A 60,948-nucleotide genomic window follows, 5' to 3' on the forward strand; every position below is an offset into this window, starting at 1 on the left:
TCTTAATTGTCAGAAATGAAGAAACCCCTGATCGATCAGCAGACTTCCACGTCTTAGTTTCTAGTAATAAATTAGCATAAGCTAAGGGTGATACTAAATGTTTCAGTCATAAATAAAAGGAACAGGGAGGGGTGTTAGGGCGTCAGCATATGGTCTGTGGAGGAAAGTCTCTGACGCATGGAGGGGTGATTTCACAGCATGATAAAATTAATAGTCTCCTGGTGCTTTTTGAAAAGGAATGTGGCACGTGAATCATACATGCAATGATTCTAACTTCCCTGTGTCCACTCCCTTAAATTACATTAATAGTAGGGTTTGCACTAGTTTTAATGTAAGGGCTGTGTGAGATGAAGTGTCTAAATAACATCCAAACGCATTAACAGTCCCCAACAGGTTACCCAGAAAGAGGTCCACAGGCACTGATTTATTGAACACACACTATTCTAGGATCAGGAGATATAGCACTAACTACAGACACCAGACTTCCTAGGTTTTATACCTAGTGGAGGGAGACAATCAATAAGCCTAAAAGGAAACAAGAGGAAAACAGATAGTGATAAGTGCAATGATAATTATACACAGGTGATACTATAGGGAACTATTAGGGAAAAGGCTACTTCTTTAGTTTCCATGGTCAAGGAGCGCCTTTCAAAGGAATTACTGAACTTCCCGCCCCTCCCAAAAAGGCATTGATAAATGTGGTGATGATACCTATTTATACTTCTGCTTTTCAAAGTAAAGAAATAAATTCATTATTCTCCCCCTCCTCCATTTGAACTGGATACACCGGAGAACCCCTGAGTGCCTATCAAGTGAACATACACAGTGGTGAGTGGAAAAGTCGTGACTCGGCCCTGCAGGCTGAGTTATAGGGATGCCAGGTGACTGCAATGGTGTCAGTTACTCTACAATGTTCACTTGCTTTTATACAGTATCTAGATTGTTTCATTTCTACCTGAAATGGTCCATTAGTCAAAGTTAGAAAGCAGAACAAATGATGAAGCTGAGATACAAATTAACAGGAACTTAAAAATAGCTCTATAAATGTGCCTCCAGGTAATTTTCATTAGATCCAGCATTTGTATTGGATCCATCAGTCTGTTCAGAGTTTATATTTAGCAGTCATGAATGTCTCTGATACATACAAGAACAGTTTAAAAAAGAGAAAATATAGTGATGATTATTTCCGATTTGGCTTTTCTCTTACCGAAAATCAAGACTGTCTGAGAAATGCTCGTAAATAATGGCCTGAAATATTTTACTTGTCTCAATCATTTGGAAACAAAATGCAAAAATTATCAAAATAAGCCAATTGAGTTCTTCAATATCAAAATGAAAGAATTTAATGTTCTTGGTCACGATCAAGTCACAAAAGCAGTTTCTGCCTTTTTTTGATGCTAAAAGATAAAATTTAAATCTAGATGTTAGTATTCATTTGGCCCCCAAACAAAAGATAATAAGTATCATTTTAAATTCCCTGGCAAATCACACTTTTCAATATAGTTAGCTTTAGAAAAATGTGTCAATTGTTAAATACAAAAAAGTTGTAAAGTATCTGTATATGTTCTGAAGTTTTAATTTTGCATTAAGATACACTTTATAATGTACTCTAAGAACTGATGTAAAACAAAATATTTAATTTAAAATTATTTACCATGTGTGTTTATCGTACAATATGAAAAAATATTAAATAATTTTGTAAATTCCTAGCAGGTTTCCAGCTATTATATATGCCTGTGAAAAGAGTTCTTGAGTAAAAAAAAAAAAGTTGAAAATGCTGCCTTGGTCACCTTGGCACTCAAAAGGAAGAACTTGGAAAATGAATGGAACAAACATATGTTATATTTTAGGACTAGTGCGATGAATATCTCTTTAATTAAAAATCTGATTTCACATTTACACACTTTTAGGGCTTATAATAATATTAGCAAATGGTTTCATATAAGCAGTTATATATGTGTTATTATGTGAGATTTGTTCTGAGGCCATCAGAAACAACAAAGAACTATTCGGATTAATTTTTTTTCAAAATATATGTACCCTCTACCTTGTTCCAGAAAGAATTTGAGACAGATAAGTCTCCTGAATGAATATAATTAATGACTTTAACATGCAGTTTTAACACAGGAGTTCTTTCACTTCTGTTGTATTCCTGCCAAAAGTTCCTACTCTGAATCTAATGATGAGGAAATATCAGATGAACCCAAGCTGAGCGTCGTTCTAAAAAATAAAAAAATAAGCAGCCTGTACTCTTCAGATGCCAGCGTCATGAAAGACAAAGAACGACTGAGGAACTGCTGCAGAATAAAATAGAGTAGAGGGAATGAATTGGCTGCAACACATGTTCTGGAATCTCCCTATAAAGAAAAACAATGGGAAAAATATGAATAAGTTCAGTAGATTAGATATAAAAAGTATTGTATCAGTGTTAATTTCCTGACTTTAATTTTTGTACTGTTTTATATAAGAGAATGTCCTTGTGCCCTTGTTTGGGGCTGGGGAGGAGAGGGAGAGTATAGGTAAATATGGTAACATGCTAACATTTGGAGGGAATCTAGATGAAGAGTGTATTCTTTGTATTATTCTTGTAACATTGTTCTAGGTCTGAACCCATATTTTTCAAAAAACAGTAGAAAGAAAGGACAAAACAGGAACTCTTGATAAGGTTCAGATATAGTAAGTGACAGTTGTTTACTGTTCTTCCTTCTGTATTCCTCTTCTGATCAGGTAAAGAGAGCAGCCTACTGAAGGGGGAGCATAGATACACAGGGTCACTCTGACAAATGTGAGCCTAAGGTAGACAGCGACAGTCCCAATGGCCATCACTGCTGGGCAGAAAACATTGTGCTCAGATGAACAATAAAGGAAGGAAACACCTACGTGTCTTCCCCCTTTCACAGAGCACAGGTCAAGAACAAGGCCGCCATACACCTGGGCTCACTTATTTGCTCTGCCTACTACATGGCAGAACATGTTATTCCTGTTTTGCAAAATAAAGCAAACGCCAAAAGCCCACCAAAAAAAAGAAGTATTTTTCTCAAGGTCACTCAGTGAGTTTGTTGCAGACTTGAAAAACTGCCCTCAGATTAATTGATCTCTATCTTATTACTTCTGTGTAAAGTTTGACATCATCAGTGGAGTCTCTATTCTTCCTCTCATTTCATGCCTGTCTCTCCCCTGTGCTTTACTTAGACTCCCCCAAGGCCACTGTGACCTCCTGGTCCACTCTCACTCCTGGAAACTTCCTAGAGAGTGTCCAGAGCGTTCCTTCTGTGTGCTTTTGAATGCACAGGGGAACGTGACGCCATCGTAGATTATTTGCTATTGGAGTAAATATGAAAGCACAGGCGGTTTTGCTCATCTCTACATAGTGAAAAAAGAAAGTCACATTTATCATAAGGGTGATGAAAACGGTCTCAAAGAACTAGAGGACCTCGATAACAAAAACGTTCCATGAGTGGTCCTCCAGGAATTCTTCCTACACCAGCTGTCTTCAATAAAAACAATAATAAAATTTTATGTACATCTGGGCTATCTAAAACTGAGTGTCATTTTTCAAACATCTCACCACCAAGCTGTAAATAAAGAAGTCAGATTTGTTCTCCTCAAACTTGGGGGCAAGCAATCCTTTGGGTTTCCTTTTCTAAAGTGACTTAAATATTCAACAATTCTGTTACATACCAAAGAGAGAGAGCGTTTGGTTCTAAAGCATAGTTGCTGTTCAAAGGACTCTGAAAATGCCTGAATTTGGGAACGGGATCTTCTTTTTGATTCCAGTGGCTCCTTGAATGACCCATCCTCTAAGCATTTTCTATAATCCCGCATGTGGGTGCGGCATGGAAATCCCTGGCCCTCAACAGAATGCCTTCTAGGATGGCTGCCAGATGATGTGATTCTGGGAAGCCCAGGAAACTGGAAACATAGAGTAAAAATGTTTACAGTATAAAGAGACAGTACAATATTAGCACAGAAACAGAATATCCATAAATTACTAATTAAACAAATCTCATGTTGAACTGAAATTTTACCTTCTTTATCAGTAGGACCTTCCTCATACATGAAACAATAGAGCCAATGGGTTAAAACATTAAGTAGAACACCCTTAGACTAGCTTTGCTGCTCTTCCACTATCAGGGCAGCATAATGAAGCGTTCCGAGCCTTAAGTTGGTACATGTAAGTAGATTCCAAAATGATCAAAAAGAATTTAATGAAGCCATAAATGTTTAAGAAATAATATAAAGGTATTCACCTTTCTATGATTTATTTCTAATATTGATATGAAATATTTCTATGATTTCTGTATGAAGCAGGAATTTCTAAGCAGAAGAGCAATGGAAGAAGTCATAAGGGATAAAATTACTTGTACAATATAAAAATAAAGCTTATATGCATTAAAAAACTTAAAATGAAATAATAGACAAAAACCAAAAAATATTTGCTATATGTTACTAATATTTAATAAATATCTTGAAAATACGTATCTTACACCTAGAAATACATAGGGACCATGTAATACAGTGACATCAGTGTTAAAATCACATCGAAAAATGATCAAAAAAGAAATGATTCATGGAAGTCAAACTTCTTGAAAGAGTTGTGACACTTGCTCTCTCAATATCTCTCATTCCCCACCTTCCCCTCAATCTAGCTTTTGCACCCACAATTAATTTGGGTCAGGGCATGTTGCCACGTTCTCTGCACGTTCTCAATGTTGCAACGTTCTCTGCACATTTTGTTCTTTAATCATTCAGGAGCATTCAACCCAGTTGTCCATAGGACCCTTCTGGAAACATACTTTCCCTTGCCTCTACCTGTACCCTCTCGGTTTCCCTGTAACCTTTCTGCCTGTGACTTCACCCACCACTTTTACCTCAATAATGGCTAATCATCCTTCCATCTCCATGGAAACTGCATATCCCCAGAAAGCCTTTCCTCTCACCCTGATTGGTTCAGGTCCCTGTTAGATGCCCTCATACTTCTCCTTTACGATACTCATCACAATTATAATCCATAATTTGGGTAATTTTGTTACATATCTCTTTTCTGTTAGACTGGATGCTCCATGACCTCAAGGGCTGTGTCCCATTCTCTGCTAGAATACCAGTACTATAGAGCGCCTTGCCTTACTCATAGCATGAGTTCATTAAATATAGACTGGATGAAGAAATATATAAAGAATGAAAGAAAAAGAAATACCAAATGGTAAAAATTGTTTATGCTTATTAGTAACCAAAGATTATGTGAAATGAGTTAATGTACAATGTTGCCTCTCAGGTTAGGAAAAAAAAATTTTTTTCTTAATAATGATGGGAACACCGGCAAGAGCGCAGGGAGAGGGGCACGGTCAGTCCTCGCTGCTAGAACTCTAAATGCACACAGCCTTCCTAGAAAGCCGTGGGCAGCATGTGTCAAGAGGCTTAAAATATTGCCCTCCTTGGATGCATGCGTTGTATGTTGTGATGGGTTGAATTGTGTCCCCTTCCCCCCAACTGATATATTGAAGTCCTATGTGAGTAGGTCAGAATGTGACCGTATTTAGAAATAGAGCCTTTAAAGATTACGTTAAAATGAGGCCATGGGTGGGGGGCCTAATCCAGTCTGACTGGTGTCCTAATAGAAGAAGAAATTTGGACACACAGAGAAACACCAGGAATATAGTCACATGGTGGAAAGCCCATGTGAGGGCTGTCTATAAGCCAAGGAGAGAGGCCTCAGAAGAAACGGAATCTGCCGTCTCCTTGATTTTGGACTTCCAGCCTCCAGAACTGGGAGAAAATTAATTTCCATTGTTTAAGCCACCCAGTCTGTGGTATTTTGTTATGGCAGCCCTAGCAAACTAATACTAATGTCTAGAAACTTACTCTCAAACAATAATCAGAAATATGGTTAAAGATTTGTAAAGGTGCTGATTAAGACACATGAGGTAAATCTTATATATAAGTCCATCTGTTATAGGTCAGACATGGTACTTGGTAGTGATATTGGAATATTTCTCTGTGAGTCCCCAAATGATGGAGGGGACTTTTGAGTGAGTGAGTGAGTGCTGGGACTGAAGAATGGAAACACGGACCCAGGAGAGGCAAAGAGTTTTAAAAAGGATAGTTCATTGAAAGCAAAGGTCAGAGCTCCTGAGCAGGAGGGGGTCCCAAATAGGGGTGCCCAGTGACTGAGGGAAAAGCTCTTACTTTTATACCTTCCCTCTGTTGGGGAAGGCAGCTGGTGCCTTCTAATGGAATTCGTCTATTAGGTTTGTCCTGTTTGCCCATCCTGAAGGGATTAACGAACCCATCCGTCAGATCTGCTCCTTTGTCTGGCCAAAAGGGATTTATGAGATAATTTATTAAACTCATATCTTTGCCCTGGAGTGAAGGAGACATTCCAGAACCTAGAGTTTCAGGATTTGGCTGCCTTTTGCTCATTTCACCAGGGATCTTTCCTGTCTGCCTCACAACACGTTAACTAACCTGTCTCAGTAAAGTCAATAAGTTGGGGAGCAAAACAGGCACAGTGTCCCCATCTCGGAGGTTATGTCTGTGTAGGGAGTAGACATGAAACAAATGGGGCATATGACTACATACTTGGGCAAATGCTAGAAAGATTCAAGGTGCAATGAGAGGATATAACAGGGTAAAATTATATATCGAGGGATTTGAAGTAGGGTGATAGCATCAAATGGGCAATCTCAAAACATACCAAACTGGGATGAAAAGTTTCCTCCATGATGTGGGATTGTTTGGGAAAAAACGACTCCACAAATAGATTGAAAAAAATAAACAAAAACTTGACTTGGAGCTGAGGGGCCTGGAAAAATACAGTGTTCCCCAATATTCCCCAATTAAAAAAAAAAGAGTATATCAACTATATCAAAAGTAGTGATTTATTATGTGGAATCCCCAATTCCTTAGAGGTCACTAAATAGTGAGACTATTTGCAGTATTTCAAAAAGACTATTGGAAATCACACATTGATCCACACCAATGCTACACAGACTACACTGTGACATCAAGTTTCTTTCCTTGGACTTGAATTATATGATCCCTCAGCAGAATTATCTCAGGCTTATCAGAAGCTCTGAATAGCAGTTCAAGAAATCTCAGGTTACTGCAAATGAAGAAGTCATTAGCTAATAGAAGAAAATCGGGTCCCTTGGAGGACAAGACAAAAGGATAAAAGGGATTTTTGTGGATATAAAACAAAGATTTGGAAGTACTGATTTTCAACCACAGGAAACTATACAAAAGGACTCTTCAAAAATTATCTAAGAGAAGCCCCCCTCCCCTTATCCAGCTCTCCCCTGGTTCTGTGACAGTAACTCACTGAGCAGGGCAGGGACGTTTTCCTGTAACTGGCATCTTGTGATCGTCCCGGAGTCGTCTCTCATCCTCCTTTATCCAGCTGTGACCCCAGAAGCTGCTCATCCATTTGGCAAAAGACACATCATCATCATCATCATCATCATCATCATCATCATCATCATCGTCATCGTGCTCCATGTAAAGGTGATTCAGAATGTCCAAGACCTGCCCCTAAATCTGGCATAGAGAACTATCATCCGACAGGGCTGATTTGGTGACACTCAGGATCTCCTCCAAAAGACAAACTGAAACTGGTATTTTCAAATGGTCTCTGATAATAAGATCCTTAAAGGAGGAAGGTTTACTAAACAACCGCTTCACCATCAGGCAACCTCGCATAATATCGATTTATAAATTGTGCAGCCCACATTCCTCTCCCCTCTGCCTGTCTTTTTAAATTAAGAAACTTTTTAATCCTTCCATTGCCCGGCTCGTGCCTCGCAGGCTAAGGGTGGGAAGCACAGTCCGTTGCCTGATTTTCCCTGTGCTTTGCACCAATGGCATGTGATGGCATCTCCAGCTGTCAATGATGATGGAGCATGACCCTCATAATATGCCTGTCAGCTCCAGGCCAGCTCTGAAACTGGGTCACTCACAAGGGACAGACTCACTGCAGCCTGCAAGATGTCCAGATGTTGGCATGTCATTTGTAGACTAGATCCTCTCCTGATAAATAAAATTGATATTGGTATAATCTAGCTCTTGGGGCAAAGGGAACAGTTTTTTTCATTGACATATTATTTATACATGTACAAATGCAAATAATTTACATGTACATGTAAATGTACAAATCTTAAGTACATTGAAGATGAATTTTTACATACCTATACCCCTGTATAAGCATCACCATGCTGGTGAAGACGAACATTCCAGCACCCTAGCAGTCTCCTTTTCCTTTTCAATTCATCCTCCTTCCAAAAGGTTCCCACTTCTGACCTCTGTCATCATAGATTAATTTTGCCTTCTGTTGCACTCTTTTTCAGTGGAATTATACAATATGCATTATTTTGTGCCGCACAATATTATGCTGGTGAGATTTATCCATGCTAACAGTAGTTCAGGCACTGTATGAATAGTCCACTTTTTTTTTTTAATCTACAACTGATGGTCACTTGGGGCTGTCATTCGTGTAGCGTCCAGTTGGGGCTACTATAAACAAAGCTTCTATGAACACTGTAGTCTCTCTCTTTCAGTGGGCATTTCTTTTTCAAGATAAGGAGAATATTACATATGTTGAACCCCTACTTCATGCCACATATGGAAGCAAGTATTTTGCATATGCTATTTTCTTTATAACAATGCTGTGACTGGGAGGTTTGTATCACATTTTATAGATTAGGAAATTGAGATTCAAATAGACCACCACTTGCCCGAGGGGAAATGACTACTAAGAAGTACAGACAAGTTTGAAGCAAGTAGTAAAACAACAAAATCTAGGCTCTTTTCACCACTCTTCCAGTGTTCCAAAGAGAACTTTGAAAAATCTTGCATTTTTAAACAGAGGTACTCTTGGCCATTTTCCATAAGAAAAGTCTTCTTTGAGCTGCAAAAAGATGGGCTTAATAATTGTGACTACCATTCTGAGAGTATGTTACCACAATTTATAAGTTACTAAGGGAAAGTAACCTAAGCATAAAATGAATTGCAATGTTGTTATTTCTTGTTTTAGTGAGAAATACACGCTTGTTACTTCGCAATGTTTTTATTAGAGAATGGAGGAAGCCTGCTTCTCAATGACCCAGATGGGAAAGGAAAAGTTATAACTGGATCCCATCATTGTTCATTGTAATAACATCACTGTAATAACATTGTTGCTGTTATCAAAGAAAGATGATAACTTCTCTTGGGGAAGCGGGACCAGTTTTGTCCACAAAACTTAACTATGGATAAACTTATCTAGTCTTATGACAGGAGTGTCTTTTCTTCAAATCGAAAAATAAATCTATGGCCAGGGGATGGAGAAACTAGAACAGATAATATCTAATTATTACTTTAAACTATTTTAAGTAAAAGAAACAGGACATTATTTTAAAACCTCTTTGAGTGATATCTGTCTCTTGGAGTTCTGAATCCTTTCCTTAGTGTCTTATGGACAGAAACTATTTAGAGACTGGAAAGTGTGCATAAAAAGATTTTATATATAAATATATATATATTTGGAAAGAGAGATTTATTATGAGGAATTGGCATCTTGAAATTATAGAGACTGAGAAGCCCCTCAATCTGCCACCTGCAAGGAGATCCAGGAAAGTCAGAAGTATAATTCAGTCCAACCTGACGTCCTGAGATCCAAGGAAGCCAATGGTGTAGATCCCAGTCCACGAGCAGAAGACAACGAGATGAGATATCCCAACTCAAACAGTGAGGCAGGAAAAAAATGGGCAAGTTCCTCCTTCTTCTGCCTTTTTTTATATACAGAGAGTGCCAAAAGGAATACACACTTTAAGAAAGGAAAACTGATGAAAATTGTAATACTCAATATATACCGATAACAAAAGATGAATAGAAGTCACGTTTAACCTCTGCAATTACAAGAGGTGCTCAAAGTGGTTACCATGAGCATCCAGACACTTCTGATTATGGCGAACTACTGCTTGAGCAACGTTGACCAAAGTGATCCCTTGTATACAATTTTTGGCACCCACGGTATATACTGGTATATATATTTAGGCCCTCAATGGATTGAATAATGATGTCCATGTACATTTGGGAGAGCAATCTACCTTACTGAATCCACTTATTCAAATGCTAATCTAGAAACACCCTTACAGACACACTCAGAATCTGGACTGTAGATGGTCATATTGACATATAAAATGAACTATCACCAGCACTAATCCCATTCATGAGGGCTCCACCCTTATGATCTATTTGCCTTCCAAAGGCCCCCCCCCAATACCATCACATGTGGATTAGGCTTCAATACATGAATTTTGGAGGACCATAAACATTCTGTCTATAGCAGCGTGCTTACGTGACCAGCACACAGTGAAAACCGTGGACACTAAATCTCTAATAAGCATGTAGACAACATTTCACATGTGTTGCCACAACTCAGCGCTGGAGGAATTAAGCACGTCCTATGGGACCCCACTGGAAAAGGACTTTTGAAAGCTTGTTCCTGGTTTCTTCTGAACTGTACCTAATATACTTTCTCCTTTTCTGATTTTGCATTGTATCTTTTCAGTGCAATAAATCTTATCCACAAGTACAACTATATGCTGAGTCTTGTAAATTCTTTTAGCAAATTCCCAAACTGGGCGGGGCAGTTGGTGTCAGAAGTAGGACTTGCCAAAACAACCCTGACTCACTGAAATATGGGTAAAGTAACGTTTCAGAAAAGGAAGGATGAGAGGACACCATGATGAACTTCAGTGCCTCGTGACTACATAGCCATCCGGGGTATGAAACAGCATCTGAGATGACGTCTGTGTAAGAGTTAAAGTTACCTATGGAATCGGAAAATGATAGATACAATCCCAGGAGAATTGGCTCCTTGAATTCACTGGCTGCTTTTGGCCATGGTAGCTAAAGTGAAGGGATTAAACAGTACAGTCTGGGTGATGTCTGTGGGTTTCATTCTCTCGTCCGGGTGGGAATAAACAGTCCCCACAAACGTTTTGGGTTAGCCAAAATGTTGAATCTTTGTAATGTTTACTCCTCCAAGTGGGAGGAGAAAAGATTAACTCAGTTCCAAGGCTAGAGCCAACTTTAGATAACTCAGAAAAAAAGGAGGGGAGGGGGAAAATAACACTATCCACTGGTGCAACAGCCCCTTACATTCCAGCTGGGCTCTCAGTTAATCCAGAAAGTGTTAAATTTGCTGCTTGCGGTTTGAGTAAACTGGCAATGAAAGAAAAAGAGACTTTTTTAAATGGCATTTTAGTTTGTGGCTACTGCTTCTGGGGGTATGATTAAAACTAATGTAAATTTTTATATGCTTATAATTTCATACATACTAGAGGAATTATCCCAATTAGGAAAAGCTGCCTTATAAAAGGTGTTAGTCTAACATGACTTCCTTGCTTTTTGCTGCTGGTGGATGGATTAAAATTTAAGCTGTTTCAATATATGAGTATTGAAATCTCCATAACTGATTGTTGTTGCTATGAGTTTTGCCTGTTGGAGCCTATGGGAAAAGGTAGACCACATAAAAGGAAGAGATAATATCCACAAGAAAATATACTCTTTGAGTTTTGAAAAGCAGTTTTTAGTTTCCTAATAAGTTCCTGTAAAATTAGATGTCTGACCCTGAGAAGCTGATGCTTTTCCAGCCTAAGGTACATATTTTTGAGTGGGTCAACTTGGACTCTAAAATTGACAAGACAAAAAGGGCTTACGAGGACTTGGAGCCCCACTGTCTGGTCTTGTAGTCTCTCCACTTTGCTGCTGCTAAAGGAGACAAGTCCCTGGCTTTTTTTGGAATCCTATATTCTGAGCTCCTGTTTGCCTGGACCTGACGGTGGGCTGAAACCTGATAATGGCTGTGATGGACTATGCCAACCTCTGAAAGTGGGCAGTGGCTCAATGAACAGAACTCAGAGTCTGGGACTAGTGCAGATTTAAGACACCCCTCTGTGGGGTCCTAAACTAAGAAAACATCTTGGATGCTGGCTGGACCGTGTGGGACACTTGCGCCTGGGGAAAGACTTGTTCTCTGATGGGACCATCAGAAACCAAGCTGCTGGTGGCTCTATACTTCCAATGCAGGGACTAATTGCATCTGAGATGATTGATGACAAGAAACCAAACTGTGGTTCCTGTTGAAAGCTGCAAGTTGGGAGGGAGCACATTGTGCGGAGTGGGACCCCTCTACCCACTCCTGGCACGTGGGACTCGACCCCTTCTTGGGGGTGTCTCACTGGTATTGACTTAGGCTTTCCAGATTATTTGAGACTTGCAATGATGGATTGATAGCCTGATTGTATTTCATTCACCTTTCTGCTTAGTTAGCCAGTTTGATTATTAAATATAGCTGTCCCCACACAGAGATCAAGCCTCTCTAGGCTTCTTATTACATAAATGATCAGGACAAAAGGGGTGGAGGTTATGTAAACGCATTCTGAAAACTTTTGAAGATTCAAGATTTTGTCCTAACTAATTCCTGAACAGGAGTTGTTTCTGGTTCCCCAATGTGGCACTGGGTCTCCAGGGAGTGTCCTGATCAATAACATTTTGTGTGTGCTGTCACAACTCACTCCTGAAGTAATGAAACATGTCCTGGGTGACTCTGTTGGGAAAGGACTGTTGGGAGCTTAAGACAGGTTTCCTCCAGGCTTCACCTACTTGGCGTTTCACTTTGCTGGTTTTGCTTTGTGTCGTCTCACTGGAGTAAACCTTAGCCATGAGTACAACGACAGGTGAGTCCTTGTAGAGAGTCACCACACCTGGGGGTGGTCTTCAGGACCCCAAGTACAGGAAGGAAAGGGAGCGCTTCAAACCTTGGGCCAAAAATTCTCCCAAAGCGGCAAAATGTAAATACATCCCTGGAAGAAAAAGAATTTGGTCTACATTATATAAAATTACTCCACCTCCATTGTTTTCCACTTAAGCCTATGTGTATATCTTTAAAAGTAGGAGAGAAAGATGTCACCCATTTTGCCTGGACTAAGGTTCTCAGAACAAACCTGGGGCAGTGAAGGAGCAGCAGCTCGGGGAGAGCTGCCCTTCCCGCCTGTCCTGGAAGCACTGGCCCGAGAGGAAGCCATGCCCCACCTGGGAGCCCAGCTGCAGGCTGTCCCCACAGGGGCCTGAACACCTGCCCTGCGGAGAGGCTGCCAGGCCACAGGACCAACGGGAGCTGCCTGTTTGACTCTGCTCTAATGCTCGGTCTCGCCAAGTACACTGAGTGTCCCCGGAATGTCAAGTGGTGGAGACATCTGCAGGTTTCTAGAGTTTGAGTGTGTGTTTTCTTATCATGTTTAATGTGAAATGAACTACCTTCTCTGAGACGGTAGGAAACTTCAGGTGTGTGTGTTTCATAACCTTGAGAGGTCATGGATGCCCAGGTAATCAGTGAGCATCATCCCTGGGCTGCGTAAAAATGAAGTCGCTTTTGAACGCCCTTTCTCATATTCTCTGCTTCAGAAGACTGCGATAATGAAAGGACGGTTTTCCCTTTATTTATTTCATTCCTTTTCATTTATTTCATTCTCCGTAGTTCGTCTTGTTATAGTAACTTAGTTTTCTAGTTTTGGGGGTTTTTTTCTTAACAGTTAAAAAAAAATTGGCTTGCCTGAGCCAGTCCCATTCTGGAAAAGAAATGCTATGTACAGAAGAACTAAGCTGCTACCTTTCTCTCTCTCTGTCTCTCTGTCTCTCTCTCTATGTGTGTGTGTGTGTGTGTGTGTGTGTGTGTGTGTGTGTGTGTGTGTAGTCATAATACATCAATGGTTTTAGACAATTTGTATTTGCCAGAAAGCACGGCTGTGTTCTATTTAATGGCCTGATTGTTTGAATGTTCTTTTGTAGGCGAAATGTACTAATATAATCATCCATTTCCATGAATGTTATCAAGTTACACTGTGAAATTTGGCACCCATTTGATATGGTCATCAAAGACACAGATTGTTTGTTGTTTAACCAAGTGTCCTAAAGCATGTACATGAGGGTACATCATCATTTTTTATTCTTAAAAACTATGTAGCTTCTATTATGAAACCAATGTTTCAAATATACCACTGTCGATGTAAAAACTATGTGAGGGAAATAAAGGTGTGTTTTCAGAGGTTTGCCTACAAGAATATTGGTTATATAAATATCCAGTGACTTTGGCATTCAGTATCATTAAGTTCTGCAGGCTTTTGGCTAATGGTAGGCTTCATAGTTGTTAAGATAGATTTTTATGAGACAATACATCATCTCTTCCACAGGACCCTTAAACACAGCATTGATTCTCATCTGCCAGAGATGGAAGATCATTTTTGCAGCTTTGCCTCTAGGAGTGTTACTAATTGCATCACCTCTGAAGGTTTTTTTTGACCCCTGGGCACCTATTATTCTAAAACAGATTGAATATACTATTAGTTAAAATTTACCATGATGTAAAAAACTTTATCAGTCTAGCTCGTCAGTGTGCTATATTTCAGAAAAGGTTTCTTCCCAGTTAGACTGTAATTTCACAGAATCTAAGGGTAATGTCTTAGCACTTTCTCCCCCCGCCCCTTTTTTTAAGGAGGGCGCAGCTCACAGTGGCCCATGCAGTGATCGAACCGGCAACCTTGGTGTTATGAGCACCACACTCTAACCAACGGAGATAACTGGCCGCCCTTGGCACTTTCTTTTAACTTGAGTCTCACTTCTAATGGAGCAAACAATTTGCAATGTACAATAAAAGAGTGGCTCACCAAACATTTAAAGGAAATGTGGCAAAACACGACATTTTGAAAAAGAAATCAAAAAGTTTGAGTCAATAAACAATGGAAAGTCTTCAGATTACTAAAAATGCTGAGTGAAAAAGCCCAATCTCAAAGTGATACATACTGTATGATTTTCTTTATACAACATTGTTTAACAATCATAGAGATGAGGAACAGATGAGTGGTTGCCAAACATTCGGGATGGGTGTGGGGCAGGGTTGTAGCTATAAAAGTTTAGCAGGACGGAGCTTTGTGGCGATGGAACCGTTTTGTACTTTGATTGTAGTGGTAGTTACACAAAGCTATACATACGTGAAAACTGCACAGAACTATCACACACACACGGAGTGTATATATATATAGTTGGTGAAACATGAGTAAGTTCTGTTGACTGTATCGATGTCAAGCTCCTGGTTTTGATGTTGTCCTACAGTTATGTGAGTTGTCAATATTGAGAGAGGGTGAGTGGAGGGTACATGGGAACTCCATGTACATTTATTTGTAATTCCCTGTGAATCTATAATTGTTTCATAATAAAAGTAAAAAGAAAAATTACTGGGACCAAGCAAAAGAAACTTCTCTAAATGGGTAGCTATAGGACCAAAATGCTACTGAGCTAGAGATATTCTGGGAAGATAATAATGAAGACAGCATTGGTTTTCAATCTCTGAATCACCACATAAAAACCAACGCAGCAATTGTAGAGGAAGACATCCATGGACAACTCTACAACAAATAAAGGTGACAAGATGTCTCCACCCCAAGTGGAGGGTGTGGGCTCAAACCACCAACAGGTGAGACCTAATATAATTGTCTATGCAGAAGGAAAAAGAAGGTAGCAACAGGGCATCTGCCAGACCTGAGAACAGGAGAGTCACAAAATAGCCAATACTTTGGAAAGCACCAATTACAAAGGGACTAATTTTAAAACAGGGTTAATCTTTTATCCAGCAACATTGTTGAACTATTTTATTGCTTCAAGTAAATTACAGATTTTCTTGGATTTTCTATGGAGACAACCATATTGTCTATAAATAATAAGTTACTTCTTCCTTTCCAATATCCTTTTATTTCCAGGCTTTTTGTTTTTTTGGTTTTTTTTTTTTTTTGGTCTTATTGTTTTGGCCAACACCTTCAGTACTATATAATAGAACCTGAAATCTCTGTTTCTTGACTGCAAAGAGAAAACTACGAACAATTCACTGTTAGGTATGATATTTATTTAGACTTTCAGATGGTCTTTATCGGGTTTTATAATGAAAATGTTTTCCTAATTGTGTCACAAACAAATATGGCAAAATATTAATATTGTTTAAATCTTGGCAGAAGATTGTGGTAGATTAAAAATAACTACAACTTTTTTGCTACTTCTCCCATTGAGAGTTGCGGTCTCATTCACCTCTGCCATGAATCTGTGCCAGCCTTAGTAACATGCCTGACGCATAGAATGTGGGAGAAGTGATATTTTGAAAGCTTTGCCGCTTCTGCCTGAGGCTCTTGGGACACTCTCTAGGAACCCCAAGCTGTCACATAAGTCTGACTACGCTGACTGCCATGCTGGAGAGGCCACAAACATGTGCTCCCCTGGATAGTTTCAAATGAGCTGTCTTCAAGCCTCTTCACCAAAGTGTCAGAAACTGAGTGAAGCCGTTGTGAACACCCCCACCACCCCCAAGTCTAGCCCATCCACCAGGAGAGTAAACTTTGTTGACACCAGCAGAAAAGTGAAGTAAGCCTTGCCCAAAATTCCTGAGCAACAAAATAGTAAGATATAATAAAATAGTTGTTTGACGCCACTAAATAGTTTTAAGCTACTACGTCTTGGGATAGTTTGTTAAGCAGCAATAGATAATGGGAACATAGGTACAGAAACGATTTTTCATGGTTCTATGTTTTTTCATAATTTAATAAAATTGAGCCTTCTCCTCAGTGTTGGAATTGAGGCTGTTTTCCACTAGTTGGAAAAAAGAACAAAAGGAAAGATAGGGAAGAATAGCATGGAGGATCTCAGGTTCAATGCTGTACCACCGTACTGATGCTAAGACCCGGTCTGCATAACCAGGGGTACTAGTCTAATAGGAGTGAATCAGAAAATGGTGCCCATAATGAGTGGGTACCATACTGCAGGTCCATCACTCAGTGATAACCAGCATCTTCATGCAAATAAAAAAGAAGCACTTTTTTCCCGGCAGACACCACCTGATACCAGACTGTGATGAACCAAGTGCAAGCTGGACCTTGGCGCCCACTTTCCCCAGCATCTTGTGGGATAATTAGGATAACCTATAGGTGATATCTGTATAATTTAAAGCGCAAGGCAACATTTCTGCATTTGCAAATGACGCACGCTTTTGTGGGTGGCAGTGAACTAAGTTGAAGAGGATGGAAAGATCTTATAACTTTGTGTGGGTAGGCAGAAAGGTAGCAAGTGAGTGCATTAAAGTATACATATGACTATCAGTCACAGCTAAGGAGAGGGAACTAGGGTTACTGTAGATCATTCTCTGAACATAAATGCAGAAGCTCCTTCTGACAGTAAAAAAGGGCATCCACTTAATTGAGTCATAAAGTGCCATTCCTCCTGAGAAGTAAAGAAGTGCCACCCACTCATCTGATGCTTTGATGGAAGTGGAATAAGGCAGAAACCATCAGGAGAAAGACTGGAGATTAACAGCACGAGGGCTCAGAGGAAACAGGGACTTATAAGTGGGGTACCAAGGACGCCAAGCGGGTCCCAATGGGAGCAGTGGGGGAGCCAGCAGCAGTGAGCAGCGTGCTTGGGACTGAGGCCTAGTATCCATGATGCTGGTGCTGATGGCAGAGGACTACTGCTGGTGATGGCAGTGGTCGCAGCAGGTGATGGTTTCCCAGCTGACACCATTGGTGATGGACAGCAGTGGTGACACCAGATTGTTAATGTTGGCAACAGTAATGGAGAATGGAGCCAAAGCGTTGAACAAACGCTTCATCAACTCTTTATTCAGCACTGACCATGTTTCGGGTATCAAGCTGGGTAGATAAATAAGTTAACAAACACCCGTTCCATACCTAGTCCCCTAGTAGGTGGGAGTATAAAGATGACAAGAACATGGTCCACACCCTCCAGGGACTAGGAATTGAGTATTGGTAGCACACGTGAGAAAAAATAATTATGACAATGCGGTCATTATGGGGGAGAAAAATCTCTATGGTCTAATGCAAAAAGAGAAAATACATTCCTTTGCTTTGACATATAACATTAGAAAAGGCATTGTATTAGACACTATAAGATACAAAATCACACATAGATCTGGACTTCTTCTAGTCCAGGAATGAGATAGGACAACTATAATTCTATAAAAGGAGGTAGAAAAATATGTTTTAAGAAAATTCTAGAAGGGGTCAAATATATGGTGATGGAAGGAGAACTGACTCTGGGTGGTGAACACACAATGTGATATATAGATGATGTATTACAGAATTGTACACCTGAAACCTATGTAACTTTACTAACCATTGTCACCCCAATAAATTCTAATTTTAAAAAAAGCTCTAGAAAAAGTCTTTTGTGAGTTCAGAGAAAGGCCTGCATATAGTAGGCACTCAATAAAATAAACATTCTACCTATTTCATATTTTTTTTCGATACTCTTCCATATCATTTACTTAAAAAAAAAATGTATTGAGTGCCTACTATACGCTGCTTTCAACTGAATGTTTCTGTCCCTCCAAAATTAAAATGTTGAATCCCTAACCCCCAATGTGATGGTATTTACAGACGTGTCCTTTGGGAGATGATTAGGGTGAGATGAGTTTATGAGGGTGGGGCCTTGGTCTGTTGGGATTAGTGCCCTTACAAGAAAAGACACTAAAGAACTTGCTCTCTCTCGTTCCCACTCACCTGGTGAACACAAAAAAAGAGGTTATGTGAAAACACAGAGAGAAGGTGGTCATCTGCAAGCCAGAAATAGAGCCTCATCAGAAACAGAATTGGCCAGAACCTTGATCTTAGACTTCCCAGCTTCCAGAACTATGAGAAATAATTTCTGTTGTTTAAGCCACCCAAGTCTATGGTATTTGGTTATAGCAGCCCTAGGAGACTAATACAGATTTGGGTACAGGGAATGGGGCCCCCTAAATTTCATCTCCTTTTTGCATGTAAAATATATTCATTCCATTTCATCAGCTCTTTAACTCATTGCAGCATCCACTCTAAAATCTAAAGTCCAATGTTTCATTTATTTATTTTTTCAATTAAAGTTAACATTCAATATTATATTATAATAGTTTCAGGTACACAACATAGTGACTAGACATTTATATAACTTACAAAGTGATCCCCCCAATGTCTAGTACCCACCTGACACCATACATAGTTATTACAATATATTATTGACTATATTTCCTATGCTGTGGAATCATCCAATCATCTTTTATCCAATCATCTTTTGATGGGCACTTAGCTTGCTTCCATATTCTGGATATTGTAAATAACACTGCAATGAACATAGGAGTGCATATCTCTTTTCAAATTAGTGTTTTAGATTTCTGCGGATAAATACCCAGAAGTGGAATTGCTGGGACATAAGGTAATTCTATTTTTAATTTTTTGAGGAACCTCCATACTGTTTTGCATCAGAGTTTCATTCCTAAACTATGTATGGGTGAGACTTGAGATATAATTCACCCTGAGGCAAACTTCCTCTCCAGCTGTGAACCTGTAAAACTAGACAAGTTCTGTGCTTCCAAAATACAACGGTGTGACAGGTATATTGCATACATTTCCATTCCAAAAGGGAGAAATAGGGAAGAAGAAAGGGGTAATAGGTCCCAAGCAAGTCTAAAATGTTAGCAAGGCAAATTCCATTAGATCTTATGGCTCAGGAACAATCCATTTTGGTGCAATGCCCTCCAGGCCCACAAGGGGGTAGTGTCACCTCCACAGTGTAGGGTGGAGGCCGCCCTACCCAGGCAGCTTTCTGCAGGGTGGCCCTGCCCCTGAGGCCCTGGGTACAGGCATCCTTGTGGCCCCACACTTTGAAATAGAGGAGAAACCAGCCCTACCCACTGGTTCTGTGGTAGGAGTGGCAGGCCTGATTTCAGAACAGCCTTTGCAGCATTCTTCCCATTTCTAGAAGGATAGAGCATATTTATAGTCAAATAGCTGTAAAACATCAAAAGTCCAACAGCCTTCCTTTATTCTGTCCCATTTTTCTAGTCCTCTTTAGTCCCAGCTGGCAGTGTTTCTGCTTGTATAATCCCATCTCTAGTCCTGGTTTCTGCTGAGATGGATGATTAAGTCTATGAGTTGTACTCATGATGTATCACATGGTTATTCAGCCACACCTTTAGTCCTCTTTAGAACAAGCTTTCTCTGTTTTCTGTTTTGTTTTGTTTTGCAATATGGATAGGCTACGAATGTTCCAAATTTCCAAGTTCTGGTTCCTTTTTATTTAACAGTTTCTTCTTTAATTCATCTCTCTCCTCTTGCATTTACTATAAGCAGTAAAGATGACCCAAGCCATACTTTCACTACTTGGTTTACAAATCTCCTCTGCTAAATATCCAATTTCATCAGGTGCAAATTCTGCCTTCTACAAAACAGTAGAACACAATTCATCCAAGTTTGCTACTTTATAACAATGACTATTCCTCCAGTTTCCAACAATCTGCTCCTGTTTTCCATCTGAGATTTCACTGTGGCCTTTAACATATTTCTACCAACATTCCATTCATGATTATTTATATATTTTTGTTAGAAGATGGAAGTTTTGTCTCCAGCTTGCTCCCTTTCACCAGAATCACGTTTCATGTTCTAGTATCTACCAACAGTTCCTTCAGAGCAATCTCGGCTTTTTCTAGCATGCGACTTACAACTCTTTCAGCCTCTTACCCATTGCACAGCTTCAAAGCCACTTCCACATTTTAGGTATTTGTTACGGTAGCGCTCCACTCCTGGTTCCAGAAGCCGTATTACTCAGGGTTTGCCAGAGAAACAGAACCAACCAATAGAATATATATATATATATATATATATATATATATATATATATATATATATATATATATATATATATATATATATATATATATATATAATAGTATATAATAATATAATATATATAATATATATATACACACATATATGCATATATATGAAATGGACTTACACAATTATGGAGATTGAGAAGTCTCAAGATCTGTAGTTGGGAAACTGGAGACACAGGAGAGGTGATGGTTTAAGTTTCAGTCAGAAAGCTGACAAGCTCAAGACCCAAGAAAACCCAATGCTTCAGTTCAAGTCCAAAAGCAGGGAAAGGTCAATGTCCCAGAGCTCAAGGTAGGCAGGCAGTTGAAGTTGCCTCTCTCTTACTGAAAGGAGGGTCAGCCTTTTTATTCTATTCAGCCCTTCAACTGATTACAGCCTCACATCAGGGAGGGCAATCTGCTTTACTCATCCAAAAACCCTCACAGACATATCCACAATAATGTTTGACCAAATATCTGGGTACCTCATGGACCAGTCAAGTTGACACATAAAATTAACCATTACACTGATTATCTTTTGGTCTCTAGAAGTATAAGATAAACAGTTTCTATCCTCATGGAGCTTATGTCCTATTGAGAAGTCATATTAATAAATAATTTCAAACAGCACTAAATGCTTAGAATGTAGACCAAGGAGGCAAAACATATGAGAAGAGATGGGGGTGGGCAGAGACATCTAACCTGATAGGAATTGGACAGGGCCTAAAAGTCTTTCAGCTTGAGAATGAAATTGGAGTTATGCCTTGGGAAGAGTAAGTAACCTAGTACCAAGGAGCAGAACGATACATAGAAGAGAGGCACCAGAGGCTAGGAAGCTAATTCAGCATCCAGGAAAGATGAAAGAAATGGAAAAGAGAAAAGAGAAGGGGAAAAAACTCCTATTTATTGAGCACCTGTTATGTATTAGACATACTTTTAAATGTTTTCACATATTTGAACTGGGAAGTGACAGGGGTCATGAAAAGGAAGAAAAATATTTAAAAATATATTACAAAGAATCAGCAAGACTTCACAACTGATTTCATGTTTACATATGTATATACTGGTATATCCACATGTGCTTGGGTGGGTAGGGCTGGAAAAGACAAAGGTCCAAAAAGATGTAAGGTTTCAATTATTAGCAACCAGTAAGGTTTAACAGTGGTATTATGAGAGGAAAAAAAGGGATTACACAAAGGAAAACAATGAGAAAGGAAGATGAGTCACATTTTTAAAAATGAGGCATCCAGGCAAAGCTGCTCAGTAAGCAGTAGGAAATTATAGGGCTAGAGGTGAAAGAGATGGCATTCCAGATGTGTAGATAGAGATTATCTTCAGAGAAATTGCCCTTGAAGCCATGAGATGTACTTTGGTTACTAATGGAGAGACTGAAGACAAAGAGGACAAATTCTGCTTTTTTTTTTTTTAAAAAAAAAAGATGTTTTTTTATTGGGGAAAGGGAACAGGCTTTATTGGGGAACAGTGTGTACTTCCAGGACTTTTTTCCAAGTCAAGTTGTTGTCCTTTCAATCTTAGTTGTGGAGGGTACCATTCAGCTTCAAGTTGTTGTCCTTTCAGTCTTAGTTGTGGAGGGTGCAGCTCAGCTCCAGGTCCAGTTGCCATTGCTAGTTGCAGGGGGCACAGCCCACCATCCCTTGCGGGAGTCGAAACCGGCAACCTTGTGGTTGAGAACCCGCGCTCCAACCAACTGAGCCATCTGGGAGGCAGCTCAGATCAAGGTGCCGTGTTCAATCTTAGTTGCAGGGGGCGGAGCTCCACCATCCCTTGTGGGACTGGAGGAATAGAACTGGCAACCGTGTGGTTGAGAGCCCACTGGCCCATGTGGGAATCGAACCGGCAGCTTTGTAGTTAGGAGCATGGAGCTCTAACCGCCTGAGCCACCGGGCTGGCCCAAAAGGACAAATTCTTAAGGATTCCTATATTTGCATATCTAGAGCTGTGCTGTCCAATGTGGCAGCCACTAGCCACACAAAGCTACCTAAATCAATTTAAATTAAAATGAAAAATTTAGTCAGTCACACCAGCTATCAATAGCTATATGTGGCTAGTGACTATCATATTGGACATCACAGATATAAAGCCTTTCCTACATCACAGAAAGTTCTACTGGGCAGCATTTATCTAGAGATTGGTCAGAGAGAACCACCAGGAAAATTCAGTCTCCTGAAGCCAGGGAAAACAACGTTTCAAGGAGTGAATGAGAAATATCAAGTGCTTCAATGAAAGCATATGAAGACCAAAACAAACAATAAATTTAGTGACCTTGAAAGCCATTTCAGATTAGTAATAAACTTAGAAACTAGATTATAAGAGATTTTGGATAAGATGGGTGATAAATAAATAGAGATAACAGGTGTAGACAATTCTTTCCAGTAATTTTTCAGTGAAGAAAAACAGAGAGAGAATGGAAGCCTAAGGAAGCGTTGAAAGAGAATCAAATTGTGTATGTACGTGCTTAATATAAGCATGTCTGTGGACTCACTGAAAGACTTAGATACCAATCAACCAGCTATCCACCAACCTTCGGAAAACCTTTCCTGTAGCAGTGACAATTGAGGGGATAGAATCAGAATTTTAAAGCTATAAGGAGCTTTAGCAAGCATTTAATCCATTGGTCACATTATGTAGAAAGCAGAGGTGCCCATAGTCACAAAGCTCAGTGGTATTAAAATTTAAGAACTCAGGTCTGCATGACTCGGTTAGACATTTTACCTCACTCAACTGCCTCCTAAGATACAGACCAGAGAAGAGATGAAAAAAGCTTCTTCTATTGAGTTCAATTCATTTGGCAAAACAAAACAACAACAAAACAAAACAAAAAAAAGGAAATGTCTATGTCCACATATACAAAACTTTGATTTTTTAGGATGGAGACATAATTTTCTAACTTCTTTAAAATTTAGGAAAAAATGAACTAAGCATTGTCTACTATTTTATAACAAACATTACACTAAACAGACCTTAAATATTATTGAACTAAATCTTGAATATAACCTGAGAGGTGTGTGTTTTTGCTATTTGACAGCTTAGAAATTTATGCACCAGTTCAGAAAGGTCTAGGGCCGGCCTGCTGGCTCAGGTGGTTGGAGCGCCGTGCTCCTAACACTGAGGTCACCAGTTCTATTCCCACTTGGGACAGTGAGCTGCACCCTCTACAGCTAAGATTGTGAACAACGGCTCTCCCTGGAGCTGGGCTGCCGTGAGCAGCCGGAGATCAGTGTGAACTGCCATGAACTGCCACTGGCTGCACGGGCTGCTGTGTGCTGCCATGAGTGTCCGACAGCCATCGTGAGCGGCCAGCAGCTGGCTGCTGTAAGCGGTCAACCAACAATTGGCAACCGACTGCCTCAGCCTGGAGGAGCGCAAGGCTCATAATACCAGCATGGGCCAGGGAGCTGTGTCACACAGAATATTACGTGGGGTCTCAGCTCCTGCTCCCTGCATAAGGACCCAGGACATGGTGAGGTCAACAAGGAACACCCACGGAGGCATAGATAGGGGAGTTATACCACAATATTCTCGCTGGTGGGTGGGTTAGAGACACAGGAAGCAGGAGCCACACAATCCACAATCTGCTGTCTGCATATCTGTCAACCGACCCCACTTGCTAACTGCAGTCTGCGCTTGCTAGTTTAGCAACAGGCAGTTATATCAGTGGCTAATGGCTAACTGGTAACAGCTGATGGCCAACTAGTCACAGCTGATGGCCATTTACTACCCGAGGCAGCACCTTTCCACGTGAGTCCGAAAGCCTGGAAACTACTCTCTGGGACTCTGTCCCCACAAGCTGTGTCCTACACATCCAGACTGAGAAACAATGGCTTGAACCGGAATGGGGGGTGGGAAGGCAGGAGAAGTGGGGGGAAGGTCTAGTGACAAAGTTAGTGACATTCTTACTCAGTTCTATACTATATAATCATTTAGGAAATGATAGAGAAAATGGGAGAAATTAATAGGCTCAGGAATGGAAATGGAATATTTAACAAAGTATAATATAAAAGTAGCAGGAAAGAATTCATTTACTAGTGCCGATCTTAATAAAATCCAACCCTTCAGTTAAATATTAGTTAATTCAACAAAAAGAAACTCTAACACTGATTTCCTCTGGAGAGGGGAACTGGGTGGCTGGGTAATAGGGGCTGGAGAAAGACTTTACAGCTTTTGGATTGTAACCATAACAATCTGTTATCTATTCCAATAAATAAGTTTTTTCAAAAACTTCAAATGTTTTACTTCCCACCAACAGTTTGTAATTAGTAGCATTCTACAATTCCCTATGAGGCTGCAGAAAAAAATGGCAATTTCAGGAAAGAAAAATGTTAACTCTGTTCTGAAAAGGCAAGGTAGAACTCACATGCCCAGGCAGAACACTTGCTTTGGGGGGTTGGGAATCAGGAAGGGAGAGAAGCCATTTGCCTGCAACAATTAATATATGTGCTGCCAAAGCGGGCACTACCTGCAATAATTAGTATTTGATCAATTCAATTCTATTTCTATCATTTTCAGCTCATCTCTTCAGTCTGTTGCTAAGGAACCCTGTTGCCTGAAAGCAATTTCCTGATAGGAACTTACATGAAGCAAGAGAAAAGCAATGATCCTGAAACTTTCAAATTAGGGCATTCTAATTTAACCAATCTATTTTTTTGCCACTTAATAATCTTTTATGTAGTGCTACTGTGATGTTGAAAATCCTCCAATGTACCCCAAAGGTAAATGATCACTTGTACATTTTTAATATAAAGGTCTGCAGACCAGTATACCTGAAATGGGCGCCATAGTCCTAAATTTTGATTCTCAATACTTGTCTTTTCTTCTTTAAAATACAATGAATTCTAAACAATTCCTGGCAAAGGAAACTTTCCTATTTTAAAAGGCCTCGTGACAAAACTATTAGATATGTAATATTAGGTTGGAGCAAAGGTAATTGCGGTTTTTGCAATTTTTAACCTTTTAACCAATTACTTTTGCACCAACCGAATTGCTGTGGATTGAACTTTCTATTTGAGGGCTGAGGTAAGTGGGTTGAGACATCTAAAGTAAAACAAGCATGGCCGTGGGCGGATCACAGCACTGGGGAAGGAGGGGGCGAGTGCTCCAGGGAGCGTGGTGTGGGCTGGGGTGCCGGGCGGAATCCAGTAGAAAACACAAACCGGTAAAGGAAAGGTGGGAACTCTGGGTTTTTCACGTTTCTACCCACTGAATTCGAGAACCTGGTAACAACACACAGATGTCATCGCTTTCGCAACTGGTGCAGACCGGGAGCCGCAGGGACCACATTCAAGCCGTCTCAGTTCAGCCAACTGATCAGTTTGCCGATTTCCATCCAGTCTGATTTCAGTCTGCCGTTGCCCTAATAGCCTCAAAATGATCCAAAGTAAAATTTGGCCATGGTAGAGATAAGAGTGGTGATACAGCACGCTATCTTCAGCTTTGACGTCTTTCCTCTCACATCTTTAAAAGTCCTTCCTATCCGCTGGTTTCCAGGACACGCGGAAAGAGAACCAAGCTAACCGCCGCTGGACCCTAGGAAGCGCCAACGTGGCGGTAACTAGACAACTAGGGTTCAAATTCCACCAATAACCTGGGCAGTTCGGCCTACGTCCCGCCTACCACTCCTGCCAGCCAATAACCTTCTCAACTCCTCTGCCAGTCCCGCCCATTCCTAGGACTGCGGTGGAGCCTACGGTCTGGTCGCCTGCACGCCGTAAAGCCCGCTGTACTCGCGCAGCTCCTCGGCCTCGTTAGACAAGAGGGCCCTCGGCCCTTTCCTGAAGGCCCAGGGAACGAACGACATCAGCTACCACTGGAGACCCAAGACCCCAGACGTTAGTGTCACCAACAGCAGCGGGGTGAAAGGAAATTGAAAAGGCTGCCCAGGACGCCCACCTGATGCCCACCTGACCCCAAGTGTCCCTCAACCGGAAGTGATTATCTCCTCTTCCTCCCCCCGCCCCCACGGTTAAGAAGGGAGGAGAAGGGCAGCCAGGTCTGGCCCGGCATGCCTCGGGCTTCCGGTGACCTCTGGCCCTTTTCTGTCGCACGCTCTGCTTCCTAGCGTGCTCGCTCGCTCACTGCCTTCCCTTCCTCCGGTTTTCCTTCGCGCACTACCTGGTGACTGTGGCGCCCGCGACCGGCAGAGAGGCGGTGGCGGAGGACACCCGTCATGGCCGCCTCTAAACCTATAGAGGCGGCGGTGATCGCTGCGGCTGCGCCCGGCTCCGGGAGTGGGGTGGGCGGCGGCGGAGGTGCGACCGCGGGCCCGGGCACTGGGGGCCTGCCGCGATGGCAGCTGGCCCTGGCGGTCGGGGCGCCCCTGCTGCTGGGCGCGGGTGCCATGTACCTGTGGAGCCGGCAGCGACGGCGCCGAGAGGCCGGGGGCCGAGGCGAAGCCAGCGGCCAGAAGCGCCACAGTGAGCGGAAGACCCCGGAGGGCAGGGCCAGTCCGGCCCCGGGCAGCGGACACCCCGAAGGCCCCGGTGCTCACCTGGAAATGGTGAGAAGCAGCGCTGGGCCATGGAGGTGGAACCCAGCGGTTGCAGCCTTTCGTTGATGGTTTGTGCCGGTCAGGGGGCTTCCCATCTGACGGCAGCACGTGGGTTTATGGAGACTCATTTCTGGCTCCCTTCATAGGGAATGGAGTAGCCGGAGGGCACAGGCTAGCGAGCTTCTTTGACAGTTTCCTTTTGGTTTCAGAAAAATATTTTTCTCAGTGACACAGCATTTATCCCTAGTGATGTGGGTACGGTGGACATTTGCAAATGTGATGATTGTGTTTAATTAATTAGTGAAGGAAGCCAAATTCCGTTAACGCTTAATACCTGGTAATATGAATTGCTTTGGTGATATCCAAGGCCTAGAACTTAACCGGTAATATCTTTTTAATAACGGGGCACTCCCCTTTTTTGAAGTGTTTTTGGTTGACAGTAAAATGGTGTTCATTGGCATTTGTTTTTTCATCTGTGAGAGTGCTTAAACATTTTGGGTAGAAGCATCTTAGGTTCATTTTTCATTTTACCTGGAAATTTACATGACCAAGGTTGACATTGGTGAAACAGATTCTCTGATGTTAGGAGAAGCATTGGAGAATCTGGTGAAGTGCTTTGTATGCTTTTGTTGAACTATTAAATCCTTTTGGTATCTTAACAGCTGTGCGGGAAAGTGGCCAGGCTGCATTTAACAATGAAGGATGGGGTGGGATAGAGGGTTTTATCCACCTCTGGGATTATACAGTGGTAGTTACAGAGTAAATCAGAGGTCAGAGAAACCACTGGTCAAATAACTCCTAATTATATATACATTTGCAAGTCATTTCCACTTTATACTATTCAGACTGAAGACATGTTTTCTTACTAAGTAGTCAAATTAGCTTTAAAGGAAGTTTTGATGCGGGAACCAACTACCATAATTTAGTATGTACTATATGTCAGTCATCGTCAGTCATGAGAGAGCCAGATAGTTTTTCTAATGGAGTAAAACAAACATTGCCTTTTTTTTTTTTTTAATATAGAAAGTCTGCATTACACTATGGTGAAAGAACACATGAACTGTGAGAACTAGGAGATGTGTGCTTTATGTTGGGCTCTCCAGAATAGTTACCTTGGGAAAGTCATTTTCTCTCTCTGGCCTTAGTGTCATTCTGTAGAATAAGAGTATTAAAATACTAGATTAGATTGTTCGGCCCTAATGGTGATTCTGAGTGCTGCTAACGAGAATGGTAATCATGGGCATTCTTTGAATTAGTCATCACTTGGCTTATGTCATTTTCGTATGTCTGAAATTCTCTGGTCATTTCCTATTTCATTTGTCAATTTAATTTTAATCACAGAAGAATAAGGGATGAATGAAAAACACATAAAAGTTCTGTTATATAATAATCACCAAAAATAAAGATAGTTTCTATACATGAAACGAGGTTTTGACGTTTCATTGAAGTTTCAAATACCCCATCTCACCCATTTGGTATTTGGTAGAATTTAGCAAACTGTCTTTCAGATTTTAGATTTCCTTAAATCCCATTTTCAGTTTTTCAGCATTGTCTGCGTCAACACTGATGATTTTTATTTAAATTTCATGTGTTTTCTAGTTTTATCAGAACAATTCTTAAATTCACCTGACTGCTATTAAAAATTAGACCTTAAGAGTAACTTCTTTGTGTGCTTGAACTGCTTTAAAATGATTTGTTTTTGACCCAAAATAAAACAGAGTTAAACACTTGTACATAGTGTTGTACTTGTGGAATTTGTGGGCTTTTACCTATAATCTTGCTTTGAGTTACTAGGTGATTTTTTTAGTAAAGCGACAATAAGAATGCCAATTTTTTAGTAGAAATTTGTATTTTAACTGTTTGTGACCAATAAATACTAAAAGACTTTTTTTTATGGTCTAGTCGTTGGAGTTGTTATTTGACTATCTAAATATAATTTGTTTATTATCTGTGGTTGTAAAAATTGCTCTGTATTTAAATAGCACCTTTAAGTTGGCAACCTCAGTGGATTTTGTGATTAAGGAAGCATTTGTTTGAACTAATGGAAGAACTGGCAGAATCGTGATGCCCTTTATTGTTCTTTCCTCACTTGAACGATAGCTATAATTTTTAAGGGAGTGAAGGAATGGACAGATATTGTCAGTTTAGGGTTCATTATCAGTGAATAATATGGGAAAATCAGTGGTTTTTGTCATTTATGTTTGCCTTTATGTAAAATTAACTAATAAAATTACTGGATTTCTCTCTTGGGTTTGAGATTTTCATGTGCAATGTAGACCATATTCAATTATCTTTTTTCTGGGATAGCAAACACTTCTAATGAAAAGGCAGACATTCATATTTTTGTTTAGCTATTGGAGATTTTAGAATTTCACTAAAGAAAGGCATCTAATCACGGTTGATAGCATCTGAGATTGAGGTACAGTAGTCTGCCTTTATCCAAAGGGTATATGTTCCAAAACCCCTATTGGATGCCCAAAACTGCAGATAATACCTAACCCTATACAGATGTATCTTGACTTAACGATGGGTTTACATCTCGATAAAGCCATCGTTAAGTTGAAAATACTGTAAATCAAAAATGGCACATTGAAGAGCATCAGTTCTTTACCCTTGTGAATATGTGGCTGACTGGGAACTGTAGCTCACTGCCGCTTCCCAGCATCACCAGAGAATATCATACCACATATCTTTAGCCCGGGAAAAGAGCAAAATTCACCATCTGAAGTACAGTTTCTACCAGATGCGTAGCATTTTGACACCATTGTAAAGTTGACAAATCGTAAGTCAAAACATTGCTAAGTCAGACTGCCAGTACCATGTTTTTTCTTATACATACATATGTTTGATAAAGTTTAATTTCTAAATTAGGTACAATAAGAGATTAACAGCAATAACTAATAATAAAATAGAACAATTATAACAATACACTGTAATAAAAGTTACGTGAATGTGGCGAGACTCAAAATTATCGTACTGTACTCACCCTTGTTATCATGTGAGATGATAAAATGCCTGCGTGGTGAGATGAGGTGAACAACATAGGCATTGTGAGGTAGCATTGGGCTACTACTGACCTGGAGATCCATCAGAAGGCGGATCGTCTGCTTTGGGGGACTTGGACTCGTCGTCAGGAGCAGACCATGTCGACACTGGGAAAATTTTCCGACTGTGGGTAACTGAACCGGGAAAGTGAAGTCACAGATAAGAGGGGACTGCTGTACTTACAGTAGTAACTCGTATTCCATTGGGGGCCATTATAAAAGTCTACCGTGATGTGCCATTGATTCAGTAGTTTTTAAACATAACTTGAAGAATTACAGATTCTCAGGAAATTCTTTGAAGATCATCGTATCCATAGGGCTTTTGAATCTCTGGGCCTGATACCACAGGAGACCACCACACCCACATATACACCACGCCTGGTATCTTGGTTGCACAAACGCCTTAGGTTTTTCTTTTTTCAAACAACCTGTGATTTTTTAAAAAGTGCATTTATTTAAAAGCATTGTTGACTTTAGCTTTTTATCCAATTGTTTTTTAATGTGATGATCAAAATACAGTTATTCTAGTATTCAGGTTTTTAAATGTTACACAGGTTATCTCAGCCCTCTGGAATGCAAAGGGAGAAATGCACCTAACCACTTTCATAATGGGATCAAAGACTGAGGAACCTGCTGTGTTATCAGTCATCTTCTAAATGAAATAATTCTCTTCCTGCAAATTATCTGATGATCTGTTTCTAGTTATTCTTTTTAAAAATCAGGATCACCAATGACATGCTTATATAAGTTCAGTGAATATCTTTCAATCTTTTATCTTACATGATTCTTGGCAATCTTTCACATTGTCTTCTCTTAGTATCAACTTTTCCTGTGCCTTTTGAGGCACTACAGTCTCTTGATTTTTTTCTTTTCCTTATTTTATGACTTCTGATACCTCTTCTGCTGATGTACTCAGTCTGCTTTCCCAGGCTCTTCTCTGCCTCTGCCTTTCAGTGACCGTGAAGGTTCAGTCATAGGCATTCTTATGCTCTATTCCTTCGGGATGCTTGCTTACACTCTAGCAGCTTTACTTAGCACTTGCATACTTATGGCTCCCTCATTTCTTGTGTGTAGCCCAGACCTCTCAAGAGGCTCATATTTAAAAGGAATCTCCACTTGATTACATCGCAAGTGTTATATTTCACACTCTAGGTGCCTGTTTCTTTTCTGAGAATACCCCTTATCAGTTAATGCGCCACATCTAATTTCCAAAGCCAGAAACTTGAACATCATCCCTAACTTTTTATTCTTCTCATGTTCTCCACATCCAGTCTAGAAAAACATCCGGGAAATCCTGCATTTTAAATATCTGACTACCACTCCATTCCCACTGCCATTATTTCTTCACTGAATAACAGCTACTCTCATTATTGCCTTCCTCCAATCCATTTTGTCACCACCAGAGTAAATCCGGAGAGTCCTGTGCTTAAAACAATTAAGTGGTGTACTGTTCATTGCCTGCAAGGTAAAACTGAAACTCATGGTTGAAGACACTCCGTGATCTTGATCCTGCTTAGCTCTTCAGCTTCTTCTCTTGCCGCTTCCTCTTGTTTCTCGCCTTGGATGTTCTGTGAACAGTACCGTCAAATCACAACATGTAGTCATTTCACCTTTTCTGAAATCCTCCTCTCCCTAAGCACACCACTATGTAATTACATGACACTGAACTTTTTCCTTATGTAGCACTTCCACATGGTACTAGGGTTGCTTACTCATGTTTTTCTACTATATTCTTGAGTCTGTCCAGGCTGGGATGGCTCTTACCTTTCTCACCGTTGTGTTCTGAGACCTAATACAACACCCAGCACATAGCAGGTGTTGAGTGAATGAACCAATGAAGCTTCATTCTTTTGACATCTGTAAATGTGTGTGTCTGTGTGTCTTTATGTATGTATATAAAATACATATTTTAATTCCACAGGTTGGGTATTTTTTTCAAATTTCCGGATTTTCATGTTTTTTCTACGAATTGATCCTGGAAATTGGTATAACATTCTTAAACCTCATTTAGGCATAATTTTTATAAGTTGCTTGATTTTGTATGCACTATATCCATAATGCTGCAGAAGCAGCATTTGTACAAGTAGCTCCTTGTTAGGTAAAGAGTAGTCTGTATTATGATTTAGTAGGTGGCTTTGGTTGTAGATTTTTTTAATTTAAGGATATAATATGGGAAAAGGCTTGATTATTTTAGATATTTTCTTATTATCCTAGGTTTGATTCATATAAAAGTAACAACTGGTCAATAAAATATTGAAAGATTGTTTTTCATGCAGTAAGTGTTCCAAAGTTAAATGCTACTTCTGTAAAGTTGTAAACCCTTTGGAATTTGGTAAAATTAAGGGAATAAAACCATTTAAGAGAAGCATTGTCAAACCACCTCCTGTATATTTTAACTGGATACCCATTTTATTTTTGTCATTCTAGCTCATTTTCTCTCACAGTGACTATATGTGATTATCAGGATAATTTATAAATACTTGCTAAGAATTTACAGTAATTCCTTACTGCCAAATGTATATCAGTGAAAGCTTTCTGTAATGTAGTCATGTTACCATTGCAGGGCTTATTTTAGAGGTCTCTTTCTGATCTCCTCAATTTTCTTCTGTGTGTGTGCTAAATAACCCTTTCAGAGTTGTTTTTCCTTCTTGGAGTATTTTCCTGCCCTTCGTTAGTCATTTTCGTTCCAGAGCAGATTCTTGTAAGTAACCTTCACTGACTGTTAAGCCTTGATTATTTTCTTACTTTGTATTCCCCTAAATTTACTGATTACACCTTAATATCTGTAGTTTTGGTCTTGAAGTGTTACTTGTTTTTCAGAGTTGATTTGACTCTGCAGAGGTGGGGGGCAGGCTCCTAGGTTTGCTTATTTGATAAGTTTCAGTACACAGTGTTTATTGGAAAAAGAAGACACCGTTTACTGTGTCTCTCATTGTTTCCTTTTAGATTTATTAGCTGAGTTACTTTTTTTCAAGTCTTGCATTTTACCCAAATAGTTTTGATGCATTTGTGTGTGTATGCATAGTTGCTGCTCTTTGGACTAATAATTTTCTGGTTATTATACAATTTACTAATGACCTAATGTCCAGTTTTTTAATGTGAACTGGGGTCTCAGTGTTTTGATCAGTAATAGTTCTTTTGAGAGGCTGCCAGTTTATACTTGTTTCCTGCAGTGGCCTCTTGTGTTCCGTCGGGATAAAGACTATCCTGTGGGTTGTCTAGTGGAGTCACACCAAGTGTGCTTTTAACTAACATGAATTCTGGTATACTTGCTTGGAAAAAAAGTAAAAGATCTAATTGTGCTGATGGTTTCCTTTGTCTTTCACTGAATGACCTTTCGCTCTGGAGTCAGTAGTGGGCAACATGTGATCATACCTGAATCTGTTTCCTTTGTTTCAGCTCCAGAGTGTGAATCTGGGTGTGATTTGTATGATAAAGGTTCACATTCATAAAACATACATGACAGTCCATCAGTATAGAGGTAAAGTTTAGGCAATTTGGAGTCAGGTTGCTTGAGATTGAATCCTATCTTGGGCAAGTTTCTCAATCTCTTTGGGCTTCAGTTTCGTTATATGTAAAATGGGGATAATAATAGCGCTTACTTTACATCTCCTGTGTGGGGCTTTTCGGAAGAATTTCCAGAATTTTGACAATTAATGGTTTTCTGCTTCATGTGTTAACTTCAGGTTTCCCTAGAAGATTTGACCCCAAATATTTGTTGAATTCATTTAGCAGAATCACAGGTTCATGGAGTTGACTGTTGGATAGTTATTAATTATGAAGAGATGAAACTTATTCAAATCTTTGTTGGAAAGGACTAAGTTTTCTAGTAGTTTGTCTAACACTTTGATTGACTTACTAGGCAGAAGTGAATGTCTTTTCTTTTTCATGATTTACCTGTGTTCTTACCTGTAAGTTTAAATGTATGACCATGCATTGCTTGAGGAAATTGAATATGGAGTACCTAATCTTTTCAAACTATTTTCTTTTAGGAAGAGGTTAGTATTTTTTGAACCCACCAAAGTTACACGTAGGAGGCCAAAGTGGCAGAAGAGGAGTAATGGGAGTTTGGAGTCTTGTGTGTCAGCAGTGGAAGTTACTGGAGGGTTTGAGCAGCGAACGACGTGATCCAGCTTACTTAAAAGATCTTTCAGGTCAATTAGAGACTAATTTGTTATAAGAAATGCAGGGGAAAGTTGCATTTTCGCAGACATTTAGTGTAAAATATTGTGAAATGTTCAGAACCTTAAAAAGACCACCAAAACCAAAAGTGGTTTCCAGTAAAATAAATTACTTTATAGTCTTTTAAATCTCCTTAGTAGCTTTAAACTTTTTCTTCCAGTGCATTTATTTTAATTTCTACCTAGTATTGGCCTCAAAGCTTGTGAAAATAGGGTCTAGCTCCTGACATATCAGAAGGCTGGTGTTGATTCATAATCTGGACTTGTGCTGACCAGCTTTTTGTTCTAAATTCCATCAGTGGGCCCAAATAGTGAGCTTTTCTGTTCTGTCTCTGTTATAATGTCATTCTTTCCCTGCATTTATATTAATGAAGGGAATCAGTTGGGCAGAATGTAATGGGTGGAAAGGGACGGTGAGCAGTTGGTGATGAAAACGGTAACCAAAATTGAGAGCTACAGAAATGTAGTTTGGTTGCTTTCTGGAGTGGCAGTGGAGCAGTGGAAGAGAATGTAGGATTTGGCGGTTTGCTGGTGTAATTTGATCCTTTTCCACTCACTGTCATTTAGAGCATTGTTTTTTCTACAGTACAGTAAGGAAAGAATTAAGCAGGCTCTGATTTTGGTCTTAAGAGTTAAAGAATTTGTAATAATTTTTAAAAGGAAGCTATTGTAAAACTTGACTAAATGGAGGGAAATAGCTAATTGAAAAATTCAGTTGGTTAGTTTTAGGTTGAGTCAGACTTTGCTGACTAAAATAAGAAGTATCCATATTTCTGAGGAGTGAAAGCCTTGTGTACCAATCCAGATCTCTCTATTCTTTTAACTTGTTAGCTCTCACTATGGCTGCCGCTCCTTGTGTTCAGTGTGATACCGTTTAGCCTTAAACTTCTAGTAGGCAGGGAAGAGTTCATTGCCAATTTGTGCTTATGAAATAAGGTCATTACTCTGCCCATAGAAAGGTTTTGTTTAGTCTGCAAATCTTTAGTAAAAGTACTAAAGAAATCTTCAGTATGTATGTTTATAGTCAAACATACTTCTCACATGCATTTAATATGCCACATTATTTCTCTATTCAGTCCCTAGTGTTTTAGGAGGTGGAGTAGCCATGTTCTCAGTGAGTTAAAGAAACATTGTAAACTTTTTGCAAGAAATTGAAATAATGTTTTTTTCTTTTTGTTATAATGTCAAAAGTAATAGGCTTTCATTTTGAAGTTTTATTAGTCACCATAGGGTTCATAATTATAATGTGTTCTTGGCAGATTTTACGTTTTAACAATAAAACTGTCCTTCCTTCTGTGCTCCATCAAAGGCTTTTGAATATTATTTTATCTGAGACTGCCTTCTTTTTGTTAGTATTTGCCTTCTGTATCTACTTGACATTCTTTTTTGACCTGTCATTTTGTTTTAGGTCATGCCTTGTAGGCAGAATGTAATTTTTTATTTTAAATAGTTTGAAAAGTTTTTGGTGATTTAACTTATTTACAGTTATTGTTATTATTGACATATTTAATGATTCCTGCCATAAGTACCCTGCTTTTTTGTTTCTTAACCTTCCTCTGCCTGCTTTATATTGATAATCTGCCCCACTTTGGAGGTTTATTTTTAGTGTGAAAGCAGTTGTAGACCTCTATTTCTGTTCTTGTGTTCAACTTTAAATGTTAGTTTGGTTAGGTATAAGATTTTAAATTCAAGATACTCTTCAGAATTTTGAAGTTGTTAATTCATTGTTTTTTTAGTGCCTATTGTTGATGACAGTCTGACACAAGTTTGGTTCTGTATTCTTTGTAAGGAATCTTTATTTTTTACCTAAAAGTTTTCAGGATCTTTCGTTTTGAAAATTTTACCATGATGTGTCTAAAAATGTGTGTAAATTTTCTCCAACTTGTAATGTTTCCTTAGATACTCCTTCCTATGCCTTTTCTTCTAAACTTCAGCTAGATAAATGTTGTCACTTCCAGATTTATACTACATGTCATTTAACTTGCCCTCCAAACTTCTCACCTCCCTGTCCTCCTTTCTGTTTCATTTTCATAGTCTTCCTTGGTTCCACCTTCTACTTGTTAAATTTGCCCCTCAGTTATGCCTCCATTCTAATATACAACCCAGCCATTGAGTTAATTGTCATAATTCTTTTTAATTTTTAAGATGTCTAATTGGTGCTCTTTAGAAGCAACCCCTCTCCCTTTTTTAATGACTGTGATAGCCTCTCATTCCTCTGATGTTAAATTTTCTGTTTGCGTGGTTTATTCTGCCTTCTAAAACTAGTTTTGGATTTGAGTTCACTGCCTTTCTTTCATGTTAGCAATCCTTCACAGTGTGGTCTCTTGGAAGACAAGCAAGGTGTGCCTGTCACCTCTTTCTGTACGTAGGGGATCGTCCCTCCTTCCGGACGACACAGTCTCACTGCAGTCAATTCTGCTTTTCTCAGTGGAGTGGGATGACTGCGGAGGTTGCTTCAAATGCAGTTTTTTCAGCAATTACCTTGACAGTTGCCCCCCAGAATCCACAGCTACATAAGAGATTTCTTGTTGTCTTCTAATTATGGATGTTTTCTGCTGAGGATTTGTACTGTTAAAGTTTATGGAACATGGTTAAAGCTATTGACAAATGGAAGATTTTTATATTCATCTATTAATTTATTGGTGCTGCATTTGGTTTCTTTCATCCTAGTTTTAAAATATGTGTGTTTCTTGTTGACACTGACTAGCTTAAACTGGCTGTTTAATATTATGATCTTAGATAATTTCTTCTTTGTACACTATACTTAAAAATATAACTATAGCTGTAGTCAGAAAAGGGAAACAAAAGGTAAATGGAGGAGAAAAGCAGCAAAGAAAAATGAAGCAAGAATAAGGGAGAAAAAAGCAGATAGAAAAAATCATTGTTTTTGTGGCAGAGATGCCCTGGGTCCCAAAGCAACTTAGCTTTCACAGCCCCTGTAAGTCATTGGTGGTGGCAACTGTTAGGTTGGTGTGAAAGGAATTGCAATTTAGAAGGTTACAAATAATTGCAAAAACCACAATTAGTTGGTGCACCAACCTAATACTTCTGCTTTTGCTTTATCAGTGTTTACCTATTGGAAATAAATGGATTCTTTCACAATCACTTATCTAATAAAGTTGGATAATGTTGACAAAGTTTTGGGTAAACACATGCCACAAAGCTCAGGAGCCTAGACAACTGGATTTGTCTACAGAGATGCTTTCCATGTGTTGACATATTTGCAGCTGCCCTCAGTGGGTATTAACTGCCAACTCTTCTGTATTGTACACATGAAGTATAAAAGTTGGCTCCTCCAGAAATCAGACTCTGAGACAAAGATAGGAATGCAGATCTTATTGATGGGCAAACAATAGATCTGGGATAACAACTGTAATGAAGATCTAAAGTGTTTATAGTGTCTACTCTACACTGTTGACAGCCTAATAGAAAAATAGCAACACACACGAATGAGTGGTTTTCAGAATAAGAAAGCCAAGAGGCCAATACACATGAAAAGATTTTCAAATTCATTGACAATAAGGAAAATGCAAATTAAAATAATGGAATATTACTTTATACCAGGGTTTTTTAGCTTTGGCACTACTGACATTTTGAATCTGATAATTCCTTGTGGGGGGCTGTCCTGTGCATTGTGGGATGTCAGCAGCGTTCCGGTGTCTGTCCGTTGCCAATAGCTCCTTCTGCCATCCCCAGTTGTGACAATCAAAATGTCTCTAAATACTGTCAAATGTGCCCTAGAGAGCAGAATCACCCCTGATTGGGAGCCACTGTTTTATACCCATTGGACTGGTGAAAATCAAACGAGGTACCACACCTGTTCCTGGCAGGAATGGTGGGAAAATGGTACATTAAAGCACTACAACCTTTTTTAAAAAAAAAAAGTCTGAGTGTTTTTTAAGTTAAAAATAATTTAAACCTTTTGGCTTAGCAATCCTACTGCTGAGACTATTTATACGAAGCGACTGGCACTGTAAACAGCCATTCAACCCTCCCATTTTTCTTGTGTCAGTTTATCATTTAATCACTGTGATCTGAATCTATTCCTGAATATTGGTAATTACTTAATAATTGTTTCCTTCATTTCAGAATTCTCTTGATAGAGCCCAAGCAGCCAAGAACAAAGGCAACAAATATTTTAAAGCAGGAAAATATGAACAAGCTATTCAGTGCTATACTGAGGCTATCAGCTTGTGCCCTACAGAGAAGAATGTTGACCTTTCCACATTTTATCAAAACAGAGCTGCTGCCTTTGAACAGTTGGTAGGTATCCGAAGTTTTTCTCCATGCCTTTTGTTTCTGTTTATTTGTATTCTCTGCATTTATTTGTTCAACCAAATTTTACTGACTGTCTTGTATATGGAAGGTCACTATGGTAGGAGCTGGGTGTATAAAAGCAAACAGTGATGCATAGGACTTGAGGAAGGATCCTGGCGTATAAAGAGGTGAAATGGGAGAGGTAGCAGAGGCCAGAGCAGGCAAAGCCTTGTAATGGTAAGGAGTTTGGATTTGATTCTGAGTGTAATGGAAACTAAGAGTTTTAAGTAGAGCAGGGACCTCATCTAAAATTGCTCTCTTCTGTCAAGACTATATTGGAGGGATGCAAGCGTGGAGGCAGGGAGATTAAGTAAGGATCTCGTAGTATCCTAGGTAAGACACAAAGGAAAGCTGGCGACCAATAGCATTGGATGTGAAAAGTGAAGAGAAGCAGGAATTTTAATAACAGTGGGGTGGGAGAGGAGTAAGACAGCTAAGGAGACAGTTGAGTTGAGGAATGTCTGTTTTAGGAGAGTGGTTTGGGCTAAAGAGATACATTTGGGACTCATCTAACTACAGGTGTTAAGTAATGCCAGGGCAATAGATGTGGTCACCTAGGGAGAGAGAAGACATGAGGCCTTGAGGATTCCAGCCTGTAGAGATGAGGTAGAGGGGAGGATTCAGCGAAGGAAATTGAGAAGGAGCAGCCAGTGAGGTAGGTGGAAATCAAGTGGACTGGCAACTCTGTGGAGGTTTGGCAGTAACGAGGAACTGAAAATGGGGTGACAGCTATAGGGAAATACAGAATAAAAGGAGGGTTTTTAAAAGATGGACAATACTAGAACAATTTTGTTATGCTCATGGGAATGATTCAGTAGAGAAGCAGATTAGTGGAGAAGCAGGATGGCTAACAAACTGAAGCCTTGAAGTGGAGAAGAGTGTGGTCCGTATCACAGGTGGAGGGCGGCCTCTGATGAAGAGGCTGCTTCCTCAGTGGAACAGGAAGGAAGGGGGAGATGATATGGGCACATAGACGCACGTAGGTTTGGAGATTTGGTGGTATGTGCTTTGCCAATTTTTAAAAAAGCAGGTTGCTTATCTTTATTAGCTACTTATCTGAGCTGCTGTAATGTATTGTGGATATTAACTCTTTGTATGCATTGGAAATATTTTTTGTTGTTGTGGGACTTTTAATACTCAGCCTGTTAAGTTTGGGAAACTGATTTCTGTCGCACCGTGCTTCCTTTAATGTGACTTTTTTTTTTTTAATACTTTGAATTGCAGCAAAAATGGAAAGAGGTGGCACAAGATTGTACAAAGGCTGTTGAACTTAATCCCAAATATGTGAAAGCTCTCTTTAGACGTGCAAAAGCCCATGAGAAACTAGACAATAAGAAGGAATGCTTAGAAGGTGAGGGGTTTTTTGTGTTTCTGTATGAAAATTACTAAAGGCTTTGGAGTCATTAGTAAATTTGTATGAAACTGTCCATGAGTGGAGAAACCATTTGTCTTTAAAAGTTCAAATCTTTCCCAAATGAGACTTTGTTTCCTGGTTTAAATTGAAATTGCGGATATTTGAGTATCATCTCTATTCCCAACTATGGATTAAATGAGTATTAAGATTCGCAGTTTATACACCGCACATTTGAAACTTGGCCATTCTAATGAGCATCCGTGTCATTCCATGAATAAGAAATCAGAAGAGGCTTAGGAAGTGATAGTGTTTCTAAGATTCGACATGTTTTTAGTGAATATTCTATATGTTAACTAAATATATATATAAATATGAAGTAATATTGAGATGAATCATTAAAGAAACATTGTTTTTAGTCCATGGTATTTTCAAACATTATTTTATATACCCAATTAGAAATTATGTAATTGGTACAAAGTATCAAGTGAATTTGCCATTCTTAGTAAAGACTGAATATTCCATGGCCTCCAATTGGCCATATCTGCTGCCAAAGCTTCAGTTAGAGTATAGGCCACGGGCTTTTTAAAGTACATTCTGCTGGGTGACATGGAGCTGAATAAACCAAAGTATAATTTCTACTGTCTAAAAGTGCTTTCCACTACACATTTAAATCTGACATATTTAAATTAAAAACAGCAATCGTCAGAAGATTTAGCCATAATTATTTTTAATAACAATAATTTTAATATTTAAAAGGAAGAAGCTGTTTTATTTTTTAAAATCTGGATTACCAAATGAGAGGTGGTTTAGAGAACATTTTAGAAAAATTTGAGGTTTTGTTGTATTCCATATTTTGGTGGTGGGTGGAAGGAATGGTTCTCTGGAAAAGAGAATTCTGGGTTTTAAGCTAGACCTTGAAGTTATTAGTAGATAATTTGTAGATAGGAGGTTAAATGGACTTTAGATAGCGGAAATGGAATGGGGAAAAGACATTGATATGGACGCCGGCCAGGTTATCAGGGGAGCATAACAGCAGATTGACTTGTTTGGAGGAGCAAGGATTGGTAATTGTAAGAAATTGATTTCAGAAAGAGGGGGAACAGCCATTGTTTGAGCACTTTGAATGAAAGATTGAGAGGCTCAGGAACCACTGATCTTACTAATTTCAAATCCTCCGTATCTTGAGCTGTGGCATAACCAGATGAAAATGGGATTCTGAAGCAGATTTACTTGAAAGCTCTGGCAGGATGGCTTTGGAGACGAGGAATAACTGTGAGGCCTGTTAAGAAGACCAGACATGGGAGCCACATTCTGGTGGTTCAGCCTGTAGTACTGGCCCGAAGAGAATGTTGTTTTATTTGCTATGTAAATTGTTAGAGTTGTGAGAAACATTACAAATCATGCACCATAGTCCCTTTGTTTCACAGGTGACGTAAGTGAATCCCATAGCAGTGAAGTGACTTTCTGAGCTTTGAGTTTGGTCATAAAGTATATAAAACTAGAGTGTTGAGAATCTGTTTATTGGAAATCAAATTGTTAGCCACATAAGGCGATGAATTTAGTTTGGCTTTCTGTGGTAATGTGCCCATTTGATACTATTAATCATCTTTGCAATAAATTCCTACTTAACTCTTGCTTTTCCATCATTTCTAGATGTCACTGCTGTGTGTATATTAGAAGGGTTCCAAAATCAACAAAGTATGCTGTTAGCTGATAAAGTTCTTAAACTTCTTGGAAAAGAGAAAGCCAAAGAAAAATACAAGGTAAATTAGTCTGAGTTGGTTAATAGAGTAGACACTGTGAATGGTCATTTCTAATTTATATTGCTTAAACTTGAGCATGATGGTAACGATTGCTGCAATTAGATCTGGATTGTATTTCTTTTTCCTTTAAGCATGGACTTTTGTGGCTTATCTTTTGTTAATAAGAATGTAGGCGATGTCCAGTGTTGTACCTGGAGACTATTGAAAGAATGCATCTATGTTAGGAGTTGCCGGACAGTGGCCTACAGGCCAAAACCAGTCTGTCACCTGTTTTTATTGGCACTCAGCCACTCAAACATTATTTTTGGCTTCTTCTAAGCTACAACGGCAGTCGAGTGTTTGTGACAGAGGTTGTATGGCCTAAAATATTTACCATCTGGCCTTTTTATAGAAAACACTTGCCAATCCCTATTCTATATCATTAAAGTTTTTAAAGGTATACTGTGTAAATGGACATTGGTTTTAAGCAGTCAGTAACAGATGGCTTTATTCAAGAAACATTTGTTGAACAAAGCTCCATGGTGGGCATTTTGGAGGGTGGCTGCAAAGACAAGCTCCTTGTCTTTACAGAATTATAGCTCCGTGAGAGAGACCATTAATAAGTATAAAAGGCACGATATGGTGACGTGTCATGGAAGGATATGAGTAGAGCCCCACGGGAGTGCCACAGCCATCACTAAAATCACTGGACATTTTCTGCCGAATTTCAGTAATTTAGCAAGTGTTCTTTTTTTTCTTTAATAATAAATAAGTTGCTTTCTCTTAAATTAATTTTAATGAGCTGTGTGTATTTTTAACTTTACATCTCAGAGTATTAGCTGAGTTAAAACAGGTTTCTTCACTTACAAGACTTGCATGTGTCGGGACGTGTTGTGAATCTCTAAGAGGAATATAGCTGTAGTGGTTCCCAGCCTCTTAAACTATGGGACCTTTTTTTCCCCTCGAGCATCTCATAAAAATGGTATTCTCAAAACACTTTGTAAAATATCCTGTTAGGGTCTCACAAATTGAACCTCGTAGGAACCTAGTTTCCTTGTGTCTAGTTACATAATGTTAATGTTAAGTAATTATACTGGTGGAACAGAAGGGTCGTAAGGAAATGTAAGTTAACCTACATTTATATAGGTTCTAAATCAGTTTCTACATATATCTTTTAATCTGTTTGTATGCCACTTTGTAAATCACAAAATACTTTTCATGTTATTTTGATTTTTACAACCCTGTAAGATAAATAAGGCAAGTACTTTTATTGCCATTCTAGAGATGAGAAAACTGAAAATGACATTTGCAAGGTCACATAGATGATAAATAACAGAGCTAGAATTTGTATCTTGTTCCTTTGATACTTAACTCCATTACTTGTAATATTGTTTTCATTTTAAATTTGTAACTATGTTAGGCAGGGAGGTGAAAGCTTCATTTCTAAGCTGAAATCGGAAACTAAAAGACATTAATGATTTACCCAGCCTCCAGTGGGTGCTATTTAAATTTCTATTTAAGCTTTTCTCCTAACATGGTAAATAATTACCAGTATATAGTCCTACTCAGATTCTTCAGTGAAGTATTAAAGTTAGGCCTATTTGTCACTTGATGAGTGACCATTTGATTTAAAATATTTATTTGTATAATCCTAAATTAAGACATATTGAACCTCTCCCCAGAGAGAGCTCGAAGATATGGGTTTTCCTTTAGATTTCCTGTTCAGTTTTCTTGTTTCCCAATCTCATCTATCCTAGATTAGATCATTTAATTACACAGCCAGATTCCTTCTTTTCCCTCCTTCAAATACAAAGACATTAAACCTACCAAAATAACAAATGATATTTGTTACACATTTTAAAATACCACATTTTCATTTAAAACTTTGGGGGTTGAATTTTGTAGATCAAGGATCCAAAATATATTATGAGAGCCCTTTGGCTGTTATTCCCTCTTCTCTCTTCTTTTAAAACTTTATCATCCTAATTGTACTATAAAGAGAAACAAAATACACCTATAATTACGAATACGGTTGCCATGCCAAAAAGGAATAAGTGAAACAGGAAATGTGATTTGTTCTTTCAACGGCACTTACTGTAATGGAGATCTTCAGCTACAGTGCAGTACTGCAGACGGGGCACAGGGCAGGTGAAAGCCTGTGGTAAGTGGAGGTAACGTTTCAGGGCCTGTGTAATGTGTCTGCAGTCACATCTTAGTAGATTGAGACATTGTCTTCTATGACAAGGACCAGGAGAAGGAGATCATTTTAACTCAGCAGTTATTTGTCTCCTGTCTTCCAGATTTCACCCTCTTTTACTTCAATTTTTGTGAGTGGTTCTAAGAGTTTTTAATATTTTACATCTTTGGAGAGGGAAAAGGCTGTCATTTAAAACCTGCTTGAACATCTGGGACTGGCAGCTTTACCATTTCCGTTGTCTTATGGTTTTGAGCCTAATAGTACCCTTCAGTTATTTAAAAAAGAGATTCCAGTTTTACAACAGTCATTCTCAGCGTTCTGCACACGCACCTGCTTCTCTGGTTGGTGTTTTCTCATTTCAGTATATTCCAACGTGATTCCATTTCAGAACCGTGAACCTCTGATGCCATCTCCACAGTTTATCAAATCTTACTTCAGTTCCTTCACGGATGATGTCATCTCCCAGCCCATGCTCAAAGGAGAGAAGTCGGACGAAGATAAAGACAAGGAGGGGGAGGCTTTGGAAGTGAAAGAAAGGTAAGTGTGTTGAGCGCAGTATCCGCCTAATGTTTGGGGGAGTTTGGGTTTCCATTTTGGTTTTGTTGTATTGCTGCCATAGTGGGGCTCTTAAGTCATCTCAAAAAAAAAAAAAAAAAAAATCTCTAGAGATAGATAGAATTATAAGAAAAATTACATGTGTGATAATAGTATTATAATAAAAGTACTCCTCTCCTTGTATGTGTCTATTACACCCTGAGAGTTACTCTCTGGTGACTAAAATTAAGGTTGTACTGCCAGGAGTCTGCCCTGCTTTTAGGGTCCTCCACGATATTCTCCAGAGAAACAGGGGCACTAATTTGGGAATTATCATGTAGCTGAATAGCCAAATGTTTTAGTGCAGGGAAGTTTTTAATTTATAAACTGAGATGCTTAGGAATGCCCAAAAGAGTGACTTTCTTCAAGTTTTTTCCTGCTTGCCTAGGAAAGTGCCATTCTTTGGGCTTCTTGTGTTTAATTGTGTAGAGAGTTGAAACCAAAGTACAGTGCCATCAGACGCCATGTTTACAACTGGAGCTTCGTGATGTAATGTAGTACGTAAGCCATTTAGCCTGCTTATCCATTTATAGTTATCAATACTTTTGTTTTGTTGTTAAGACTACCTCTCCTCTGTTAAGAGAAAGTACGATATTATTGCCCACATGACATTTTTCAATGAATTTGGAAGAAAAGGAAATATTGTTCCCATAGCAAAGCATAGTTTTGGATCTAAGTCATACTGGAAAGTTTGAGGAAACACGCTATTTTCCAACATGACCACGTTCTAAGGGAGGATACTATGCCTAATTGTTCCAAGATGTTAAAATTTTAGTTATTTGATGCTTAATCTTTTCAGAAAATTGAGAAGTAGATATTTAAGACGATGCCAGTAATTTCCTGTTCTGGTTAGGAAATTATCCTTGTCCCAGGAAAACTACAGTGAAGTTAAAACCATTATTCTAAAAGCTATATTGAGAGCTTGCAAGACATAGCTACCTCTCACTGGAACACTAACTGGAATTGGACCTAAATTTTTGAATTGCATTTTACTCTGAGCTTTAGCGTCATCATTTTTAAAGTGGGGCTAATAATCTTAATACTTACTTTGAGGGTTATTGTGAGTTTTAAGGGTTATGTGTGTAAGCATCTAGCACTTAGGTGCGCAATGAGTAGGAACGATTATTACTTCCATTATGACTTAATAATTACATTTTCTTAGCCTGGTGACCTAAGGAACAAATCTAGAGTGTAGGGAATATTAGAATGTAATTATAGGAAAGGTTAGCTCAGAGTTTATAAGATTTTGACCAATAACTTATAAGTCACTTACCAGTTTTCTCTATTCAGAATATGTAACAAATGAAATGAGAAAATGTACTTTAATTACAGTACCTTATATTTATTTGTAAGACCCCTCATCTTGTGTAAATTCCTTTTCAGTTATAAAAAAACAACCCTCCTACAAGCATCCTTGATAACAGTCATCATCTAGAAGAATGATGATATTGTGGCCACTGCACTTTTAGAAGGAGGGATGGGTGCTTTTTTAAAGTCCTTTTTGTTATGGAAGAATCTTCCTTTAAATTTGCTTCCTTGATATTTCCACCTATTCCTTCTAGGTCTGTTCTTTTAGGTGAAGCGACAGCTTCTCGATGAGAGAGCCCTTCAGATATTCCCCTGCCTCCAGTGTTCTCTCTCGCCATCCATTTTCCACATCTCAGCCAGAGTGATCGTTACAAAGCACAGCTTAGGCCACACCCCTTCCTGTGGCATCTGTGGCCCTGAACTCACTTATTTCCTATTTCTCTGTTCTGTCAGTCATAAAATAACTGTTGGGTGCCATCAATGTGTCACAGATACGAAGGTGAATAAGACTTGCCCTTGTTACAGATCAGTCTGTCATTAGCTCTTTTCTCATAATTAAATATCTAAGCCTGGGCTTGTAACCCTAGGTTTCTGCCATTGACTGCTGTTTCCTTTTTTAAAACTCGCCAAGGCATCAAGAAAACCCCAGTCTGATTCAAAAATCCTGTGTTACCCCTCTGCCCCACTGCAGTCCCACTCTGGCTGACTAACTTGTTACGGGGAAATGGACATTTGCTTAACTTGGGTATAGTAATGTGTCAAGTTTTAGCATTTGATCTTTTCTTAGTAAATAATGTCCTGTGTTCGTTTATATTTTCAGTTCTGGATATTTAAAGGCCAAACAGTATATGGAAGAAGAAAACTATGATAAAATCATAAGTGAATGCTCAAAAGAAATAGATGCTCAAGGCAAATACATGGCAGAAGCTTTATTACTACGCGCCACCTTCTACCTGCTCATTGGCAATGCCAACGCAGCCAAACCAGATTTGGATAAGGTCATCAGCTTGAAAGAAGCTAATGTGAAGGTATGCTTCAACACGTGTTTGTGCGAGAAAACTAATCAATAAAAATGGGGCTTTTTGGTATGTTTTGCCAAACTTTTTGCATTCTAAGTTGCCGTTCTCCAAACGGCTATTTTTTTTTTTTTTTTGGAAGGAACTACACCTAATGGTGACTGAGTTGGTATAGTGAAGCTGAAACATAAATATCAATGATAGCTAGGAAAGGATAATACTTTTTTTCTACAACATCTGGCAGTTTCAGCTTCCCCTTGTAGCACTGCCTACTGTAATGGATGATATGTGGGTGGCGGTAAGGCTGAGACAGCGATGCTATGTAGGTAACGCTATAAGTAACGTGCTGTATGTAGTGCAAAGGTTATAAATGCATTTAATAAAAAATAAATAGAAAAGCACATTTGAAAATATATTCTGAAAGATTTTATGCTACATGAACTAAAAAACAGGTTCTAAAAATATGATATAGATACAGAGATATACCAGAAGTTTTTGCAGTTGTGTCATTGGGACAGCTTTTTATTTTCCAAGTGTTCTTAATGTGTATGCAATTATTTTCATAATTCACGTTGAGGGGTTTGTTGAGTTATGAGAGCTTTCTACTCAGTGTAACAAGACAGAACTTAGCCACCAAGTAACACTGTTCCTTACTAGTTAACTCTGTGGCCTGTTTCTTCATTGAATTAACTCTGGCTTTCTTTCCACCTTCAAATTAATTATTTGTGTATTCTATAGAATATAAAACTTGCTTTCAGGGCCTAAGTATTTGTTAACAAATATCTAAAATTGTTATAAACAAAAGTAATTACAACTAAGTATTAAAAGTTCCTTTCAAAATGAGATTTTCAAAATACTCTAGTAATATTATCTTTAATTTTATTTCCTGCTGATTACAAGTATGTTGTTATGTATTTTTATTATAATCATGGAGGCATTCTTATTTGTTTCATTTAGAAAGACATGTAGTTTTGCCTTGAAAGAAGTGTTTAGGGAAGAAACCTCTATCTTGCTCTGTGATCATGACTTTTCATTTTAATGGCAAGCAGTAATGAGCCTATCATATGCCATGTACAAAAATGAACTCAAATGGATCAGAGGCCTAAATGTAACAGCTGAAACTATAAAACTTTTAGAAGAAAACACAGGAAGTCTTCATTACTTTGGGTTAGGTAGTGGTTCCTTAGATACGACACCAAAAGCACAACTAACCAAAAAAAAAAAAAAAGACTTCATCAAAATTTTAAAACTTGTAACTTGTAATTGAAAGGATACCATCAAGAAAGAGAAAATGTTCTATAGAATGGGAGAAAATATTCACAAATCATGTATCTGATAATGGCTTATATCCAGAATGTATATGGAACTCTTCTTACAAGTCAGTAATAAAAAGACAACTCAACTTAAAAACAGGTGAAGGATCTAAACAGACGTTTCTCTAAAGAATATATATGAAAAGCTCAGCATCATTAGCTATTAGGGAAATTCAAATCAAAATCATGAGATAGCATTTTACACACACCAGGATGGCAGTAATCCGAAAGATGGACAAGTGAAAGTATTCGTGAGGGTGTGGAGAAATTGAAATGTTTATACATTGCTAGAAAGAATGTGAAACGGTAAAATACCTTTGGAAATTAGTTTGAGAATTCCTCAACAAGTTCAACAGAGGTAGCATGTGACCCAGCAGTTCTCTCTAGGTGTATACCTAAGAGAATTGAATATCCTATATGTCAACACAAAAATGCATGCATGAATGTTCATAGCAGTGTTATTCGTAACAGCCAAAATGTGGAAACAACTCAGATGTCCATCAACTGATGAATGGATAAACAAAATGTGGTATAGCTATACAATAAAATAATATTCAGTCATAAAAAAGAATAAAGTGCTGATACGTGTTACCAAACAGGTGAACCTTGAAAACATAGTAAGTGAAAGAAGCCAGACACAAAAGACCATGTAATGTATTATTTCATGTTTATGAAATGTCCAGATTTTACCAATTCATAGAAAGTAGATTGACAGATTAGAGGGGGAATAGGGAGTGACTGCTAATGTGTGTGAGGTTTCTCTTGGGGGGGATGGAAATGTTCTGGAGTTGGATAGTGGTGATGGTTGCACAACTCTGAATACACTAAAAATGACTGACTTGTACACCTTAAATGTGTGAGCTTTATGGTATGTGAATGATATCTCAATGCAGCTGTTATTTTTTTGAAAAATCTAAACTGGAATAAAAAGTAGTAGTAACAAACCTTTTCTCATTTTGGGCATGTAGCTTCGAGCAAATGCTCTCATCAAACGAGGCAGCATGTACATGCAACAGCAGCAGCCTTTGCTGTCCACTCAGGATTTTAACATGGCTGCTGATATCGACCCTCAGAACGCAGACGTGTATCACCACCGAGGACAGGTAAGCCTGTTTTCTTACCGCAAGTTCTGACCTTTGGGTTGAGAAATTTGATACCGCGTTTGAGTCTTGCAGTTTTCTTCTATCACTTCTGATAGCTGTGAACAAAGTATCACAGTGGTTTAACAGTTTGGTTTGGCATTTATTTCCATCTTGAACATTTGTCCTTATAATTTTAGTATTTACTTATAAAAAGCGAAAAGGAAGTCTACAAATATAAGCTTGCCAGTTCAGGTTTATTTTTCAGATGTTTCTGGTTCATAGGTTTTCAAATGAGTAAAACATTAAAAACATTTAATGAGCATTTTGAGTTAATGTTAGAATCAACAGAATGATTTCTGCAAGCTTCTTGCTAACAAATAAATATTTAGCTTAGACTATCTGAACAGTACAAAAAAATCTTTTCTGAATGGAGTTATGATCTGCATATTTGTTTTTTAGTAAAAAACATCTAGTGAAGAAAACAATTCCTAACTTTAGCCTCATCTGGGGAAAACATGGCTTTATAATCTACTTGTTTAACATGACTTCTTGCAATGCATTTTGGTGGAACATATGGGCTATCCATGCAATAATAGAAAAGCTGAAGTGCTTTCTAGTGGAGAATTTTACCTAGTATTCTGTATGAAGGGTGTTAAGAACTGTAGAGATAACCTCTTAAAATTCTTAACATTTTGATCCTTACAGGTAGTATCTTAAAATTAACTTGAAAGCTAGTTATCCGATGTCTGATCTGCTTTGATATTTGAAAGTATAGAAATGTCTAGTTTCCTAGAAGAAAGGGTTTCTTGCTTAAGAGTGATCAAAATTGAAGTGCAGAAGTGGTAGGTTTATAGTGCTTTTTTAAAAATTGGACATTAGTTTTAAATTTTACAGTCGTTTAAAATTACAAGATTTTCTAGTTCTGTTTCTAGAAAGTAATTCTCTGTTGCATGAAGAGCACATGCTTAGCATTGTGTGGAGCTGTGATGAGAGCATACTTAACGCTGCACTACTTTGAATTGTGTTTATGTATTTCTTCCTCAGCTGAAAATACTGCTGGATCAAGTCGAAGAAGCAGTGGCAGATTTTGATGAATGTATTAGGTTAAGACCTGAGTCGGCTCTGGCACAAGCTCAGAAATGTTTTGCATTGGTAGGTTCTACTTTCTTTTGTATTTTCTTAAACATCATTTTTATTTCCCCATTGTTAACAAAAATGCATATCTCATTGTCTATACAAAGTCATCTGTTTTTCCCCCAAAGGATGCCTGTAGGGGGTATGTGTTAATTTAGGGAATGAGAAGTGTGTTCTGATGCTCACTGAGGTACTTGCTCCTGTGTTTCTCTGGTGTATTATTATGAGTTCACCTTGATAGGTGTTTGTCCCTGATTTTAATGCTCGCCTGACCAGCAGTATTTTCTCTGCTTCTCCACCAAAAACTGGTACAAAGAACACAAACATTTTGAGGAAGTAACTGCAGTCATAATATCAAATAACTGCTCTCTCATCTTGCCTTTTCAGAACTATTAATATTCAGAAACACTGAAAATCAGGTAAAATAAGTCCATTTATATTGAAATGAGGTTCTTCCAGTTAGCTCTATAGGTTGAGTCCTAAAATAATTTTAGAAACTGGATAACAAACACATTTACAGTCATGCATCGCTTAACGACGACAATAGGTTCTGTGAAATGTTAGGTGATTTCATCATTGTGTGAACATCACAGAGAGCTCTTACCAAACCTAAATGGTGCAGCCTACTGCACACCTGGGCTGTGCGATACAGCCTGTTGCTCCTGGGCTACAGGCACAGCATGCAACTGTACAAAACACGAGATTAAACCAAGCACAGGAGGAGAAGATGCAGTCAAGAGATTGGTAAACATGAGATGTGAAGCCGCTGCCAGCCTAACGCGGCATACCGTTTTATAGCAAATTTTATATAAGTAGAAAGAGTACACGCTGAAGTAATGATAAGTATAAATACAGAAACTGGTAAGTTTATTATCAGTCTCAAATATGGTGTACTGTACATAATTGTACGTGCTATACTTTTATACAACTGGCAGTGCAGATTTGTTTACACCAGTATCACCACAAACGGGTAATACAATGCGTCATGTTACGACAGCTGTCACTAGGCAATAGGAATGTTTCAGCTCCATTATAATCTCATGGGACCACTGGTGTAAATACAGTCTGTCCTGTATATTACAGATGAAAAATGTTAATAGATAAAAGGCACTTTATAACCCCTTTAGTAAAATGGCAATAAATTCTATTTAAAACCCCTGTTTGTATGCAAAGTTAAGTCCTGACAAGGCAGGGTGCCCTCTTCAGAGGACTGAACAGCTGGGAGTTGCAGTGAGTGGCAGCATAGCCCTGGCCTATGGATCCCCTGCTGCTGCGCTGTTTCTTTAGAACTCTTTTAGATGCAGCAAATTATGTTAGCCAATCACCTGCTTTTCTGGAAATACTCCTGTAACTTTGTGTGACTTTCATATGTTAACATTCCATGAGTTTTGAGTTCCTGATTTGACAGGCTTGATTTTTTAAACAGTATCGCCAGGCATATACGGGAAGCAATTCTTCACAAATCCAAGCGGCTATGAAAGGCTTTGAAGAAGTCATAAAGAAATTTCCCAAGTGTGCTGAAGGCTATGCACTATATGCCCAGGTAAATGATGTTTCATATTTTTTTCAGTTTCCAGTCCTTTTTTTATAAAGAATTGCATTTAATGAGTGGCTGGTTAGCTCAGTTGGTGAGAGCGTGGTGCCAATAACACCAAGGTTGCCGGTTCGATACCTTCATGGGCCACTGAGCTGTGCCCTCCTCAAAAAAAATTAAAAATAAAAATAAAGACCTGCATTTGTATGCTGAATCTCAGTCTGGAAATTAGGTTACGCTGCTTCCCTGGTTGCAGCTTCTGTGGAAGCAGATGGCTTTGCTCCTGTGTCTCCAGGCCCTCAGGACGGTCCCTAGTCACCTCAGGAGGGGCGCCTGTGTCGTACAGTTTGAAAACCACAGGCCTAAGCTCTTAACATGGGGAGGCTTAAGCAGGACATTTCTCATGTTTTCATTTGGATTGGATTTGTAAAATTTAATTCCTTAGGGAAATTTGCTATATTCAGTTGGTGGGAAAAATGTCTGTGGAAAGAGTTTTCTTTCCATTTTGATCATCGTCCTTTTGAGTGATTTGAAAAGCTGTAACAGTTCATTTTAACGTCTCTTTGGTTTGTCTAAAATTCTTGGTTTGGGATTGAAACTATGGGAAGTAGGATTTCAATTTGAATTATTTACTTACTAACTTTAAATCATCCATTTAAATGACAACGATTAGCTTCTTAGAGCCATAGTTAGATTTTCCCTCCAATTAAATGATCTCTGAATGACCGTTTTCTCTTAGTCTTTAAGTTAAAAGTTGCTTTTAATAACATAAACCATCTATGTTAATATTCAGTAATTTCTGTCTTATTTTTTTTTATTGCAAAGAAATGTCATACCTGCCTACACATCATAGAAATAGGAAACATTTGAAAATGACCATTGTCCAAACCATTCTTAAGGTTGCTTGTTTTCTTTTTAATTTCCTTCATGATATCTTTGTCAAGTTAAAATTCCATGGGGTGAAATTTTTTCTGAGGGTTTATTAACAGGGAGTTTGAGAAGATTGATTTGATCCCAATAGAATTTGCATCTATTCTCTAAAGCTCTACATATCACTCCATTATTAGAGATTGAAATTCTCAAATAATTCTCAGGGGTATGAAGTTCAGCCCAGAAGTTCTTTCACCTCAGAAATAATATCTATTCAGTTTTTGTTCTTACAATTCCTAGACAGCATGGTGATAATTAAAAAATGAAACATTGGTTGATGACTACATGCTCTATTTAGTTATGAAAGCATGTACATATACAGTTTTATAGAATGTATAGAAGTTAGCATACATGTTATAATTGTACGGCATCTGCATTGAATAGGTATACTTGGGTTTATTCCTATGTCAGGAACAAACCAGAAGGTGATAACACCATCCACATCACTGAAATGAAATTCAAAAGGACTTTTTTGGTACAGATTTCTACAAGCAGCTAAAAGAGCAAAGGCCACTGAATAGGTTTTAAAGAAACCAGTATTATAATAGGAACAACTCTTGCAGAGCTTTCCTAATTGCACATTTCGCTGCGACTGTGTTACTTTCAGAATATGTTTCCACTTACTTGAGCTATCTTATTAGCGTTAGCATTGTTACAGTCTGTTTGCACTGCAATTTCTATCCTTTGGTCCCTCTTCTGCTTTTTGCTTCACTATATATATAGTTATATGTAACTTTATATATGTACATGTACACACACACACACACACAAAGTTACATAGTACAACTTGTTTTTAAACTCTCAAAATTTGGGCTTAGATGCTGGCCAACTCTCAAAGTTACAGTTTGAGTGTGATCTGGTAGCCATATAACCAACCCCTCCATTTTTGCCATGGAATTTGCCTTAAAATGGTTGATCGTAGGCTGCTTTTTTTTTTTCCACCAGTAATTTTTTAAGGAATGACTGATAAGCTAACACACATACCTGAACTTATCCTTCCAAATGAGTGTTGTCTTTAAATTCTCATAATAGGATGTATTATGATAAACTATAAGTGACATGAATGTACCTGTGAGAATCTGATATTACAACTGGCACCAAGAGTGGGATTTTACATATTCTACAGTTTTCCACATTGCTGTTGCATTTAACCACTTGCCAAAAAAGAGAGGCACAGTTAAGATTTCATATTTATAACAATGTCATGTAAAAAACTATAATTAAGTTATAACATTCTAAATGAGTTTACATTATTTGGTAATAAATGGATAAATGAAGTAACTTTTAATAATATACTTTTAACTGCTTAGGTTGACAGTTACCTTAATATAACTGAAGTATCTCCTCACCTAGGCATTAACAGATCAACAACAGTTTGGTAAAGCAGATGAAATGTACGATAAATGTATTGATTTGGAACCAGATAATGCCACAACGTATGTTCATAAAGGGTATGTATTTTGTGGTTCTGTTTGTCCCAGTAAGAAACTAAATGTCTTGCATATTAATAAGATGGATTTCTTTTGGTCAGTGAGGAAGGAGACTGGTATAGAGTCAATTGACAAATTTCTTAGCTGTGGATGCTTCACTGTTAATTTTTTAAATTTTACTTATGTTTCATTCTTACATAGTAGTTAGTAAATGTACTGTTTTCACTCTAGCTTAAGGATTTCAGTTCCAAACACCCTGTCAAATGTTACTTGTATCAAAATAGGAAACATGTAAAATAAGTTTTTCTTGTTTTTGTGTACTTGAATTATTTTAAAAAACTTCACTTAAATTTACACAAAGCAAAAAACTAAGCTTGCAAGTAAATTAGTAACAGAGACTAGACTGCTAGGCACTTTTATTGAGGTTTAGTTGATACACATCATATTAGTTTCAGGTGTACATGAATCAGTATTTGTATTTATTATGAAATGATCATAAGTCTAGTTAACGTCATTATACATAGTTACAGAATTTTTTTTCTTGTGATGAGAACTTTAAGATCTGTCTTAAAGCAACTTTCAAATATACAATACAGTATCATTAAGTACAGTTGCTATGTTGTATATTACATCTTCATGATTTATAATTCGAAGTTTGTTCCTTTTGATTCCCTACAACCATTTCACCTACCCCTCGTCCCCTGCTTCTGGCAGCCATCAGTCTGTTCTCTGAGTTTGTTGGTTGGTTTTTTAGATTCTTTGTATAAGTGACATAATACGTTATTTGTTTCTGTGTCTGACTTAGTTCATTTTGCATAATGCCCTCAAGGTCCATCCATGTTGTTGCAGATGGTAGGATTGCCTTTGCTAATGGCTGAATAATATTCCTGGGTGGGGGAGGGGGTGTGTGTGTATGTGTGTGTGTGCACGCACATGCATATGCCATGTTTTCTTGATCCATTCATCCATTGATGGACAATTTAGGTTGTTTCCATGGACACTTTTTTTCTTTTTTTTTTTTAAGTTTATTGGTGTGACGATTGTTAGTAAAATTACACAGATTTCAGGTGTACAATTCTGTATTACATTATCTATATCTCACATTGTGTGTTCACCACCTGACACTTTTTTTTATAAGGAATTGAGAGTACAAAACCACTATAAAATGAAAACAATTTGACGCTGATTACGTACAGTTTTAGATTTTCCTTTTCCTTGTAAATTAAACTATAAATTCACTGAGGACAGAAATTGAGTCATACGCTTCGTTCCTGTTGATACTGGCCCATGGTCACATCTGACTGCCTTTTTGCATTTGCAGTTTACTTCAACTTCAGTGGAAGCAAGATCTGGATAGAGGTTTAGAGCTTATCAGCAAGGCTATTGAAATCGACAATAAATGTGACTTCGCATATGAAACCATGGGAACTATTGAAGTGCAAAGGTAACTTCTAGAGTGTTCTTAGTTAATTTAAGACAGCTCCACAGATACTTATCTTTCCATTCTACTCATTACAGATATTATTGTCAATATCCATTTTTTGTGTTTTACTATGTTTCACCTTTTGAGGCAAGCTTCCTTCAAAACTATGCTTCAATTTGTCTTGTTACATCATTTTTCCAAAAGTCATACTTATAAAAATTAAGTCAAGCACATGCATTACCAAGGGAAACATAATCTTTCTCTAATACCTGTTGTGTGTTCTTTCCTCTTTTCACCTGTATTATTCCTGCTGGAGAACAAATAGCCTGCCACGTGCTTAGGCAGCGCAGTGTAGTAAGGACTGGTAGCCAGGCTGCCAGGAGACCTGGACGCTGCTACAAAGCAGCCACCAGCCACCTGACTGGGCATGTCGCAACATCATGTCTGAACCTCTAAGTTTTTTTTTAAATCAGGGAGTTGGGTAAGATTTTTTACCACTCTGACTTCCCATAATTTCTTGTTTCATGTAAATGTTTATCCAGAGTTGCACTTGAGATCCACCATTACCAGATGACAGTCGTTTGTGCCACAGAATTCAGTGTAGTGTACTGTTTCCCCGAAAATCAGACGTAGCCGGACAATCAGCTCTAATGTGTCTTCTGGAGCAAAAATTAAGACCCGGTCTTATTTTACTATAAGACCTGATCTTATATAAGACTGGGTCTTATATTTTTGCTCCAAAAGATGCATTAGAGCTGATTTTCGGGGAAACACAGTACCATCTTATTACTGGCCTTGCTGTCCGTTTGAGTACCTCCTCTGCAGCCAGACACTGAACTTTAGGTGTTTTCCAAATATTATTTAAATTGATGTTTACCCCAATCTTTATAAAGAAAACATGCAGATTATATGATCCTCAGTGTAACTGAAGCGTGTAGAAACTGATGCCCAGACTTGTTGACAAGGTTATGTGATGAGCCAGCAGTAAAAACATGAGCCCGTATTCCACTGATATCAAAGTAACTGAGCTCGCCACTGTCGCTTGTCAGAAACCAGTAGCTGTCTGAATTCCGTCATCCAGCCCCTCCTGGGGTCAATCTTCTCCCTGCTCCAGAGTAGGCAGAGTGGGTGTGGGTGTGGGTGTGTTGGCTGATGATAATTTTTGTGGTTCTTTTGAACCCATTCTATACTAACAGTTGCATTAAATATTATTTCTTAAATGCCAGTTTGTTAATGTGAATGGAATATTCTCATTAGAATAGGATGGGGTAGTGGTTCTTAATCTTTTTAAGCAAATTTTTTGATTTTCTTAGAATAACATGCATACAGAAAACACTTTCCATTTAAATTGTTTCTAGAGCCTGGGTTAAGGACCCCTGACTTTCGAGGTTTGATGGATTTTGTTTGCATATTTATTGTACTTTAAGAAATTGTCTAAATCCTGCCTTACGAATAAGTGAATGTGAATGGGTGAAGGAAATTGCTGATTACCCTAGGATTTAGCAAATCCGCTGTCTACTTAATATCTGAATTCTTGGAACAAAAGTTTTATTAAATCTATCATGTGGCCATATATTGTAGTAGAAGGTTAAATACAGTCACCCCAGAGGTACATTGTATTTCTTAGAGTCTAACTGGCATATATATAGTAGGGACTTAAATATGTATTGTAAGATTTCCTGCATATATACATAGCGAATACGATTGAATTAAAGCAGCTCTTGGTTCTTGGTAAGTATACAAAGCCAAACCACACTTAGACTGTCAGAGGTAAATTATATATTTTTTGACCAAGCATATTCGTCCATTTACTCAAGAAACATTAATTACCAGGCATTGTACTAAGTTCTAGGAATTGAGAATTGTCTGTCTGTGTTCAGCTGACTATGCACAGAATGACAGCAGAACTGTGGGAACACTGACAAGGGAGCGGGGAATATTTCTTATGAAGATACTATATTTGAACTGTGCTTTAGAAAGGTGAGGCTTTGACTAGAATCAAGCAGAGGCTATAGATCATCTAATTGGATGCGCAGATATGAGTGTACAGAGAATTAAGGCAGACCCGTGTGACTGGAGTAGAGGTGCATAGGATGGGATATGGTGGTGAGATGAGGCTGAAAGAAGGTGGGCTCACAGCTCTGTAAGGTAAGGCCTCTCCACGCCTTACTGTTCTGTGCGGCTGTCACTGCTTTCTCAAGGAGCTTCATGGTACAGGAGAAACATGTAGAATTTAGGCACCAGACAGGAAGATTTCTTATCTGTAAACAAAGACTGAGTGGTATAATGCAAACACATAGTATTTGTAATAGTAGCTAACATGCATTGAGTGCTTTCTATGTGCACTGTTTTGTTTGTTACAAAGAAGCATTTTATTAGAATCATAGTTGAAACAATGGTCAGACTCCATGTAACATATCTTACTAATAACTTCATTGCATTCTGTGAAGTGCTTGTTGAATTTGACACATTTACAATTTTTGTTCTTTTAGAGGAAACATGGAAAAAGCCATTGACATGTTCAACAAAGCTATTAACCTGGCCAAATCGGAAATGGAGATGGCTCATCTATACTCACTCTGTGACGCTGCCCACGCCCAGACAGAAGTTGCAAAGAAATATGGATTAAAACCACCAACATTATAAAATATGGGGGAAGGAAAATGACCCTCTTTTTAGAAGTTTACCCCCCCTCCAACTGAACCCTAAAGACACTGTCATGAACGTGTTGAATGGTGGAACTTAGTATTTCCGTTTGTGCTGTTGTCATTGTCACACCTGTTTCTCAGTTAGGTGTTGTGGGAGTGGCTGTGGGAGGAAGTGTGCAGTGTTGCAGCTTTTATTCCCTATGCAACAGAAGCTTAGAACTTGTTAAAGGATGTCAAAATAAAGTTGCAAAGAGTACAAATGATAATTGGCCATGCAAATAAACACTTTGATTTGGCTTTTTGTTTGAGGGGGCTGGGAAGGGATGGTGATTCTCTGGATGATTTTGTCTGTGTGTGTGTGTTCGTGTTTTTAATATATATGAGTATTTTACAGCATGTTGGTTTTTAAATTAACATAGCAAGTGCTGTAAAATAGGTTTCTCTTAGATTTGATTAATCCCGTTTAGTTGTTTTTGAAGGAAACAAAGCTTACGTGGGGGTTTTGTTTTTAAGGCAGCAAAATTGAGACCCTTTAAACTACTGTCAGCATGCACAATGCTTCTGATTCTGCTCAACGTTAGACTCAGTGGCAACTCTTAAGCCACCTGACCCTCAACGCTACTGAATAATGTACATCATTCTTAAAGTGTACAACAGCTGGTTTTCATACAATTATGCAGAAGCAAAATACTCTGACTGATGTATGTGCTGGAAGACTGTGTATTAATGGGAGAGTGGACCGGGTAAGAGGTGAGGTGACATGTAAATGTTTTTATAATGGCCCATAGCTATTTTCTGTAGTAGGTACCACTTAATGTACTTTTTAAAGAAAATACAGGTTCGTATCACTTCATAGTGTACTTTTTAAAGAAAATGCAGGTTGGTTGTATGTATAAAGATGGAGTAAGTGTAATATGTGGGAGTATTTAATTAGCTTGAAATTTCTAGTGAAGAAAATGTGGCTAAAGGTTCAAAAAAGATGTAAGTCGTGGAGTCAGAAGCACAGTATTTCCTGAAGTGACAAGTTTAGTGCTTCAACTATGGTTAAATGTGCTTAAGGAATTCTGAGCCCGTATTTTCAGATGCTGAGGACATGAGGAATGCTTTTTAATTTTGAACTAGCCTTGGTCTCTAAGGATGACCGGCTGCCCGTGCCCAGGTCTTCACTAGGGATACTGTCAGGTTTTTGTTCATTGTATTTTTACCTCGCCTTCTTAGAAATCATTTCATGGTGTTTCTGTTTCCTCCAGTTGTCACTTTTATAGACCATGCTTTCGCTTATTAGCTGCATTTTTCTGGTGGTTGTATTCTTAAGGGGTCTCTTAAGAATGAGATATTTGGGGTGGGGACAGGTTTATTTAAGTCTAAGAATAATACTTTTCTGGAAATGAAATCTAATTAGAGTTTACATTGTTGGTCGTAAAGGAGCATTTTACCCCTCTTTTAAAAGGGTGCTTTATCCTATTGAAACCAAAAAGATTTTGTCTACAAATGCTATCTTTTTAGAAACTATTAGAAATGGCTCCCTTCCAAAGTCAGAGTCTGGAAAATATAGACGGGGCCTCTAACTAATTAGCGGGGGCAGTTAACATAATTTGACTTGGATAATGGAAATATGAGAGCTCTGCATTTTAGTTCTTCAATTATGTACCTACGATAACCCCGAAATACATAAATATTCTGTACCACTGAATAACCTCTGACAAAGTTTTTATTTGCATGGCTGTATTTACATTAACAGATATTTTCTTCTCTTCTCCCCTCCTACCCTTTGGGGTTGGGTAGAACACACAAAGGAAATTGAAGCATGTACCATTCAATACTGTCATTCCAAATCCTCACGGACTATTGCCTGTTCTGAAAAGTATTTGAACCTGCACTGAAAGCTGCATCTGTCTGTATCTTCTTTTGTAAATGACCTCACATGTAAATTCACCAAATAAATATTACATTCAAGCTTTTCTATCCTTCAAATCTATTTGCAAGCCTTAAACACACTGATAGAATGACTAATGTGCCCCAAAAGATATCCACACTTTGATCCCTGGAACCTGTGCTTGTTACCTGGTCTGGCAAAAATAAATGTTGTAGATGTGATTCAGTTAAGGATCTTGAACTAGAAAATTATCCTGGATTATGGAGAATTTCCAGTTTGTTTGCCAAAAGTTATGTACAATGTTGTGAGGAAACAGGTGAGTTAATGAATTCTGCTAAGACTTGAGGGATAAATAGGATTTAGGTAAGGACTTGAAGAGTAAACAGAATTTAAGTTAAGGATCTTCTTTCTAGAAAATGGGGCAACCAAAATTTTAAAAAATCTAAGTGAAGGGACATTGAGTGAGCTGAAAATAAGCCATTCAAGTTAGAGCCCAGCAAGATGAAGTTTTTTTTAAACTGGTAAGGAGTCGCCAATAGTGGAGTACAGATTTATTTAAGACCATGCATGTACGTGAGATTAGGACAAAATTAAAAGGGGT

The 60,948-nt window shown here is 38.5% G+C and overlaps 2 protein-coding genes across 3 annotated transcripts in view; one reads left to right on the forward strand and one right to left on the reverse strand.

Moving 5' to 3' along the window:
* The window catches only part of LNP1 (leukemia NUP98 fusion partner 1), a 10,555-nt gene extending 1,620 nt beyond the window's left edge, over positions 1 to 8,935 (reverse strand). The window contains exons 1-2 of one of the 2 annotated variants that reach the window (XM_074332875.1): positions 7,324 to 8,935; positions 3,682 to 3,912 (exon numbers count right to left, since the gene is read on the reverse strand). In XM_074332875.1, coding sequence (XP_074188976.1) covers positions 3,682 to 3,912; positions 7,324 to 7,494 — 402 coding nt within the window. In that variant the 5' untranslated portion in view covers positions 7,495 to 8,935. Of the gene's footprint in view, positions 1 to 3,681; positions 3,913 to 7,318 lie in introns of both variants that reach the window. The other variant, XM_074332872.1, reaches the window with a different exon arrangement.
* A 17,500-nt stretch (positions 8,936 to 26,435) lies between these two features.
* On the forward strand, positions 26,436 to 60,427 carry TOMM70 (translocase of outer mitochondrial membrane 70). Its single transcript, XM_019756491.2, has 12 exons — positions 26,436 to 27,233; positions 38,539 to 38,712; positions 39,991 to 40,117; positions 41,774 to 41,883; positions 44,448 to 44,596; positions 46,782 to 46,989; positions 49,259 to 49,393; positions 50,417 to 50,524; positions 51,933 to 52,049; positions 54,324 to 54,421; positions 55,722 to 55,844; positions 58,316 to 60,427. Exons 1-12 carry the CDS (start codon positions 26,904 to 26,906, stop codon positions 58,467 to 58,469), a joined length of 1,833 nt encoding a protein of 610 aa, XP_019612050.1. The 5' UTR covers positions 26,436 to 26,903; the 3' UTR covers positions 58,470 to 60,427.
* Positions 60,428 to 60,948: the final 521 nt, after the last annotated feature.

This window comes from Rhinolophus sinicus, linkage group LG01, assembly GCF_036562045.2.
Source record: "Rhinolophus sinicus isolate RSC01 linkage group LG01, ASM3656204v1, whole genome shotgun sequence".
In the NCBI taxonomy this organism is placed as follows: Eukaryota; Metazoa; Chordata; class Mammalia; order Chiroptera; family Rhinolophidae; genus Rhinolophus; species Rhinolophus sinicus.

Bases quoted from the DNA above. Each gene is read 5' to 3' on its own strand.
- TOMM70 (XM_019756491.2), top strand. From the start codon at position 26,904: ATGGCCGCCTCTAAACCTATAGAGGCGGCGGTGATCGCTGCGGCTGCG. The intron at 38,713-39,990 runs GTAGGTATCCGA...TTTGAATTGCAG, and splicing joins CTGCTGCCTTTGAACAGTTG to CAAAAATGGAAAGAGGTGGC. The intron at 44,597-46,781 runs GTAAGTGTGTTG...TTATATTTTCAG, and splicing joins GCTTTGGAAGTGAAAGAAAG to TTCTGGATATTTAAAGGCCA.